The 72,089-nt window shown below is 45.9% G+C and overlaps 1 protein-coding gene across 1 annotated transcript; it reads right to left on the bottom strand.

The window, feature by feature from the left end:
- Positions 1 to 28,507: 28,507 nt before the first annotated feature.
- Positions 28,508 to 66,758, bottom strand: LOC125518797 (thylakoid membrane protein slr0575-like). The gene is made up of 8 exons (XM_048683665.1): positions 66,707 to 66,758; positions 66,530 to 66,597; positions 65,938 to 66,021; positions 57,330 to 57,413; positions 56,109 to 56,159; positions 55,330 to 55,410; positions 28,849 to 28,894; positions 28,508 to 28,779 (listed from the first exon to the last, which is right to left on the bottom strand). Exons 1-8 carry the CDS (start codon positions 66,756 to 66,758, stop codon positions 28,718 to 28,720), a joined length of 528 nt encoding a protein of 175 aa, XP_048539622.1. The 3' UTR covers positions 28,508 to 28,717.
- Positions 66,759 to 72,089: the final 5,331 nt, after the last annotated feature.

Raw genomic sequence — 72,089 nt, 5'->3', positions numbered from 1 at the left:
AGGTCCTTCTTGGCTGGGGTTGATGGGTTGGTGCGGTTCTGGCCGTTGCTTCCTCCATTGCCATTACCGTTCTTGGTGCCATTGTGATTGTGCGAGCTACCTCCTCCATGGGTATGCTGAAAATGTCCTCCCGGTCTAGGGGTAAAACGTGGCTTCTGCTGAGCTCCTGAATTGTACTTCCCTTGTCCATACTTCCTCTTGCGATTCTCAATTTGCTGTTGCTTCCTTTCAATCATAAGAGCACGATCTACCAACTCCTGGTAGTTGTTGAAGGTTGCTACCATCAACTGCATGCTCAACTCATCATTCAGTCCTTCCAGAAATTTCTCCTGCTTAGCTGCATCCGTAGCGACGTCATCTGGTGCATAACGTGCTAACTTACTAAAATCCTCCACATACTGGCCAACTGTCCGTCCTCCTTGGCACAAGTTGCGAAACTCATGCTTCTTCATGGCCATAGCTCCTACTGAAACATGGGCAGTACGAAAAGCCTGCTGAAACTGGTCCCATGTGACAGTGTCGACTGGGAAAGTGGTTGTGAAATTCTCCCACCATGATGTTGTGGGTCCTTCTAACTGATGTGCGGCAAACTTCACCTTCTCCGCATCTGTGCATCCTGCTGTGGTCAACTCCCTAGCTGTCTTGCGGAGCCAATCATCTGCTACTATCGGCTCGGTGCTACTAGAAAACATCAGCGGATTCAGCCTAAGAAAACGTGCTAAGTGGTCAACAGGTGGTGGTGGTGGTGGTGGGTTGTTGTTGTTGTTCCCTTGATTCTGATTCTGGACTAGCAACTGCATCGATGTGTTCTGCTGCTAGATCAAATGGGTGAGCTCCGGTGGAAAGGTGAATCCGGGGTCACGTCTCAGAGGCATCTGAGGGTTTTAGAAAAGATGAGATGTAAGAATAGAGGGGGTCTAAAGAGAAAACACTACCCATATGCACATGAGGCAAAAGCAAACAATTCACTTCAATCAATCAAACAAGGGCATACAATCGATCTATCTATCGCAAAAGTGCTCGGACTACTATATTTACATGGTGGACTACTACTACTGATGAGGTGGTCTACTAGAAATATTCTTCGGTTGCAGACTCCATGATATCTGCTCCAGCTTCATCAACATAGTCATCATTGCTACTATCTGGATCCGAGTCGGTGTCGTCGATGATGATGTAGTCTTCCGGGCTAATCTCCTTGGGTTCTTCGTCTTCCTCTACTGGCGTAGGGCCTCCCATAAATATTCCAATCTTCTTGATCAGGTCGTCATTCTTCTCCACCAATACTTCAATTTCTTCTTCATAATCTTCACGTGTAGCCTTGAGTTCTTCCTCCAGTTCCTTGATTCGTGTCTTAGCCTTCTTCAGATCTATCATGTCGGCGCACATTTGGTTCTCCTGTCGTCGAATGTGCTGGTTTAACTCCTGGATAAAAGCTGCGATTGATCTATCCTTCCTGGTGTTGATCATCTCCCAGTGTTCATCTCGGCGCCCACAAATCTGGTAGATAGTATCCTTGAGATCCTTGCGGTAGACTTCTCCAATGTGTCCCATGGCGATGTGAGCTGCCATGCTCTTTCCTAGACTCCAAGTTGGTGCATCAAAAGAAAACTCTATGGGCTCAGTGACTGGCATGAACGTCCTTCCTGGAACTTGAACTTGAATCATCCAGCGCTCTTCTTCAGGTAAAGTGGCGTTGTAGGTTCCGGTGAAGCTTGGTACTCCTATATTCAGGTATCTAGTGACTTCCTCGAAGTGACGTCCAAACGGTGTATCTTCATCCGGTTGCGTGAACTTATTCCTTGCATCCGCCATCCCAAAGAGTAGAAAAGATGAGAAGTCAGAAGAGAAGAGAATGGATAGTGATCTAGGTCTTTTAGCTTAGTGGTCGTGTCCTACAGTCAGCGTGTGCTCTGATACCATCTCTGTAGCGACCAGACCTCAAACAGTCTGATCTCTGTGCTCCGGTGTCATCCCTGGATCAGTAATGCTGACACCACACAGTACTTGGAGGATTTATAGCAGAGTAGCAATCACACACTTATTACATCGAGTGTCTCATAAGAGAACTTATTACAATAAATATGGCTTAAGGCCATCTAATAACGATAACAGCAGAAGGCTTGGAAGGTAAGTGAGTCCATCAACTCCAACGGCATCACTGAGTATAGAACCACGACCTAAAAACTCCTTAATCGTCGTCTGAAAAGTCTGCAACATTAACGTTGCAGCCCGAAAACAGGTCAGCACATGGAATATGCTGGCAAGGTAACACATAGAGAATAATGGACTGAAACAGCTATACTATATGCATATTTGGCTAGTGGAAAGCTCTATGGTTACATTTTTGCGTAAAGACAATTTTTCCCTACTTCAAAGGAATAAAATTTATTTAACTATCATGGTAGTTGTTAAACATTGAGAATGGTTAACATCATTCTCAATCCCAATTAAGCATCATCATTAAACATAACCCAACAAAATTAATTTAGAGTAACATGTTGAGATTCACATGATAATCCAGGTACTAGATACTCAAGATGTCCATAACCGGGGGACACGGCTAATCATGATTAGTTTATTACACTCTGCAGAGGTTTGCGCACTTTTCCCCACAAGACTCGATCGCCTTCGTTGGGTTTCTTGCACTACAGGGTGTTTGAGAAAGACGGATGACCGAGACATAGTCTTTCAGAAGCGCTAGCACCTTACGATCGGGTAGACCGTACCACCTACATCCCCTACATCTGCTAGTCTACCACTGTAAGAGTTCGCACAACTTAGTCAACTATGCTAGAGCCCATAATAGCTTGTGGCTGCACACGGAGTTTCTAGTATGAATAGTCTCATGATCCCTTTGAGCCTGGGTGGCGGTCCAAAAGAAAACAGGCAAGTCCTGGAATATCCAGGTGCCTCAATCCACCCAGATGTGTGTTTAAGTTGCCACCTTAGATAAACCATTAATTAACAAAACTCACATCTGCCATGGATATCACTCACCCAATCCACGTCTACTAGCATAGCATGGCATAATAAGCAAACGTAGAAGTAACTCCCAAAGGTTTGATAATAAATAGGTAATAGGTTCTACCTCCTCTACTTCCCATCCCACAATTTAATTAGATCCTAACCATGCAATGTGTGAGGATTGATCTAATGCAATAAAACTGGGTAGTAGAAAAGGTATGATCAAAGTGTTATTTGCCTTGCTGATGATCCGGGAAACCTAGCGATTCGAAGTAACAAGCGGCGCACTTCGGGTATTCTATCGCAGACAAACAAATAAGCATACAATAAGTACTCATCTAATGCACAGGTAAAACTCAAATAAGAGATCTAACCAGAAGGTTCAACTTAAGAACTCCGGTTGGCAAAAAGAATCAAATCGAACGAAGCAACGAAAGTCAAACGGTGAAAGAAAACAACTTCATTCTACTAATCTGGATCTAGGGCAAATTTTACAGTAGCAAAAACTGGTTTAAGTTGGTTAAACGGATAGAGGGTTTCGAGACGAAACTCTAGGCGCTTGAATCGCCTGATTCCGATAAACAAGCGAAAAGTTATACTAAAACGAAAATCAGATCAGGAATCACGATCAGAAAAATCGCGGATTTAATCCGAGAAAAAGAAAAACGATGAACGTTCGCTAGAACGAACGAACGGACGAACGCTCACTATTTAAATAAACCAGAAAAACCGATCTATTAAAAAAACCGAATCTAAAAAAACCGACGGAAAAACCGAACGGTTTTTCGAAGAAGAAAAAACGGCGCAGATTTCGAGGCGGCGGCGAACCTCGGTGAGCGTGCGGCGGCGGCGTCCGGCGGCGAGGCGGCGCGGCGGCGGGGCGGCGGTGAGGCGCGGCGCGGCGGCAGCGGTGGCGGCGGCGGCGGCGGCGGCTGGGGGCTGGGGGCGGCTCGGGCTAGGGTTAGCTCTGGCTGGGCCTCCCCCCCGGCTTAAAAAGCCTAACGGGCCGGGAGTCCTAGTCGGACACGGCCCTAGGTCGGTTCGTTTTTTTTAAATATTACGCGCAGAAGAAAAATAAAAAGAAATACTAAACTGACTCCAAAAATTCCGAAATAAATTTTCACGGGCTTCTAAAATCAAGCCGCACAAGGTGAACATTTATTTGGACCTAAATGCAATTTTGAAAAACGCACATTTTTCCTAAATTCAAATAAAACTCCGAAATAAAATCTTATTTGATTTTATTATTAAATCCTCAATATTTCTTTATTTTGGGAAAGTCATTTTATTCCCTCTCTCATATTTTTGTAATAGAAATAATTGATGATAAAATAAATAAAATCAAATGATCCTATTCTCAAAATTTGAGAAAACTGAAATATGAAAATAATGAAATCCCCAACTCTCTCCGTGGGTCATTGAGTTGCGTAGAATTTCTAGGATCAACCAAAATGCAAAATAAAATATGATATGCAATGATGATCTAATGTATAACATTCCAAATTGAAAATTTGGGATGTTACATATGAAAAACTTGAAAGTCGTCATGAAACGCTCTCAACTACTCATGAAATGCTCTCATATGATTATCTTCAAAGGAAGCAAGAGCTTGAGAACTTGAGATCGGCTCATGAAGATCTTCAAAAGGAGAACGAGTCACTCCACGCTCAACAGATCAGTTCCGCTCAGGAAGGATTTGAACCACCATGTCTAAAATGTCTTGAGCGTGATAATGCTGTCTCTGTTGCTGGATGTTCTACTGCTACTACTATTGCAATATCTTCAACTGCTAATGTGGAAACTAACCCCTCTACTGAGGATACCACTACTATTGCTGATGAGAATGCCAGGTTGAAGACATTGCTTGAAACAGGAATGCACAGAAGTCTCAAAGGGCATCTGACACTATGTGATGTCCTCAAAAAGCAGATTCTGAATCAAAACCCTACGAAAGAGGGTGTTGGGTTCGAGAGGAAAATGAATGTTGATGGTTCTTACTGGAAGCCTGAGCGGTACCCCAAAGCCACATGGGTTGCTGCAAAGGGACCTTCAGTGGATCCATCTACCTTATCTGGCTTCACTTGTGCTAACCCGATTATCATTGATGAATCCTTTGGTGCAAACTATAAACTGTTTAAGAATCAGAATGGTGAAGTGTTTGCCCGGTATATTGGTACTAACTTCAGGAATGGACCACCTTTGAAGAAGATCTGGGTGCCCAAAAGTTGTCTTGAGAATCTTTAGGTGAATGTCATCATGACACCACCTAGGAAGAAGACAAACCACAGACCAAAGGCTTCATATGGTCCAAAGGCTTCATACAGACAGAGGACTCACCAGAGTCACCCTAACACCAATGTTTTGCAGGGAAACCATACTCAGGCCTATGAATATGAGTGTGTTTCATCAAACGCCATGTTCATAGGACCAAGAACTACTCTGCTTATTGTTATGAGTATTATTCACCTCCTGCAAGGCTATTTGCTAGGGCTCCAAAGCCAAAGTTCTCAGATGTTGCACTTAGACCCCTGAGGATGTGGGTGGCTAAGAAAAATTAACTCTCTTTTGCAGGGAAAGGTCTCTAGCCTGAAATCAAAGGCGTCTGATGCTTATGCTGGGGACCTTAAACATCTTGTGGGGCGCAAGATAAAATGCCCAAATGGTCTTATTATGCATTTCATCCCAGGATTCCTTGACATACATCCTACTTATCCTAACCGTGATCTGAACTTTGACAATATGGTTGTTTGACAAATGTTTATGCCTCACACTTCCCTTGGTGAAGCCTATCCCCCAAACTGCACTATAGGGTACGATACCAAAGGCTTCTGAGTGGATTATGGACAGTGGATGCACTAACCACATGACTGGTGATCGAAGTCTTCTCATGGACTCAACCCTACGACCATCTGACAAGAGTCACATCACATTTGCTGACACTGGTAAAGTAAGGTATTGGGTCTAGGTAGAGTTGCAATCTCAAAGGATCAGCACATGGATAATGTGATGCTTGTTGAATCCCTTGGTTTCAACTTAATGTCTGTCTCAATGCTTTGTGATCTGAATATGGTTATGATATTTGGAAAGTATCGTTGCCTTGTGCTTATGGAATCTGACAAATCTCTACTCTTTGAAGGATACCAAAAAGATGATCTGTACATGATAGATTTCTCAGCAGGACCACAGTTGGCCATATGTCTGTGCTGGCTCTAGCATCGGAGGCTAGGGCATGCTGGCATGAGGAACTTGTACACTCTCGCGAAGAAGAAGCATGTCATAGGCATCGAGGGTGTCAAGTTCAAGAAGGATCATCTGGGTGGTGCCTGCGAAGCTGGAAAGATGACAAGGGCCAAGCATCCCTCGAAGACAATCATGACGACATCACGTCCCTTCGAGCTGCTTCATATGGACTTATTTGGCCCTACTCACTACTCTACTCTTACTACCACTGATTGTCTCTATGGTTTCGTCATTGTTGATGATTACTCAAGATATACCTGGGTGTATATAATTCTCTACAAGACTGAAGTGCAGGATGTCTTTAGACGATTTGCCAATCGTGCCATGACGAACTATGGCATCAAGATCAAGCACATCAGAAGTGACAATGGCACAGAGTTCAAGAACACCGGCCTCGAGACCTATCTTGATACGTTGGGAATCACTCATGAGTTCTCAGCTCCATACACACCTCAACAGAATGGCATCGTGGAGTGCAAGAACAGAACCCTCACTGAGATGGCTCAGACGATGCTTGACAAATACAAGACTCCAAGTTCTGGCCTGAAGCCATTGATACTGTATGCCACGTCATCAATCGTGTTTATCTTCACAAGCTTCTAAAGAAGACATCATATGATCTACTAACTGGTAAGAAGCCAAACGTAAGCTACTTCAGAGTATTTGGTGCTAGGTGATGGATTAAGGATCCGCATCACACTTCGAAATTTGCACCGAAAGCACATGAAGGTTTTATGCTTGGTTACGGAAAGGATTCGCACTCCTTCAGAGTCTTCGACCTCTTTCACTATAAAGTGGTTGAAACTGTGGATGTGCGGTTCGATGGAACTAATTGCTTGCAAAGAGATCACCTGCCTAATGTGCTAGATGAAGTCTCACCAAGTGAATGCATCAAGCTTGTGGGTACTAGAGAAATCATACTTCAGAGGCATAGGCTGAAGAAGAACTCATCATTTCTGCACCTAATCAACCCGAAGACACTGCTCAGCCCGAAGTCAATACTGATGATGAAGACAATGATCAGCCAGAGCAAAGTCTTCGTCCAGTACATCCTCGTGTTGCAAATGAAGTACATATTGAGAAGATAATTGATAGAATCAATGCACCTGGGCCACTCACTCGTTCAAGAGCAACACAACTAGCAAATTTTTGTGGGCACTTTGCATTTGTCTCTAAATCTGAACCCAAGAAAGTTGTTGAAGCCTTCATGGAACCTGAATGGATTCAAGCGATGCAAGAAGAGCTTCAACAGTTCGAGCTGAACAATGTGTGGGAATTGGTTAAGTGTCCTAACCCACGGAAGCATAACATCATTAGCACAAAATGGATCTATCGCAACAAACAAGATGAGCATGGTCAAGTTGTTAGAAACAAGGCTCGTCTCGTTGCTCAAGGCTACACTCAAGTAGAAGAGATTGACTTCGGTGAAACCTTTGCTCCCGTAGCTAGGCTTGAAGCCATTCGCATACTGCTAGCCTATGCCTATAATCACAACATCCTTCTGTATCAAATGCATGTGAAGAGTGCTTTTCTGAATCGCAAGATTAAAGAAGAAGTGTATGTCACACAACCACCTGGCCTTGAAGACCCAAAACGTCCTGATATGGTATACAAGCTCAACAAGGCATTGTATGGCCTCAAACAAGCCCCTCGCGCTTGGTATGACACACTCAAAGACTTCCTAAAGAGCAAAGGCTTCAAACCTGGTTCTCAAGATCCTACGCTCTTCACGAAGACATATGATGGAGAACTGTTTCTATGCCAGATCTATGTGGATGACATTATATTCGGCTGCTCTCACAAGAGATACAGTGATGAGTTTGGACACATGATGCGTGAACAATATCAGATGTCCATGATGGATGAGCTGAAATTCTTCCTAGGTCTTCAAATCCGTCAGCAGAGCAATGGCATCTTCATATCACAAGAGAAATACCTCAAAGATTGCCTGAAGAAGTTTGGAATCCAAGACTGCAAAGGATACACGGCGCCAATGCCAACCAAAAGTCATCTGGGCCCCGACGACAATGGTAAAGAGTTTGATCAAAAGGTATACCGCTCCATGATTGGTTCTTTACTCTATTTATGTGCATCTAGGCCAGATATAATGCTTAGCGTTTGCATGTGTGCCCGATTCCAAGCGGCACCAAAGGAGTCGCATCACTTAGCTGTGAAGCGAATTCTTCGATATTTGGCTTACACCCCAACTCTAGGATTATGGTATCCAAAGGGCTCAGAGTTTGATCTAGTTGGATTCTCATATGCTGACTATGCTGGTGACAAGGTTGATCGCAAGTACACATCAGGCACATGTCACTTTCTTGGACGATCTCTTGTTTGTTGGTCTTCGAAGAAGCAAAACTGTGTATCTCTCTCCACTGCTGAATCTGAATACATTACTGCTGGATCTTGCTGCGGTCAGCTTCTATGGATGAAGCAAACTCTCAACGACTATGGCATCCACCTGAAGCAAGTGCCACTTGTTGGGGAACGTAGTAATTTCAAAAAAATTCCTACGCACACGCAAGATCATGGTGATGCATAGCAACGAGAGGGGAGAGTGTTGTCTACGTACCCTCGTAGACCGAAAGCGGAAGCGTTAGCACAACGCAGTTGATGTAGTCGTACGTCTTCACGATCCGACCGATCCAAGTACCGAACGCACGGCACCTCCGAGTTCAGCACACGTTCAGCTCGATGACGTCCCGCGAACTCCAATCTAGTAGAGCTTCACGGGAGAGTTTTGTCAGCACGATGGCGTGGTGATGATGATGTTCTACCGTCGTAGGGCTTCGCCTAAGCACCGCTACAATATGATCGAGGTGGATTATGGTGGAAGGGGGCACCGCACACGGCTAAGAGATCTAGAGATCAATTGTTGTGTCTATGGGGTGCCCCCTGGCCACGTACATAAAGGAGTGGAGGAGGAGGGGGCCGGCCAAGAGGAGGAGGCGCGCCCAAGGGGGGCAATCCTACTCCAAGTAGGTTTTGCCCCCCCCCCCTTTCCTATTCCAACTAGGAGAAGGGGGAAGGAGGAGGTGGAGAGAAGGAAGGAGAAGGGGGGCCGCGCCCCCTTCCCTTTCCCAATTCGTATTGGGGCAAGGGGGGGCTGCGCGCCACCTCCTGCTACCTCTCCTCTTCCACTACTTTGGGCCCATGAGGCCCAATAACCCCCGGGGGGTTCCGGTAACCTCCGGGTACTCCGGTATATATCCGATAACCCCCGGAACCATTCCGGTGTACGAATATAGTCGTCCAATATATCAATCTTCATGTCTCGACCATTTCGAGACTCCTTGTCATGTCCGTGATCACATCCGGGACTCCGAACAACCTTCGGTACATCAAAACTCATAAACTCATAATATAACCGGCATCGAAACGTTAAGCGTGCGGACCCTACGGGTTCGAGAACTATGTAGACATGACCGAGACATGTCTCCGGTCAATAACCAATAGCGGAACCTGGATGCTCATATTGGCTCCCACATATTCTACGAAGATCTTTATCGGTCAGACCTCATAACAACATACGTTGTTCCCTTTGTCATCGGTATGTTACTTGCCCGAGATTCGATCGTCCGTATCTCAATACCTAGTTCAATCTCGTTACCGGCAAGTCTCTTTACTCGTTCCGTAATACATCATTCTGCAACTAACTCATTTAGTTGCAATGCTTGTAAGGCTTAAGTGATGTGTATTACCGAGAGGGCCCAGAGATACCTCTTCGACAATCGGAGTGACAAATCCTAATCTCGAAATACGCCAACCCAACAAGTACCTTTGGAGACACCTGTATAGCACCTTTATAATCACCCAGTTACGTTGTGACGTTTGGTAGCACACAAAGTGTTCCTCCGGTAAACGGGAGTTGCATAATCTCATAGTCATAGGAACATGTATAAGTTATGAAGAAAGCAATAGCAACAAACTAAACGATCAAGTGCTAAGCTAACGGAATGGGTCAAGTCAATCATATCATTCTCCTAATGATGTGATCCCGTTAATCAAATGACAACTCATGTCTATGGTTAGGAAACATAACCATCTTCGATCAACGAGCTAGTCAAGTAGAGGCATACTAGTGACACTCTGTTTGTCTATGTATTCACATATGTATTATGTTTCCGGTTAATACAATTCTAGCATGAATAATAAACATTTATCATGATATAAGGAAATAAATAATAACTTTATTATTGCCTATAGGGCATATTTCCTTCACCACTTTACTCCGATAATGAAAGCGCCATCAAGATTGCCAACAACCCAGTCTAGCACTCGAAGATAAAGCACATTCAGATCAGTCATCACTTTCTCAGAGATCATGTCATGAAGGAAGATATCGATATCATTCATGTCAACACTGAAGAGCAATTGGCAGATATCTTCACAAAGCCCTTGGATGAGAAAAGGTTTTGCAAGTTGCGGTGTGAGATAAATATCTTAGAACCCTCAAATGTCCTGTAATTGGACACACATCCTAACGCTTATGCATATTGATGACTTATATGTGCAACACACGAAGTAACGTATATCTTCAATCAATGAAGACATACACTCTAAGTGTGAATACATTAATGCGGAATTTGACTTCGGAGCACCACGATAATTGTGTGCCCTGTCTGGGTCTAATACTTCCTATACGGTGGGTAACGCCACCACCAAATTCTTGTTTGGTGTGTTTCAATGGCGTCCTGATTGCATAGTCTTCGCATTTGGTTTGTCTTCAACACTGATTTGGTTTCATGTTTATCTTCACAAGATTGAGTTGGTCTATATATATATATATAGGACAACACTATTCTAATCCTGGGATTAGAATAGTTATTTGGATCACAACGCCTATATAGGGCGCGCGCGAGGACCTCCCGAACTCCACAGAAAAGAAAAAAAAGAAACTAACCCAACCCCGATCCTTCCCACATCCTTCGATGTCGCCGCCACCAGCCCGCTGTGCGCCGCCGTCGCTGCCCGCCCGTCCCAGCGCCCCGTCGCCGCCGCCCACCCGCCCGTCCCTATGCGCCGCTGCCGCCGCCCGCACGCCCCGCTGCCGCCGCCCGCACGCCCCGCTGCGCCGTTGTTTCCAATCACCCCGCGCGACCGCCACCCCAATCCTTCGCCGCCGAGACCCAACCTCCTAGGGAACGGGCGCCGGCCGCCGACCGTTCCTCTAGCACCGGACCGTCCACACGTACGACTACGACCCCGCGCCATCAGCCCCCAATTGTCGCGGCACACCTGCTCCTCGACGCCGACAATCCCGGCAACATCTGCTCCGATGAGACCGGCGCACCTCCCAACACAGATTGATGGTGGACGGCGTTGGGACCTCCTTCCTCCCAACGCCTCTACCGTCGTGCAGGTATTCACCCTCCATTGCTTCTCTGAACTCTTGGTGCAGAAGGATTTGACCTTCTCTGAGCATTTGTTTCTGTGTTTGTCCTCTAAAAAAACTACACTTGAATGACACTTGTATATGTCTGATGGAGGAACTAACCAGGTGGTGCGATATAGGTTCCCAGGACATATTGAACTTCAGAGAAAATCACTTCCAGGTGGGACGGAAAGTCATGAGAAACAAATATGTCCAACCCATCAGCTGTAGATGTCTGCACTCCCTGCAAAAGTAAAGAGGCCGGATCTCCTAAATCCTCATCTGAAGCTGTGAAAAACCAATGAGAAAACATGGATTAAAATGTAGTATGTGCAATTGTGGTACCTCTAGAGTTGTCTCCAAGAAGCAGGGAAGAACACTTGTAGCGATAAGAAATGATGTCCCCAAGAAATCCAGTCCCGGGCGGCTATATATCACTCGATCATCTTGGTTAAGACAAAAAGAAACTTCACTGTTTCATGTCATAGAGCTCCTCAGAATGCAGTGAGAAATGGAGCAGCCATACGTTTCTGCAAGATGGGTGTAGCAGTGATGGTGCTGGCTTTTGGCATCAATGTTGCTTTTGTTTTTCCCAAAGCATGCTTCCTTGCTTGCACCAGTAGACAATGCCATGCTGCTGCTGATCCTCTTTGGGATATCTCTTTTCTTTTTGTTCTGTTCTTCTTTTTCATCCCTTTCTTTCTCTCTTTAGATAGCAGAATCTGCATTTTTTCTGTTTCATTTAAGCATCAGGGGCATGTGTTTAACTTTAATCGCCATGGATTATATGTACTTCAGTAAGAAAACGTGGTGTACCTCCTTTTTCTGCAGATCATTCTCAAACATAGATACTGCCTCTAGTACAGCCCTTTGTGTGAACTTCAGTGCAAATTGATACATGTTTACTGTAAGAAACCACTAGCAAATCATACATTCGTAAACCAGTTAACTGACCAGGAGAACGGATCATCGTCTTGTTGTATTTGTTTGTGGTACAGCCGTACATGTATATATGATTGTACAATCTCTCTTTGCCAGTAAAGCTACTGACAATTAGAACATATATGAAAAGAGAACAACTAAAAACAACTGAAACAAAATTACAGCCCATATGATGTCCCCCAAATTATAACCCCATGGCAATTATTTGAACAAACTATGTGCCGAAGTCCAAAGACGAGTCCAACGCCAGATATAACTGGTCACTGGAGTATGTAGGCAAAAATTATACTGTTATGTATTTCAGCATAGATGAACGCACATCCTCCATGAAAGCCACAACCTTCTCCTGAAAAGTTATACTATTAGTTCCTCTTCTTGTGTTTGTCCTCTGAAAAAGCTACATTTTGGCTGCATGAAGTCTGTGCAGCCAAAATGTATTAACCTTCTAATTGTTGCACTTGGTCTGTGCGCATTTTACTTTATCCATTTGGCTAATAACTGTTGTCCCCCTATAAGTTTGTAGTTATTGGTTATTATAACTGAATTTTTTATTTTAGTTTGCAACGTACAGCACAATAATTTTTTGCAGAGAGTTCAATTAAACAATAATTTCAGAGCAATTAGAAAGAAGGTCAAACACATTTACATTGGAAGGTCATTGTTACTATGAATGTTCATTTTGGGAAAATGACAACATATGGAAAAAATAGCTCCTATTGTTATTGCTTACTTCCATAGCAAAAGGAAATTACATTGGAAAAATTATGCATTGTCCAGAGACGACTTGGGGCGTCCACCCACACCAACATATGATCATTCATGTATACATTGTAAACAATATGAGAAGTTCAAAATATGCTACTCCCTCGTACCCATAATAATTATCGTGTGTTTTAGTTTAAATTTAAACTAAACCATGTCAATAGAATAAAATCAAGAAGTCCAAATTAAACCATGTCAATAGAATAAAATCAAGAAGTCCAAATTTAAAACATGGAGCAGTCCGGTGTTTATAAAACCTAAGGGTTTCCACATTATCAAAGAATAAAACTAAGAAGTTCAAAAAATAATGAAGCAAATATAAAATTTACAATAAATGGATTTTCTAGTTCAATTTAAAAAAAATAGAGGGAATTCACAATACATTTTTTTGTGAAGTAAAAAAAATCAAGTTTTTAAAGAACTAAAAATAGAGTAGATTGATATTTACAAACCAAGAAGTCTAATTAAAAAAATAGAGAAGTTCGATATTTATAAGAAAAACTCAGATTTTCCATGTTATTAAAGAATAAAAATGACGAAGTTCAAATTAAAAAAGAGGAGTAGTTCGATGTATATGGGAACTAAAATTATTACTTTTTCTAAGAAAAATAAAAGTATGAAGTTCAATTTACAAAAAAAATGTTTGATGCTTATTTAAAAAGATATTTCCTTTCTAAGAAATATGACTAAGAAGTTGAAATTAAAATAACATAGAAGTTCAAAGTGTATAAAAAACTTAGATTTCTTGCAAGAAGTTCACGTGCACCTTCGTGCACAGTTTAGAATTTATATTGCGAGACGTCCGACGTCTAATTACATGTTTTAAAAATGGCAAAACATGACGTCCAACCTTCAATTGCGTGTAGTCGACGCATACACAAAAATGTGATAGAAGTTCATAGTTAAAACAACGAGAAGTTCAAGTACGACAAGGAATGCATTTCAGGTGAGAATAAAAGTATAGAAAAATAAAAACTTAAAATGTTGGAAGAAGTTCAAGTGCTATGTCAAGGGAAGTTCAAAAATTCTTGCGAGAGAGGTTCACCTTGTATTTCCATGTTCAAAACCACACAATTTTTTTGTGTTTTAAAATAATTCTCTCAATCCACAAAGAAGTTCAGTTATTATTTGGGAGCAATTTGATTTTGAAAAGAAAATAAAAAATTCAAATTATAAAAATGGAAATAGTTTATGTACTACATGGTGTGTTTTTAATATGAGAAAAATGAATTAAAAGGAAAGGTTTCTCCTTGTTATTAAAGAATGGAAACAAAAAGTTCAAAAATTAAATAACAAGAAGTTCAACTTTTAATAATAGAGCGCTTCAAAATTTCGTAAAAAAGATTAAGAAATAAAACCAGGAAGTCCATATTAAAAAGATGGAGAAGTTCGATGATTATAGAAAAACTCAGATTTTCCTCGTTATTAAAGATTGGAAAAAAGAAGTTCAAAAATTAAATAACAAGAAGTTCAACTTTTAATAGTTGAGCGCTTTAAAATTTCATAAAAAAAGATTAAGAAATTCAGATTAATATTCATAAAAAACTCATATATTTTCATGTAACCGAGATAAGTTCACATTGATAACTGCCAGAAGTTCACGTACTACACTGTGTGCATTTGGTATTAAAAAGAATAAAAAAGCAAAGACTAATTTTGTTTATTGTTATAAGTTCAAGTCCTCCGTCGGAGAAAGTTAAAAAAAACTATTGTGAGAGTGGTTTATACAAAAGGAATACCATTTGTGTAACACATGACGAATGGATGAGAAAATTACAAATGAAAAATACGTCATAGAAGTTCAACGTGAAAAGAGTGGAAGTTCACCTACTACACTGAATGAATATCAGATGAAAAACTTTTAAAATCGTCGCGAGTATGAAAAAATGATCAAGACGGGAAAGTTGCGTGTTTACAACAGCTTTCCATCGGTATATCACTTGCTCAATTTAAATGAGTGGATGGAAAGTTACGAGTATTGGATGGAGAGCTGAGAGCAAAAAAATCCCGTGAAAAACAGAGTGAAGTTCAAGCACACACGCTGAGAAGTTCAAGTTCTTCATGTGGTACATATTTGAAGAATCTGTTTCGCGATAAAGGCAGAATGCATGATCCCGCCGTTTTTGAAATTACTTGAAAACGGCTAGGAATCAGAGAAAACCATCAACATGAAAAAGTTTCGCATTTTCCGTAGCTTTTCGGTGGTATATTATTTGCCCCATTCTGATAAAGTTTGTAGAAATTATGGCGAAAATACGTTTTTTGCCATTTTCGAAACTGACTTAAAACCGTAAAGAATTGGGAGAAACAATACATACCAAAAAGTTTCACATTTGTTCAAGCTTTCCAACGCCATATCATTTGCTGCATTCGAACGAACGGTTAAAAAATTAGCTTGAAAATACGAACTCAGTAGGACTTGGACCATTTTCTAAATTACTGTTAAACCATCAAAATTAGAAAAAAAACATTCAAGATGAAAAAGTAGCGCATTTTCATAAGCTTTCCAATGCCGTATCATATGCCTCCATTGGATTAGCCGTTTAGAAATGACATCGAAAAAATGAACTCAGCTGTTCGGTTTACGAAATTTTACGTTTTTTTTCAAATTACTCTTTAACCATAGGGAATTAGAGAAAACTTTCAACATGTGGAAGGAGCGGTTTTGAAGCAGCTTTCCAACGCCATATTATATGCCTCATTCCGATAAACGGTTTAGAAATGCGATCGAAAATACGATTCACGTTTTTTGTGCAAAGAAAAAACGGTTTTCAAAACTGCTCTTAAACCGCTTATATTTTGGCAAAAATTTAAGTTGGGTCATGATATTGGTGTCCATAGCTTTCCAACGGTATATCGCAAGCCCCATTTGGGCAATGTTGGCAGAAGTTCAACCTAGTTCATAGGCAAGTTCAATGTACTACTAGTGGGGCAGGTCAGGTTGTGATCAGAATATTATTCTGATCCCGTGATCAGAATAGTGTTTATGTATATATATATATAGTACTATTTCAGTTATGGTTATTAAATTTATTGAAGTTCTATAATTTGATGCAAAAAAACCACATTCATATATAGTACTATTTCAGTTATGGTTATTAAATTTATTGAAGTTCTATAATTTTATGCAAAAAAACCACATTCATATACAACGGCAGATATGGGTGATATACAACTTTTCTCCCTGCTGGAGATCCCTATTAATACTACAAGCTATTTCTTTGCACATATTTCTTTGGAACATGAGAAAACACTGAGAAAGAGTGTTGTCATGTATGAGATGGTTAGCATCTACAGTATGAAACTTTTAGGAAGAAATGTGTCATTGAAACAAACCAAGATTTGTGATTGAGGTGGCTGGCAAAAAAAAGATGTGGTGATTCCATTGTTCTGAAAATAGTGTCCTTGAAGTTGTGGTAGACTGTATGAATAGTCATTTACTCCAAAAGCTTATTCCTTCAGTGTCAGTATAAGATGATTTTCTTCCTGAAACACAAATTTCAGCACACTTCACAATGACATCTCATATGTCCTCTCAAGTTTCTCCAGCTCCACATCAACCCAGTCAACAGACTTGTCTAAATAAAAACATGGTGATATTTCATATTAAGGCTAATAAAAATAAGAAAGAAAACTCACAACAATATCAGAGTACTATTGATGAGGACATCAATACCATTGTTACACCCACAGCCCCTACTGTTACATATACTGGACCAATTACTAGAGCTCGCGCACGCCAATTAAATTACCAGGTACTTTCGTTTCTTGGTAATGATTCTAATGTTCATGAGATTATGATGCTGCCTAAATTGGATACATTTGTTTTGCTTACAAATGAAGGGCCTAAGCTTGGAGAAGGATGAACATTGGAGCAAGAACACCAATCTCAGTTTCTTGCTTGTTCTTCGTTTGCTCGCAGGAAACAGGCCCTCGTGGTCAGGTTGATCGTGCTCCGGCGTGGTCAATAACCCCTCGGAAGTTGGTTTAGCGATTGCTAAGGCGCGACGTCTCGCACGTTCGTAGTCGGATCGTCAAGGTCGACTCCCACAGAAAACGATAGCCTCCATCTCATCGAAACATCGGGACACCCTCGCCTCTATCAACTATCTGCCATTTTTTGGTAAGACGCCATATACGAATAGCTTTTGACGAGAATATCAGGAGCTCTGCCTTTGCATTATAGGTAGAAGGAGTTCAGAATGTACAACATGTGGCCACCAGAAGAGGTTGGCAGAAAAACAACACACACGTTGTAAAAATATACACACACTCTGGCTACATCTCTGTAATTATAGGAGACTCCTTCGCTGCTCGGTACAGGGTAACATCCTCATTAATTAGTGCTGAAACCCTAATCGCCGTTAATTCCTTTTGCTCAAAAACCCTCCAATTCCGCTCCTTCCACAGGTTCCAAGCGGTGTATGCCGCCCAAGTGATCCCCTCATGGACCCTACCCCGCCCTCCCGGGGTGGCGCAGAGCCTAGTCCACCAGTCTTCAATTGAGGAGGTTGCTGATGCAGCAGCGCACATTGTGCTATGTGTTCTCCAGAATTGACACCACACTTCCTTGGCGAAACAGCACTGCAGAGTTAAGTGCATAGCTGTTTCCTCTTCCTAGTCGCATAATTTGCATTTTTCATTGTGAGGCCATCCTCTGGAACGAAGCCGATCCGCGGTCCAGTTTCTGTTTTGTAAGACCAGCCATATGTAGAATTTAACCTTGCCTTCCATTCTGCACTTCCAGACCTTTTCCAACCCCAGTTGTTCAATCTAGCCACGAACTGAATTGCATAGGCAGCGGAGGCCGAGTATTTTGCATTTGCAGTTATAGACCATCCAATCTGGTCCTTTGAGTCCACCAGCATCACCGTTTGAAGCATGTTCCACAACCTGATGAATTCAGTTATCTGCGCCTCGTTGTTCATCCTCTGCGTACCATGCATCCAGCGGCCTGTTACGATCGCCTCCCTGACCGAAAGTCTCTTAAATCTGGCAAGCTTAAAAATCTCCGGCGCGACAATGCAGGGAGCTTCCCCATGAAGCCATCGATCCGTCCAGAAGATTGCTAGGCGTCCATCTCCCACTTGGATAAAAGTGCAGCTCGAGAAAAGTTGCTTGTCCACAACATCAGTTGGTGTGGTGGAACCCTTCCAAGGCCGATCAACATCATCCCATTTAAACCACTCCCAGCGCAACCGAAGCGCCCTGCTGAAACAGACGATGTTCTTCACCCCAAGGCCTCCATATTTTTTGGGGGAGCATATCTATGCCCAGTTTACCAGGCTTTTGCCACCAGCCGATGCATCCTCCGACTCCCATAGGAAATTTCTCCTGAGCTTGTCAACTCTTTTGATGAACCACTTGTCTGGTTGGAGAACCGTCAAGAAAAAGGTGGCTGTGGCCGTGACGACCGAGTTGATGTAGATCAACCTTCCCATTCTGTTCATCAGGCGCCCCTTTCGGGGAGAGTTTTCCTGCAATCTTATCAATCACCGACTGAACCTCAGCCCTCCTCGGCTTCCTGATACCCAGCGGCAAGCCCAAATACTGGCAAGGGAAAGATCCTGGCAGCCCACCAAACTGCGCTATCATGGGGGCGATATCATTGGTTGTGCACGCAATAGGGTATGCCACTGTTTTCTCCATATTTGTAGTGAGGCCCGAGGCATTACCAAACAGCAGTAATATTTGTTGAACAGCCATAAAATCCTCCATGGTTGGATTGATGAACAGAGCAGCGTCATCAGCGTAAAAGCTTGACCTGAACCGAGCAACATGAGATCTCAAAGGGGAGAGAATTCGTCTGTCTGTGGCCATAGTCAGTAGTCTTTGCAGTGGCTCCATTGCGATGATGAAGAGCAGCGGGGATAGAGGATCCCCCTGACGCAGCCCCCTTCTGTGAAGAAATGGAACTCCTGGTGATCCATTGAGCAAGACCCTTGACGAGGAGGTTGACAAAATGAGCGACACCATATCGCGCCACCGCTGCCCAAAGCTCATTGCCTCCATGACCTCGAGTAAATATCCCCACCCCACAGAATCAAAAGCTTTAGCTATATCCAACTTCAGGAACACAAGGGGGAATTTTGCAGAGTGAGCCGCCTTGATGACATTCTTGACATATAAAAGGTTGTCTTGGATAGCTCGACCTCTTATGAAAGCACTTTGATTGTTCGTGACAAGCCCATGTATTTCTAGAGCCAATCTGGAGGCCATCATCTTACTCACAAGCTTTGGAACCGAATGCATTAGGCTGATAGGTCTAAAGTCACAGGCCTGTTGAGCTCCTTCCTTCTTTGGCAGTAGAGCAATGTTAGCCGTGTTGAGCAAATGCCAGTTTTGCCCACGCAGCGAGTGTACAGAGTTTACAGCGGCCAACAGATCCTCCTTGATAATGGACCAGCATCGCTTGAAAAAAGCCCCTGTGAAACCATCTGGCCCTGGCGCCTTCTCCCCATGCACCTCAGTAACAGCCGTCTTCAACTCCTGCTCGGTGAACGGCGCGTCCAAATGCTGCAGGTCCCTTCTTGGCAAATCAAGGAAATCCCAATTCAGCTTTGTTGTGCCGGAGAAGGGGGTGCCCATGAGCCCTTGGAATCTCTCTAAGAGAATTTTAGCTTTGGCACTATGGTCTGTGACCAGCCCACTGCTCCCTAATAGCGCTGGAATGTGGTTCTTTCGCCGCCGCCCACTGGCCCTTTGGTGAAAAAACCGGGTGCTTGCATCGCCTTCTCGTATTTCCGTCAGTCTAGACTTTTGTCTCCACCGCGCTCTATCAATTGCCGCCAGGCCCAACAACCTGACCTTGAGCAGACCACGCAACCGACGCTCCTCGTCAGAAAGAACTCTTTCCTCCTGGGCCAGATCAAGCCTGAAAATGACTTCGCTTGCCACCTTGGACATGAAAACAGCCCACTTCGTACGCTGCTTGTTCCACAACCGCAGAGCCCTCGCCATTCTGGATAGCTTGTTGTGCAGCACCCTCACTGGGTCCGTTGATTTGACCTCCCTGGTCCATGCCTGGTTGACAATGTCATCGAAACCTTGAGCTTTTAGCCAATGATTCTCGAATCTGAACGCCTTGTAGTGTGAGCACTCCATCTTTCTCAGAATAATTGGGCAGTGATCAGACACATTCGTCGAAGCTGGTGATAGCTGGTACTGTGGGAATGAAGCCTCCCAATCACTGGACACAAGCATTCTATCAATTTTAGTGAGCGTGACATTTTCCCGCTCACTGGACCATGTAAAACGCCTTCCAAGGAGTGAAAGATCAATTAGCCCCATGTCCTCTATGGCAGTCCTGAAGCGACCCATCATGCGCAAATTTAAATTGTTGTTGTTCTTGTCATTAGCTCTATAAATCATGTTAAAGTCTCCAAGCATCATCCACCGTGGCAGCACAAGCTGGCTTAAACTCTTCATTTCATCAATGAACAAGATCTTCTCTGCTTCCATCTGCGGCCCGTAGACACCGGTGATCGACCAAACTTCTCCATCAGATTTGCATCTTACCGTGGCAGAGACACAGTAAACACTGACAGGCATAGGAGCAACAGTGATTTCGAAATCATCGGAACATGCGATGAGAATGCCTCCTCTGGAGCCAACCGCCGGCAGGGAAATGAAGTTGTCTCTGAATCTTGGCCCCAGGGTCTCAACTACCAGCGCATTGGTCAGATCACTGATCTTCGTCTCTTGTAAACAAACAATGTTGCATTTCAGATCAGACACAAAAGTCTGCACGGCCTTCCTTTTCGCGGGGTTGTTCAGTCCCCGCACATTCCAGCTTAGGATGGAGAAATCCATAAAACAAGACAAACCCACTCATAGCAGACCCAAGGAACTACAACCATGAACTGCTTACAGCGACAGAACACATTCCAGCAGACCCGGCCTGTCACCGTCATTGGGATCGATCGGCTTGCTAGGACCAACAGGACATTTCGAGGAACACCCCTCACGGCACATCCAGAACTAACAACCCAAAGCTGCACTAACATCGGGAAACTAAGAGAACACACCATCACCTAGCAGCTGGCCAGGGAGGCAGGTCAGACAGGGATCGGCTGCACCTGCCCCTGACCTCCACCCCCACCTTTCTTCTCCATGCTCGTCACCTCCGGCATGGATTCGATTGCTCCGATGAAGTTATCCGGCAGGGGCTTCTTGAAGATTGCTCTGTAGCGCTCCAGGGCCGTCGACGCGGCCTTGGGGGGCGGCGCATCTCCGGTGATGATGCCGGCCTTCTTCATCAGGACGAGTTGAACCTTATCCATGGTGGACCAGGTTGCCGACGGCTTGGCGGCCAGCCTGCCGCTGCTCCTCTTGGTGATTTTCTCAGTAGGCGCATCCCTTCTGCCTGGATCTGGGATTGGCGTGGGCAGCAGAGCAGCAGGGGCAGGGGAAGAGCAGGCGATGAGGAAGTGACTCAATGGATCAGCCAGATCCCCACCGCCCCCGTCCGCATCCGGTAGGGCCATTTCATTGGCATCTACAAGATCGTCTGGGCCCGGCCCACGGAGAGCTACGCCGTCCTCCAAAGCCACGGAGCCAGCGGGGCAGGGGGGAGGAGCGGGGGTAGCTGGGCTAGGCCAGGGCCTGCGGGCAACCACAAGGGGAGTGCGGCCCATATGCTCCCGCAGTCAGATCTTCACCGTCTTGACCGAGCAGACTTGAGGATTGGTCAGCGCCCGCGGATGCTCCAACGTCCAAGCCCTCTGGCTCCGGGCCCGCGAATGCACCAATGGGCGTGCATGCAGCGGAGGGGGCATGCACGTCGCCCGGAACCCCGCTGCAAGCCATCACCCCTTCCTCTCCACGCCATGCCGCTCCTGCCTCTTCCTGCTCTGCCACAGACCGCGGTGCCAAGGGGCTTTCATGAGAAAGGGCAGGCATGCCTCCTGATTGCCCATCTGCAGCTCCTTCCCCCTTCCCTTCCTGGCTTGGAGCCCTGACCGACACCGCAGCCACGCCGAGCACCAGGCTGTCGACAGAGGCGTCGCCAGAGCCCGTGAACGGGTCCGCACCCCGCTGCAGGGTAGTCCATCGGCCCAACGTCGATGAGCAGCGGCTCCGACGCCGCCGTCGACCCCTCGTGCCTCCGACCACCGACGTCTCCCCTCCCCTCACGCCTCCCACCTGCCTCACGACGATGCCCGCTTGGTCCAGCTTTGTGCATCCCGATGCTTGCCTGCCTGAAACCTTCACCGGAACCGTATGATAGCTGAACACCAAATGAAAATTCCTGGTCGACAATTTTCTATACATGAATGTGCCTTCATGTTCAACTTCAAGGTTTCAATCCATCCAATTTCGTTGCTGCAAGATACGAATTTCAGTTCCCAAACCTACAAACCAAATCCAATCATAACCAGATATTGAAAATCACATCTCATCATGAAACTGAATCTCCATGTTTCTCACGTCACTGACCCACCATTCAGGCTGGACGTGGCGAGCGGGCCTTTGGCCCGGTTTGCGGCCCGCTAAGGACCGGATTGAACGGTCCTAGCCATGTAAAATAATTAGTCGGTCCGAGCTCAAGAATCAGGCCCATCAAAGCTACGGTCCTGTCCTGTTTTTGACCGAGCAGACCGACAATCCGAGTGACGACCTGCGCGAAAGGAGTAGTGGAGGAACAGTGTAGGGAGCGCTGCACCTATCGGCCGTCGACCGTCGCCATCTTCACCTGCCCGTAGTAGACTGCCTCCTCCACGTCTGGCCGCCGTCGACCATGCCAGTTTACAACTACTGTCGAAGTTTCACAAAATACAGTTTCGTCAGATGTAGCCGTAAGCTGTTAGAATTCAGTTTCTTCAGACAATACAATTTTCTTCAGTTTCGTCAGAAAATATTGTTTTCTTGGAAGAGCTGCCATGGCAGCCGTTTCAGCACAACACGCACGATCAGCCATGATTTTCGCATCCAACACAATCAGGCAAGTATTTTTTGAAATGCAAGGAGTAGATATAAGGGCATGCACAATGGTTCTATCTTAGCAATGCCATGTAGGATAAATGATGATGTGGAGGAGAGAGAAATCATAAGAAAAGGTTTATCTTCTCTTATTTAAGAGAAAACAAAAGATGGTATCTTAGCACAATATGCTTCACCATGTTTTTAGGAATAACTAATTATTGAGAATAAAGCTAAGAGATGATTCATTGTAGACATCTTTTTTTTGTCATCTCTAGATTACATGCAAGACTTAAGATAAAACGATCTTATCAATCATTGTGCGTGCCCTAATAGTGCCCACTTCCTATAATCATGGGCCATCACCCTGGTTCAGTTTCCTTTTATTCAGTCGAGCAGGAAACCAAAAATACAAGGGAAACACGATTTGATCCGAAAATCATGGCGCCATTTGAGGAAGAACTCGACGTCAGCTCTGATCCTCTAATCACGGCAAGGCCCATAAACATAAAATTGTGGCCTCATATGCGTGCTACAGTACTTGCATGCAATAGAAAAAACTGCTAATGAACAAATATGTGCAGGTTCATGGATAACAGGTGTGCCGCCCAGCGCACACGTCCCCTACCTTGCCGTTGGTGCTCACATGTCGCCCACCTTGCCGCCGGTCATTGGCGGAGCTAGATGCAGACTACGCCTGGGGCTACACTATGTTGAATGATAAACTTCTATGATTTTCTATGCTTTGCATGAAGAAATTATAAAGGAAGTTGTTTATAGGCCTGGGGCTATAGCCCTAGCTGCCCCAGGCCTGTCTCCGCCACTGCCGCCGGTGCTGCGCAAGTCGCACATCTAGCCGCTGCACCCGTGCAAGTCGGCGCCGGTGGTTGTTGGCCGGTCACTCGGTCGAATCCAGGCTTGGCCGCCGCCGGTCCGGTCCGTGAAATCAGGACCGTCATGATGCTCAGTCCGGTTCCGTCCGGACCTTCCGTTGGCGGCCGGTCCAAACAACGGCTCGGACCGGGACCGTGTCCACCCTGGCCCATCGTATACCCCCCGAGGCGTGTCTCCGGAAGGCCTCTAAAGGCGACGTTGGACACCCCGGCGGTCTCTTCCGTGCTGAGGGGAGGCAGTGTCGCCGCCGCCACCACACATCATGGGAGAAGGAATGGGGTCGAGCTCGAACTCAAGGGAGCGTCGGGCATTGCGAGGTTGGTACGGAGGCTAGTCAGTTCTCACCGCACCAGGCTCTAACACAACAGAGTAGCACAAATGTAGCAGAATTTCGCCAACCAAAATGGAGTATCATAGGTGGAGCGGTTCTCACCGCACCGGGCTAAAAAAAGAGAAACACTAAAACCCAAGAATTTGGTAACCAAGTCAACCAAGAACAAACAAACCACCGAATGCAACACAACCATGGGTAAGCCATTGAACGCAACCCAACGACGGTCAAACCATACAAGAAGGTCAAAGTGCACTTGCCTCAAGCCATAAATACACTCATCGAAGAATTTCTCTTAGCATTGAAAGCTCTGAAACCTGAGGAAAAAACACTCTTAATAATATCTTAACAACCGAGGTCACTACAAGCTAAAGCTCTGAAACCTGAAGAAAAAAACACTCTTGATACCCAGTTTGGCTGACGAAGCACACTGCACCGAACTTGAGATGCCACGGGTTGTAGGTTTTTCTAGTTTTGATTGTTTCGGCCAGCAGCAAAACACTTGTGCCGGATCTAGATGAAGCTTAGTACTTGACATGAGTAAGGTTTCCATTCTCTTGATTGTTTCAAAGCTTGACCTAAACGTTGGCTGGACCTGATCGATTTAGCAGCAGAACAAGAATACTTGCATGAATCTCCGATCGTGGAGATAGCTTGTTTGGCACGTCCTCGATGCCATCGCCGTCATGAAGCACATGGTGTTGGCGTCGCTGGCGGCAAGGCAGGCAACTGCAAGACAAGATCATGAACGCGTGAACCTTTCTCGTGCTAACGTCCTCACCCGTCGTTACGGCAGCGGGGATCGTCGGCGAGATGCGGCGGATCCTCGTCCAGGATGCGGCGTTGCTCTCCTCTGCCCCTCTCTCTCTCTATGGATGAAGTCAATCCATCGAGTCAATTAGGATTGTGTTCAAATTTTCTTGGGATATATATGTTGTTATTAGGGAAAGGGGTATAGCGTTCTGATTTTCCCATCAGGATATACTTTGGGATATACTTGGTTAAAACCCCATCCTCCCAGAAACGGGGGACAGGAGACGTAATTGGAAGGAGCGTAATTGTTGGGATCCATTGATAATGAAGGAGCGCTACGGGCAATTTTTTGACGCAATAAACCGGGTGGATGCCAAGTTGCGTGCGGTTTTTGGAAGAAAATCTATGGGAGGGAGACAATCGATGTTTAGGCAAATCCTTCGATCGGTGTGGGAGGGAGGTAACGAACGAACGACGTACGAAGTCCTTCATTAGGAGTAGAGATTATTGGTGATGATGCAAAAGCAAGGCCTCATCTTGTTCTTCTGTATCTTAGTAGCCATACAAGTTCTTTTTTTCATTTATCAACAAACTAACCCTAATGCTGGGCACAATCATGCAAATACATAACACCCTGCTAGACTAAATAATAAATTCTTGTGACGAAAACAATAGACATAAGAATGTTGTGAAAAGAATTAATCAACTTAGATAGTATGTACCGGAAAAAGCATGGGAATATAAATATTGCTAGTCTTACAAGGATATTTACAAGAAAAAAATCCAACCTCTAACTAAGAGTACAACCGGATTATTAGAATGATGAGTTTCTTCTAGCTCATAAATGATTTACGTTTTCTGCAGTACAAATAATAGTCAGTGTGTATTGAGCGCCTGATTTGCAGGAGTAAATATATTCATGGGATGATCCTGATAAAGAGGAAGAGGAACATTGAAGCAATTAAGGAAAAAGCTAGCTCGCCATCAGGCCATTGCCCGTAACGTACATAACTGCATCATGCAGGCTAGCTCGCCATCATGTAGATCCTCGTAACTATACCAAGGAAAAGGCACATTACATATGTCAATCAAGCAGGCACGAAACTTAGCAGAAAGTTGTAAACAGGAAAGCAGTTTATAAAACATTGAGGACCTCTGTCACACCGCTCGCCGCCGTCTCCAGGAGTTGAGGCTCGGCTAGTCGTTTTGCCCGGGAGGATGGGGTCTGGCCAACTCCGTCCTTCCGAAAAGCTGCACGACCTCCAAGGACATCTTCTTGCTTCCCGTCTCTCGGTGGCTCGGTGCTGAAAAACGTTTGGTGACGGTTTTACGCTGCGATGGGTAGGGCAGAAGGCTGAGTCCGCCGTCCAATCATGAACAGGTGGAAGACGCTGGTGGGAGGCCTGGTTCGGCAGTGATCCTCAGGGCGATGACGCTCGGCGGCGGCAATCAACGTAGGTGCGCAGAGGCGATGCGGGTTTGGTGGGCCTTGGGTGTCCCGCACTGCTGGCGTAGATTCGAGGCGAGTACTCAACAACACCACGATCTTCCCTGGTCATGGTGCTCCGGCCTATTCTCCTCGAGGAGGATGGTGGCCTCCCGGCGCGGCGCGAGCATGATCGTAGCAACGGTGCAGGTAGTGTCTTGCGTACCCTAGCGCGGCGGGCACACGATCATCAGATGAATGAGATGAAATCTGGAAAGGAAGGAAGAGATATTTATGGAGAGAAAAAATCAATAGCAGAAAAGGCAGGAAATAAACCAAGATACGGAATAAAAGAATATGCCCGTGATTGATGTGAATTGATTGCGTTATACATTGCCAAAGAAGAGATCAATTATACCATATAATAATTGAATGAGTTGCCAAAGATTGATCCTGTTTTATCTAGAAAAATAAAAACTGATTAAATAGAAAATCAGGCGGGGGAGGAAATAGAGGGAGTACTACCATACCATGCACGAATTAATTGCGACTAGTTACCATACATAAATTGATTACCTGTTAAGAAAGGAATAGAAAACCAAGGATAAAACCAGCAGGAGAAAACCGGTGGGGAGAAAAGAAAATCGATTGAGGTGAAAGGGGGTCGTAGGAGAGGTTGGACGAAGGGAGGGGAACGTAAGCCTTTTAGGTAGTAGAGATTTGACAACATCCATACTTGACAACATAATCCGTACATATGAATTGCAATCTTTATATCCATACACATTGAAAACATAGGGAAAAATGTTTACAACCTATATGTCAATTCACAACATATGCATAAATATCCATTCATCACATATCTGTATATTCATACATATACAAACAATCATGTTCATCCATACGCATTGCATACACATTCCAATGTATATATATATATCCATACATATGCGTTCATCCACTAACAATCTATCCATACACATTGAAATTAAACCAACTCCAATATATCCATGCAACTTATCCATCCATGCGTCCATACACATTAAAAAAAAAAACTACTCCAACATATCCCATACAATCTATCCATTCATTCATCCACACATTATATACCTAATATCCATACTAAACAACTTTAACATGACAAACTTCCAAACAAGAGAAACTAGGGTGCACCTAGTGGTATAAAATGCATCCGAAATACAAAGATTTGATACAAAATAATTGGAGTAAAGGATGAAGAATACCTTGCTCTACGTTGGGGAGGACAAATCGACCAAAATGATGCCTAAACGAGGGAGATCGAAGGGGGGATTGCAGAGGAGAGAGTCACCTCCTCTCTGTTCGGGAGAAACAGGGGAGAGCCTGCTCGAGAGAATGGGTGGGTGGCTGGGTAGACCCCACACCACCCCGTCGACCACTTACCTCTCAGGGGCCTACTTCCAGCCTACTGCCATCGAGCCTAGCAGTAAGGTATAACAGGCTACCGCCGCAATCCCTGGCGGTGGTCGCTTATCCATGTCAACAAGCACCATGACGGCGCAGACACATTGGGCAAGTACCTACTGCCATTGACCATGGCCATAGGTAGTGTTACCCTACCGCCACAGACAACAGGGGTAGAAAAAAGGTCAAATCCAGAAGAAATGTCAGAACAGTGATTTTGGCCTCTCGGTGGCGAGCGTGGGATGTCAGAACAGGGGAGTGGGGGCCAAAGGGTTGCCAGAGGTGGAGGCTAGAGCAGGGTACATGAGTAGTTCTCCCAACTAATGTCGAATTACTGGGCTGATAAGGCTAAAATCCAAATTAAATGACTAAACGTCGACAGATTTTTCAACTTCTTCAAAAGTTCCCAAAAGAAAATATTGCAACTACTACTATGCCCAATGCTGGCCAATCAAGTCAATTTACATCTTTATTACAATAGCCTTTTTTGTATGCTTTGCATGGAACATACGATGCTAGATTTGGAACTACATACAAAGCTCAAAAGCAAAATTATATACTGAGCATATTACAATAATAACGTTATATATGCAAATTAGTGGGGAAAAGAAATAAATATCATTTTGTTGTATATTAGCAGATAATAGGATTGCAAACGCTGTCACTCTTCCTCTGTGGTCTCCGAGATAAGACGCACTTCATATAGGTCGTCACCACCTTTTCCTGGGTCATCGGAACAATGGTAAGATAGTGATTGATACAGGGTATTAGACAATAACGAGCACAACTCACCAATTTCAGCCTTAATTCCAGGACCGAAAAAGGAGGTGAATTTTGCCTGCGTAAGAAAAAAGTTTGCAAGGCTCAGTACTCATATACTCCCTCCGTTCCCAAAAGTCTTTTTAGAGATTCCAACAAGTGACTACATACGAAGCAAAATAAGTGAATCTACACTCTAGAATATGTCTACATACATCCATATGTTGTAGTCCATTTGAAATATATCTAAAAAGACTTATATTTAGGAACGGAGGGAGTATCTGCATATATACTACTACTAGTTATAAAAGCACGAGTGAATCCAAATGATATGTGCCATCCAACCACCTATGTCCACTGTATCACGTTGCTTCAATGATGTATACATCACATCATCAATATTTTGAAAACATGATAATTGCATTGATCATAATTTGAAACAAAATTAGTTGCATTAAACACAATAAATCTTGGAATTAATATTAATTGTGATCAATCTTGAAAATAATATTACTGTCAAGCTGTATGTGCATGCACGTATACACGGTTACTAATTTAATTTTGGACGCAACTACAAAACGAACCGTCAGATTTTTTACCATGGCAACAACTTAGAATGTTTTTCATGGCAATTATAGTTGTGGTGAGGATGGCATCAGTTTTTGCCATGATTTGTCATGTTTGCTAAAGGAAATTGGCATCATCTCAACAATTAGAATTGCTAAAAAATCTGATGTAAGATTTTTGTCAATTTCTTGGGTGTGTTTTTTAGAGAAAATGCACGAAAGCCCGACTTCAAATTAATGAAGCCAACAACCGGCTAGGATACAATAGTGTTGAATTACAAAGGCAAAGACTTACAAAATCTCAAAGATTACATGCATATCTCAATACTACCAGAAGCAGCAGCGAGTAGAGCACCATGGGAAACTACCATCAAGCCGCCGAAGATCTCATGCAGCCAGAACAGCAGAACCATAGTATCCAGACAACAGCAATTGCCGTGGACATGAAAAACCAGACTGCTTGAAGAACATCGACTCCGCCGGGCAACTGCCGTATCTCCCCTTCATCCAGACCGTGCCACGCACGTGGGCGCCAACCACAGGCCGGCAACCCACAAGCAAACAAGGCAAGGAACCGCTGAAAGATGCGGAAGGACAAACTCGCCACCACCAACGCCGGTAACCAGGAGAGCCGAGCACCGCCACCACCACCAATCACCACGCACGAGGATCACATCCCCCGACCACCCCTTGAACGGCGCCCCCAGGGAGGACCAAGACACCAGGACGCCTCCGCCATCCGGCCAAAGGCCAAGACTTTCGTCCCAAAGAAGGGAGGGAGGGGGGGGGGACCTGGTAGTTTGACCCACTCTCAAGAGGGAGAACGGCACCGGAGCGCTGGCGGCATCGAGGTCGACGTGAAATCGACCAAGTGTTTCCCCCATTCCAAGACTTCCACGACCCCATCCTCCGACAGCCCGATCTGACAGACCGTCACAAGGGGAAGGGGCCGGGAGGAAGAAGAAGCCACCTGCCGCTGCAACGAGACCTCGCCGCCCTCACACCGCCCAAGCGAGCGGAAGGGAAGGCCATCTCCACCCAAGGCCGTCACCCTGGCTTCCAGAGCCACTCACACTGGCGCGAGGCAGCAGATCCTTGCCGCACCGGAAGACGCGCAGTAGCCGACAGACTCCTTGGGTGGTGGCGAGGAGGGGGGAGAAAGAAGGAGAGGTGGTGGATGCTAGGGTTTGGGTCACTCCTATGTCGTCTGGGAAGGGCAACGCGTGAGCCACGACGTATTTTAGTACACCCCCTTTAGAAAAGTCGTCTGTAGATCCGCCATGGAGACTGAAGGTAGTCTTTGAAGTTCTAAAGGGTGATTTAACTTGCTGATGTTTTGCATCAAGATACTCACCTTTAATCTCCTAGATTCACGACGTGATCTCGTAAATTTCGGTGTGCTTATCCAAGCCCTGGATGCCCGTGCCGACACGTCTGGGATCTTCCCGGATGAGTGGATGCTGCAATATGACCTTGAAGACCAGCTCTCAACCATTTACACGGATGAAGAGGCCTACTGGCGACTGCGTGTTACCCAACGGTGGGTGCTTCGGGGTGATGCCAACACCGCCTATTTCCAGGCGGTGGCGAACGGCCGGCGGCGTCGAAACTCCATCCACTGCCTGTGGGATGGAGACACGCCTCTCGTTCGCCCCTCGGCCATCCGTGCCCATGTAGATGACTTCTATAAAGCCCTATTTACCCCCACCCCTCGGGGTGGGGCTAGTCTCGCCTCTGACATTTGGTCGGGTGATCAATTGGTCTCTGTTGAGACCAATGCGGCATTAGTGGCCCCCTTCGCCGAGGACGAGGTCCTCGCGGCTATTAAAGGAATGAACCCCTCCTCGGTCCCGGGACCAGATGGCCTGCCCGTAACGTTCTTCAAAACGTTCTGGCCGACCATCAAGCCGGAGGTCATGGCCCTGTTTGAGGAATTCTACTCGGGCGCCTCAACCATGGTATCGTGACCCTCATCCTCAAGGTCCCGGGCGCCTCCAACATCTGCCAATTTCGTCCAATCACAGTGATTAATGTCATATTCCGGATCCTGGCCAAAGGGTACGCCAATAGGGTGACCCTGCTCGCTGACGCGATTACCCATCCCAACCAATCCGCCTTCATACAAGGCCGATTTATTCTGGATGGGGTGCTGGTATTCCACGAAGTCCTCCACGAGGTCCGGATGAAACGCCATCGGGCGGTCTTTCTGAAGCTAGACTTCCACAAAGCGTACGACACGGTCCACTGGCCCTTCTTGCGGGAAGTGTTGCTTCGCAAAGGCTTTGACGACCGTTGGGTGACTCGCGTCATGCAGCTTGTCTCCTGTGGCCGGACCGCTGTGAACATCAACGGTGACATTGGGCCCTACTTCCCCACCCTCTGTGGGGTCCGTCAGGGTGACCCGTTCTCGCCGTTTCTGTTCAACATGGTGGTTGATGCCTGGCATCCATCCTTGATAAGGCCAAGGATGCTGGCCATATTCGCGGCATCGTCCCCCACCTAGTCGGAAGGGGAGGGGTCTCCCTCCTTCAATATGCGAATGATACCATAATAATGGTGGAGGGCTCCGTCCAAGACATTGCTAACCTGAAGTTCCTCCTCCTGTGCTTCCAACAGATGTCGGGCCTAACCATCAACTTCGATAAAAGCGAAGTGATGGTTCTCGGGTTCCCCCGGAGGAAGCACAGGCTATTGCGGACCGGCTAAATTGCCGGTTGGGTTCTTTCCCCACGACCTACCTGGGGATCCCCATTAGTGATTCGCGCCTCACTGTGGCGGATTTTCGCCTCACGGTGACCCGTATGCAACACCGCGTTGAGCCCTGGAAAGGGCGCTGGTTGTCGAAGACTGCTCGCGTGATCCTTATCAACTCTTCGCTTGCCAGCCTTCTTTGGTTCCTCATGAGCTTCTATAGCCTCCATGAGACCCTTCATCAGGAGATCGCCAAATATCAATCCAGATTCTTCTGGGCTGGGGAGGGGGATAAGCAGAAGTACCATATGGTAAGCTGGCCCCATATCTACAAACCCAAGGACCAGGGTGGTCTTGGGATCTTGTCCTCCCAACGCATGAACATTGCCCTCCTGACCTGTTGGCTCTGGCGCATTGCCAATGGCGATGGAGGTCTTTGGCTCACCATCATCCAAAACAAGTACCTTCGAGGACAGCCTCTTGCATTCTGTCAGCGCTCAGGCGGCTCCCAGTCTATGGACAGGGGTGCGTGGAAGCTTGCTATCCATGTGCCAGAGCCATGAGTTGGTTGCGAGATCTTATGGGTTTCACCTCTAGCCTACCCCAACTTGTTTGGGACTAAAGGCTTTGTTGTTGTTGTCGTCGTCCAGCTGCTACCTGTGCTTCGCATTGGCACATCCATCTCGGTTGGTACTGGGTCCTCGACCCTGTTCTGGTTTGATCGGTGGATTGGCGACACCCCCTGGCCGCCCGATTTCCGGAGCTCTTCGCCATTGTAGTTGACCCTCGTGTCTCTGTCGAGACGGCCCTTATTGACTTAGGGCGCCTCGCTTTCCGCCGCCCCTTTGGCCCACCTGAAGTTGCCGCTTGGGATGCCCTCCTTCAGGACATCGCCCTCCTCCCTATGGACGGCGCCGTCACCCCGAACGCCATCTCTTGGCGTCTGGAACTTCCGGCTGCTTCTCCACCAAATCCCTCTACGCGGCCATCGCCCCCTCGACGGCCCCCGAGCCCTTTAGTTTGATTTGGGACATCCACCTGCCCCTGAAGATCAGGATCTTCTTATGGCAATGGATCTGAGGCCGCCTCCCATCCGGCGTGGAGGTCCTTAAGCGTAATGGACCTGGGGATGGGATGTGCCCCATGTGCGGCACGGTGGAGGATGCTAACCACATCTTCTCGTGCTCCATGGCTCAGTTCCTTTGGTCCTGATTCCGCAAGACGGTTGGGGGCCAGTGGTGCAACACCAACTTCCCTGACCTGCTTGCGGAAATTCACGCCTCCCCCCTCGCTACCGCCATATTAGATGGCTTTGTGTTGGGGTCCTTGCCTGAACGCTTTGGACCGTTCGCAATAAGCTTGTCATACAGAAGGTGGCTCTTCGACGTGCTACTAACGCCATCTTTAAAATGTGTGGATACTTGCAGCTCTAGCGGCCGCTTAGCCGCCCCCAGGATCGGGACGTCATCAACAACCTCCTCGCCGACCTTCGATCGATGGCCTTCCGCTTGGCGCCTCCGCTCCCTCCGCCCCCCCCCCCAGCCCGACTAGATGCTCTGCCGCACCCCGCGTGTGCGTGCTTTTCTGTTTCTTCAGGGCTTGTTGAGCTGTGCCCTCAGCATTAACCCTTTGAGTACTTGTCTGTACTAGACCTTTGTGTGTGTGTGTGTGAACCTTGTTGGATGTTTGGCTTGGGCAGTTGCTTTATAATATAAAGCGGGGCGAAAGCCTTTTTCGGTAAATTTCGGTGTGCTTTTATTAATAGTACGAGGGCCATTACCTTGTAAGAAAAATGGACATTTACATTTATGCCCCTAATTTGCGCCCACTCAGATTTACCCCTAACCTTTTTATGTGCTCAAATTTGCCCCTAAAATGCATTTTAGGTTGCCAGAATGCCCTTCTATCTAGTCAAAGTTGTTTGATCGAAACTTTGAAAATTTAAAGCAAATCCATATGAACTCAGAAGAATGCAAATAAGATGTCAAAATGTTTATGAAAATATCACCTATACGCGCATGTCATTTATGTTCATCGCCTAGACGTGCATTTATTTGCATTCACCCTAAATAGTTTTATATAAACCCTAAAAAGCTTTAAAGAGTGCTTTTGTCATGAACGTAAATGACATGCACATATAGGTGATGTTTCTATGAACATTCTCATATCTTATTTCGCATTCATTTGAGTTCATATCAATTTGTTATGAATTTTCAAAGTTTTGGTCAAACAACTTTGACCAGATGGAATGGCATTCTCGCGACCTAAAATGCTTTTTAGGGGCAAATTTGAGCATATCAAAAAGTTAGGGGTAAATTTGAGTAGTGAGTTCGAGTTAGGGGCACAAATGTAAATGCCCCATGAAAAATACACACATCCAAATATATACGAGAGTACAATCTAAAAATGTATATTTTTCTTCGCGAATACATCAGGGACATATCATTTCATTCATAGGTAGGACAGAGCACAAAGAAGGGGATGGCAGCTCGTAGTCTTGCGCACACGGCAAGACAGAGATAAGCCAGAGCCTTGGTGGCGGGTTGCTCAGCCCGTGTACAAAGCAAAGCGACTACTCAAGCATCAATCTTAAACCGTGGGCGCCCGCTCTAGCCCAGTACGCGGCCTCGTCTTGGATGGATGCAATGAGCCGCGCGACGGAGGGGCTCTCATTGTCGAATACGCACCGGTTGCGCTGATGCCAGATGGATCAAGCGGTGAGGATTGCCAACGTGGCCAGCCCCATTCGATGGCCAGAGGGAAAAGCGGCAATGTCCGTCGCGCACCAGGGAAGGAACTCGCATAGGGCGCAGCGGTCGTTGTGCGGCAAGCAATGACGGGCCAACCTCATAAAGGTTCAGCAGCGGTCAACATCGGCAGGCCAAATGAAGAACTTGACTCAAAGAGGAGCCCAGGAACGCCAAGTCAAACACCAAAAGGGGCGGCGGTAGAGCCAGCGAAGAGAGCACGGTAGCATGACTTGGCAAAACAATAGACATCGGTGGACGACCGCCAAGAGAGGCGATCAGCGGCAGTAGAAAGGGATACGGGCCGAAGAAGCCTCCAAAGCTGCACATACTGGATCATAGCACCTGGCGTGAGCGCGCCCACGAATGTCGGCCACCCAACTGCGGCCCTGAAGCCCATCGGTCACCGAACAAGACTTGCATCGGCGCCGGGCAACAAGAGGTAGAAGAGAGGGTGCCAAATCAGAGATGGCCTTGTCATCGATCCATGGATCCGTCCAGAAATGACAAGTGTGCCTGTTGCCAACAGTCCAGTTGACGGATGCTTGGAAAACAGATGAGGTGTCCGGGTCGCTTGGTACTTGAAGATGAACCCAAGGTCTAGAAGGGTCGATCCGCTGAGGCCATAGCCAGCACACGCGCAGGGCAACGCCGGAACGTTGGAGGTCCGGGATCCCAAGGCCACCCAACTCGAGAGGGTGACAAACACGTTGTCAGTGCATGGGACCGTGGCCGTTGACGGTCTCTTTCCAACCATGCCAAAGGAACTCACGGATACTTCGGTTGATCTGCTTAAGAATTGGCGAGCAAAGAGCCAGAACCACCAAGATGTGGGTGGATATGGCACATAGCACATGACGCACCAGGGCAAGACGCTCTCCGTGGGAGAGGAGCGTGGCGTGCCGAGTTGACAACTGCTTGACGATAATGGGCTGCAGCGATGATGCAGAAGGCTTCCGGACCAAGAGGGGGGCCCTGAGGTAGGTAATGGGGAAGATGACAATTGCACATGAGAGCTCATTGCCAATGGTGAGCTGCTTGGGGTCAGCGCACTGAATAGGTGTAGCCGAGCATTTTGCAAAGTTAGTGCATAGACCAGAAGCCTCGGCGAACACGCGAAGCAGCTCGCGAATGACGTGGATCTTGCGAGGATGGGTGACAGAAGATGACGATGTCATCGGCATAAACAGATATGCTAGAGGCGGCATGGCGTGTCGTGAGATGCTGCAGCATGCCGGAGCGGTGAGCATGCATGAGAAGGGAATTTAGAGCATCGATGGCAATAGCGAAGAGCATAGGGGATAAAGGATCAACCGGCCGAAGCCCACAGGCATGGGAGATCGAAGGCCTAGGTGATCCATTGATGAGAATGCGTGTGTTGGAGGTGCAAAGGAGAATGGAGATCCAATCACGCCAATGGCTACCAAGCCAAGGTGAAGCAAGACCTCGAGGAGGAATGGCCAAGAGACCTAGTCGAAGGCGCGCGCGATGTCAAGCTTGAGAAGAACTCTGGGCACCCACAAGAAGTGGAGTTGACGGGCCGTCTGCTGGACAAGCATGAAATTATCATGGACGCAACGGCCAGCAACAATGCACTCTGGTTAGCAGACACCAGCTGGGACAGCCGCGGAGCAAGGCAAAGTGAGATCACCTTGGCGATAAGCTTAACAACCAAATAAATCAAGCTTATAGGCCGGTAGTCCGAGAGGGCGGCAGCATCCGGCTTCTTAGGAAGGAGCGTGACGAGGGCTTCGGTAAGCCGCTCTAGGCTGCGGCCATTGAGGGAGAAGAACTTGTCGAACACCTCACAAATATCAGCCTTGAACTCAGAGGTGAACCCATCGGGGCCCAGGGCCTTCCCGCGAGGCAACGCCTTCACGGCCTGCCAAATCTCCTCCTCGGTAAAGGGATGCTCGAGGTCGAATAGGTTGAAGTTGCGGTCGTCCATCTGGCCAAGATCGATGGAGAATTTCTGCTCACAAGGGGTACCGAGCGTGGAGAAATGGAGATAGGTAGCTTTGGACATGCCCGGCTTGTCCGAAACGGTACGGTCGCCTTGCTTGATGGAGAAGATGCAATTCTTCTCGAGTCTATGGGCCGCATGGATCTTAAAGAATGCACTATTGGTCTCACCCTCCTTGAGCCAGCATACATGCGGAGGAAAATTATTTTTCATCAATCTTTGTGAGTGGAGTGGCGGAGACAGACTGGGGCAGTGGTGTGAAGCAGCCCATGGACATCAGTACATCACCATGGATCCTTCATCAACATCCCAAGTGCTAACTGGACCAGTGACTAGAGTCTGTGTCCGTGCCATTGAATCAGAGGTGAATTCACTTCTTTTCGTACTTTCGGTGCATTCACATGAGACATGCCTACCACCTCAATCCAAGACCCTATGCATTCTCAAATACCAAGGATCCATCCATGAAGGAGTGATGGAAGAAAGCCAAGTCGCTGAGGAGAAGGAAGAAGAACAAGAAATGTTGCACGGCTTTAGCGGCCGGACTGTCCGGCTACCAACCGAGACTATGAAGTGCCCGGAACATCATTACCCAAAATCAAAGACGGTGAAAGAAGTCCTCTGACCGTTCGTCCGGCCATCGGTCGGATTGTGCGAGTAGCAACCCAGACTGTGTGGCCCCTGTAGGTTATTCTACTCCTGAACACTGTGCCAGCCTGGAGCCGAGCCTACATTAGTAAACGGACTATCCGGCTAGCAACCAAGACTAGTTGGCCGCCAACCCAGACTGTCCGGCCTCTACCTATGTGCAGATCTGGCCAAGAGGTCACGTATCCCCTCTCTAACCTGCCCTTTCGCCCCTTAGCTATATAAAACGTACCATGGACTCAAATTAGGGTTAGCAAATCATACCTAGACCTTGAGAAAGCTTTGCTCACTTAATCACCTCCTAGAGGATCAAGACGTCCTAAGGGAGAAGAATTCCCAATAAAATAAATAAGACTACCTCCCCTTCTAGGGTTTGGAGAAAAAAAATCTCTCAAGGCCCCATCTCTCTTGGAGTTTTAGGAAGAACTCTATCATTTTACCTTTTCTTTTGTTGATTGTGGATCTATATGTATCTCTTCTTTTGGATGCTTTGAGAGAACATGTGTGATGGAAACTTGTTGATCTAGTTTGCCCTCTTGTGTTTCTTCAGTTATTGTGATTCTTCCTTTTGCCATCTCATTATTGTGAAGATTGGGACTGATATATACTCAACTAGATGGCGAATCATTCATTGGCCCGACCTTCCACGGTACTAGCAGCAGCAACAAGAAATTTTGGTCGAGCAAAGATGCAAGAGCGTAAGATCAAAAACTTGCATCAAGTAGATTGGATCGACTCCGCGCGCAGCAACAACAAAATCCCCACGAATCAGTAACGAAGATATTTGGTGTCCCCCAACATGAGACGTTTTCTCTAGTTTTCTCTAGTTTTATTCAACTCGACTAAAACAAAATCTCCGTACTATAGCTTCCAATGGAAAGGCAAGGTATATGTGCTTCGCCTAATGATTCCCAAGCCAAGTCATCACCGACAATATTCAAGCTCTGCCTAATCGAGAGAACCTAGTGAGCGAGAGAACCACCATAAAGAAGCCAAAATGAGCGTCTCCGTGATGAGTGGCCACAAAGAAGAAACGCACAATAGCATATATTAGTGAGGAAATCTTCAGCGCGCAATTAAACTTCCCCATTTATAACAAGGAACTATATGCTTTGGTCCGTGTTTTGCAAGTTTGGCGTCATTATATATGGCCTAAAGAATTAGTTATTCATTTCCATCATGAATCACTTAAGTACGTAAAAGGTCAAGCTAAATTGACAACATGCAACATGGAGTAGATATACTGAATCTTTTCTTTATGTAATCATGTTCAAGAAGGGGAGCCTTGGCGCAGTGGTAAAGCTGCGTACTATACACCCAAAGTGGTCAGACCCTTCCCCGGACCCTGCGCAAGCGGGAGCTACATGTACCAGGCTGCCCTTTAAACCAACTCCGCCGATGTTGTCTCAACATAGCCGGTCCCAAGCCCGGGTAAAGGAGGGTTGGGATAGGCTTGGCGAATCAACGTAAAAACTCAGCCACTCTTATGGAGATGAAACCCCAAAAAAATTTGTTGGGGCGCAACCCTCTCAACGACACGCCACATCGGAATCCGGGTGTGGTGTCAAATGGGCAAGGGCCGAGCCGTCACCCTCCTAGTGGCGCGCCGTATCTTGATCCGGATACGGTGGCAAGTGAGCGAGGATTGGGTCGTCGCATCCTTAGTGGCGCGCTACATCGGCGCCCGGATGTAGTGAAAAACGAGCAAGGGTCATCGCATTTGACTCGACGAGTGTGAAGGGTAAGGAAGCTAGTCAGAGCCTAGGAGGATTTGCTTAGGTAGGTGGAACGTAGGGTCTCTGACAGGGAAGCTTCGGGAGCTAGTTGATGCAGGGGTGAGGAGAGGTGTTGATATCCTTTGCGTCTAAGAAACCAAATGGAGGGGACAGAAGGCGAAGGAGGTAGAGGATACCGGCTTCAAGCTGTGGTACACGAGGACGGCTGCAAACAGAAATGGCGTAGGCATCTTGATCAACAAGAGCCTCAAGTATGGAGTGGTAGACGTCAAGAGACGTGGGGACCGGATTATCCTAGTGAAGCTGGTAGTTGGAGACTTAGTTCTCAATGTTATCAGCGCGTATGCCCCGCAAATAGGCCACAATGAGAACACCAAGAGGGAGTTCTGGGAAGGCCTGGAAGACATGTTTAGGAGTGTATCGATTGGCGAGAAGCTCTTCATAGGAGATCTCAATGGCCACGTGGGTACATCTAACACAGGTTTTGAAGGGGTGCATGGGGGCTTTGGCTATGGCATCAGGAATCAAGAAGGAGAAGATGTCTTAAGCTTTGCTCTAGCCTACTACATGATTATAGCTAACACCCTCTTTAGAAAGAGAGAATCATATATGGTGACTTTTAGTAGTGGCCAACACTCTGGCCAGATTGATTTCATCCTCTCAAGAAGAGAAGATAGGCGTGCGTGCCTAGACTGTAAGGTGATACCTGGAGAGAGTGTTGTACCTCAGCACAAGCTGGTGGTTGCTGACTTCCGCTTTCGGATTCGTGTCCAGCGGGATAAGCATGCCAAAGTTGCTAGAACGAAGTGGTGGAAGCTCAAGGGGGAGGTAGCTCAGGCGTTCAAGGAGAGGGTCATTAAGGAGGGCCCTTGGGAGGAGGAGGGGATGCGGACAATGTGTGGATGAAGATGGTGACTTGCATTCGTAAGGTGGCCTCGAAGGAGTTTGGAGTGTCCAGGGGAAGGAGAAAGGATACCTAATGGTGGAATGATGACGTCCAGAAGACGATTAAAGAGAAGAAAGATTGTTTCAGACGCCTATACCTGGATAGGAGTGCAGACAACATAGAGAAGTACAAGATGGCGAAGAAGGCCGCAAAGCAAGCTGTCAGTGAAGCAAGGGGTCGGGTGTATGAGAACTTCTACCAACGGTTAGGCACGAAGGAAGGTGACTGGGACATCTATAAGATGGCCAAGATCCGAGAGAGGAAGACGAGGGATATTGGCCAAGTCAAATGCATCAAGGACGGAGCAGACCAACTCTTGGTGAAGGACGAGGAGATTAAGCATAGATGGCGAGAGTGCTTTGACAAGCTGTTCAATGGGGAGAATGAGAGTTCTACCATTCAACTAGATGACTCCTTTGATGAGACGAGCATGCGTTTTGTGCGGCGAATCCAAGAGTCTGAGGTCAAGGAGGCTTTAAAAAGGATGAAAGGAGGCAAGTCGATGAGCCCTGATTGTATCCCCATTGAGGTGTGGAAAAGCCTCGGGGACATAGCGATAGTATGGCTAACCAAGCATTTCAACCTCATTTTTCAGGCAAACAAGATGCCAGAAGAATGGAGACGGGGTATATTAGTATCAATCTTCAAGAACAAGGGGGATGTTCAGAGTTGTACTAATTACCGTGGAATTAAGCTGGAGCCATATGATGAAGCTACGGGAGAGGGTCATTGAGCACCGCTTAAGAAGAATGACAAGCATGACCAAAAATCAGTTTGGTTTCAGGCCTGGGAGGTCGACCATGGAAGCCATTTTCTTGGTACGACAACTTATGGAGAGATACAAGGAGCAAAAGAAGGACTTGCAAATGGTGTTCATTGGCTTGGAGAGGCCTATGATAAGATACCGCGGAATGTCATGTGGTGGGCCTTGGAAAAACACAAAGTCCCAGCAAAGTACAATACCCTCATCAAGGACATGTACGATAACGTTGTGACAAGTGTTCGAACAAGTGATGTCGACACTGATGACTTCCCGATTAAGATAGGACTGCATCAGGGGTCAGCTTTGAGCCCTTATCTTTTTGCCTTGGTGATGGATGAGGTCACAAGGGAGATACAAGGAGATATCCCATGGTGTATGCTCTTTGCAGATGATGTGGTGCTAGTTGACGATAGTCGAACAGGGGTAAACAGGAAGTTAGTTATGGAGACAAAGCTTGGAATCAAAAGGGTTTAGGCTTAGTAGAACTAAAACCGAGTACATGATGTGCGGTTTCAGTACTACTAGGTGTGAGAAGGAGGTTAGCCTTGATGGGCAAGTGGTGCCTCAGAAGGACACCTTTCAATATTTGGGGTCAATGTTGCAGGAGGATGGGGGTATTGATGAAGATGTGAACCAAAGAATCAAAGCCGGATGGATGAAGTGGCACAAACCTTCTGGCATTCTCTATGATAAGAGAGTTCCACATAAGCTAAAAGGCAAGTTCTACAGGACGGCGGTTCGACCCGCAATTTGTATGACGCGAGACTTGGCCGACTAAAAGGCGACATGTTCAACAGTTAGGTGTGGTGAAGATGTGTATGTTGAGATGGATGTGTGGCCACACGAGGAAGGATCGAGTCCGAAATGATGATATACGAGATAAGAGTTGGGGTAGCACCAATTGAAGAGAAGCTTGTCCAACATCGTCTGAGATGGTTTGGGCATATTCAGCGCAGGCCTCCAGAAACTCCAATGCATAGCAGACGGCAAAGAGAGGTCAGGGTAGACAGAAATTGACATGGGAGGAGTTCGTTAAGAGAGACCTGAAGGATTGGAGTATCACCAAAGAATTAGTTATGGACAGGGGTGCGTGGAAGCTTGCTATCCATGTGCGAGAGCCATGAGTTGGTCGCGAGATCTTATGGGTTTCGCCTCTAGCCTACCCCAACTTGTTTCAGACTAAAGGCTTTGTTGTTGTTGTTAATCATGTTCAAGAAGGGTAAAGAAATGTTGTTGCGGATGCTCTTTCTAGCAAATGCATGTTGTCCACTAAACTTTAACTCAATGTTTTTGGTTTTTTTACATATAAAAGAATTGCAAGTGCATGATGCTTTCTTTGCGACTTCCTTTGCTAATTGTCAAGATGTCACTTGTTGGGAACAATACAACATTAATGATGGCTATCTCATGCGTGCTAACGAGTTTTTTGTTCCCGAGAGTTCTTTGTGTTTTGGACACGAAAAGGCTTATGATATGCTCGCCAACAAGTTCTTTTGGCCAAGGATGTTCCGAGGCGTTGTACGCATTGTTTGCCGATGCACTACATGTGGCAAAGTTAAGTTCAAAGCTCAATCACACGGTCTCGCATCTACACGGGGGAGGTGCTCAATCGAGACACGGCTCCCTCAGTGCTCTACATCGACAATCAAGTCAGCAATCTCACCTTGCAAGAACCCAATTCTCCATGATCACAACAAGCATATAGATCTGTGCTATCACCTTGTCAGGGATTGTGTTGACAATGGTATTGTGGTCGGGGAGTTCATCCGCACAAGAAAGCAAAAGTTTGATATCCTGAGAAGAGTCACTTTGGGCATGTGTGCCTCCAAGAGCTTTGCCTCTTGATCGGCATCGTCGACTTCACTCTCTCGCGACAGGGTTGAAGGGGGAGACCGTTGCCTATCGAACTACACCGCTCAGGAAAATAAGCATGCCATGGCGGCATTTTTGGCTGTCATGGCAATCCATTTTAGCTGCCACAGCATCGCTTCTTAGGTAGCATTTCCGTTAGCGATTTCTTTGCTCGTTTGTTAGAATTTGTTATGAGTATTATTGGGAGGCCAAAGCCAGCATATATACACATACATGAGGATGCCAAAAGGCAACAATAGGAATCCTCGCAGCACATGGGAGATATACTCACCAGCCAAATCTGCACGAAAAGGAGTGGAAAACTAGGTATGAACCATACTTTTGTATGTAGATAAGACCTCACTACGAGAAGACATGGAACAGATCCAAGTGTACCGGGAAAAATCATCTATAAAGATAATATAGTAGTGATGGCCCCCTTTCGAAGTGAAGGGAGCCAGACCCCAAACATTAGAGTCAACGAGATCAAAATGGCACTCGGACACTGACTCAAGGTAGCTGAATCTGCTTACCAAGCCTACAACCCAGACAATCCAACGAAGCATTACCGTAGACAGACCCCAGAACACCACGATGAACCAAAGATGAGAGACGAGAACCACATAATGGCCAAGACAATGATGCCACTGCTAAAAGGAGCTGGTAGATGCAACAATGGGGGTTGTGAGACTGAAGGCGCTAGCAGCGGAGGGAAGACGAAGCCAGTCAAGCTCCCAGAGACCATCAGGGCATCAAGGCCAGCACCAAGTAGAGCACCCGTGCGGCAACCCTGAACAGAACACGAATCAAAGTCGAGAATGCCCTACAACTAGAGTCAACAATTTGACCCCCAGATATGAGTTGCATGGTAAGTCGAGGAACATGAGCGACAGAGGGGAGCGCCATCAGCCGTAATGATGCGGAGCATTCTACGGTCATCCCCATGGACCTACCATCGTCTCATGAAGTGCCAAGAGGACCTATGACACGAGCTAGAGCTAGAGCTCTCGAGACCGAGGTGACTTCCTTCCTAAGTGATATCACATATGATCCTCTCAAGACATGGCTACTACCTAAGGTCCGAAATGTTGTGCATGACCAGGTACCAAGAGGACCCTCCCGAAGATGCACGTGAAAGCGGACAAGTCCCCAAGTTCACGGATGAATAGAAGCAACGGAAGGAGTCAAGCACAGCTTCCAGGCCCCGGACATCCGGCCATGACCCCGGACATCCGGCCCCTGGAGCATCGTCCACAGTAGCCGCCAAGCACCTACAGGCCTCGGACATCCGGCCCGAAACCCGGAAATCCGGCACCCTCTATCCAGAGAGCGTCAAGGCCAGCCCCGACCGCCCGGACATCTGACACCTCGTGAAGCCCCGGACATCCGGCCTCCCCTGTTTGCGCACAGTGTAAGGGCCCGAGGCCCGTGTACCCCTTCGCCCACCTGGACTATATATACTCCTCCTCCCTCTTTCTAGGGTTAGCATTGTGTTAGCTCATATGTGAGATAGAGCTTCGCTCATCCATCCGGATCTACTCCATTGCGAGGGACCGACAGCTCTTCGGAGAAGATCCACTTGGATTCAAGACCCCTAACGGGAAGGCATCAAGACCTCATGGAGAAGAACCGGTTACCCTTTGTATCGTCCCTTGTTGACTTTGGATCGTGTGATCTCTATGTGTACTCGGATCTAGCATATGTGTGATCGTTCTTGTTGGTTTAAGTGATTCTCTCGTGTTTCCCCTCGTGTTCTGCGTGTTCTTCGCGGGATCCGCTCCTTTCGTGAAAGATCGGCCATCTAGGGTTCCACCCTACATCATCTTGGTATCTAGAGCCACGTTGATCACGATTTCGAAACCTCTCCGTTGTGTTTTCTAGCCTTGTTTTGTTGATTTTGTCCCTAATTCGAAAATTTCCCACAAAAATAATACCCCAAAAAATTTTGTGATTTGTTGGTGTGATGAAGTTTTGTTCGATTTGATCCGCGGATTTCATGTGTTGTTTGTAGATCTAGCTTTCCCCCATCTTTTCCCCAATTTCCATCCACAAAATCTCCCGAATTTGCCTCTTCCATGCGGAGTTCCTCGAGTTCGTCCACGGATCTAGAGCCCGGACATCCGGCCCCTGACAGCAACATCTCCATCCACCGCCCCGTTTTCCGTCCAAATTTCGCCAAATTTTATTCCAGTGCCCACATCCACTTCCGCATACCACCATCACTTCCGCATAGCACCACCATTTCCCACACTCACGACCATCACTTAACCGCTATCAACTTCGACAATTTGGTCACGTTTTGCTTTGAGAATTTGAGTTGCGGTTCCATGTCCTATTGTGTTCCAGCTATTTAGGTACGGTTCGACATCGACATCACCGCCGCTCATCTTCGCCACGGGCGCGTCATCGACAACAACCACTTCACCATTTTGACACCATACCGTCAGCAAGAATCGGTAACCTCATCTTGGTATCATGATATATTATTCTTGCCATTGCATTGCTAACCACATAGCCCATTTTGCGTATCTTACCCATCGAGATTAGCCTTTGAATATTGCCGGCAACGTCACTTGTGCACATTAGTGATCATACTTCCCATTGCATACATATCATATCATTGGTCCATATCTTGGTATCATCTTTTGTGTCACAAAGTCGTCATCTCATACACAATTGCTATCTTGGTTCGTGAAACATTGCATGAGAAAATAGCTCAAAAGAGAAAGAGCCAAACAAGCTTTTAAGCAAAAGGGAAAGATAAGCAAAGAGTTTTTAAGCAAGAACCATAGTATCATACTACATTAAGATTGTCATACTAGATCATCTTGGATCATATCATCGAAAGACCATACATAGAGCATACTTGGGATAGAAGTTGTTGCATTTTTGCTTAGTAGGTTGTGCACAAGTTTCCGTATCCGCCTATTGTGCAATCGTGCTAGCGTCTCTCTAGTGTTGTGCAACAAGAGTATTTTCGTGGATTCCACATTTTGGCTCATTCCTTGGTTGCACGACCCCATTTATCTCTTTGCGTGTGTGTTTCCGTGTATCATATTTTGCTATTGGTCTACTTGTTGCATTGCAAATTTGCGAATCTTTTCCAACATTATTGAAGCTCACTAACAATTGCATCAAATTTTGTGCCACCATCCTCACCGAGCTCCACCATAAGTTTTTACTTGTGTAGGTGTGAGAAACCAACAAGAATTGGTACCAATTGTGCTATTTCCTTGTTTCATATTGAGTGATCATTGATCCGTCTTCAACATCGGTCAAGGTACATTTGGTATAAATTCTTCTCTTTCTCCCACTCACATATTTGTTTGGAACGATGGATAGGCCAAGTACTTCTACCAACCCACTCTTCATCGAGCAAGACGACGACATGTCCTCCTACGTCACAAAGAGCCACCTCTTTGGTGCACAACGTGCTTTGCATCAAGAGCAACAAGCAATGAGTGAACGCATCGACAACCTCGCCACCGACTTGCGACTTTCCGAGCAACGTACAAGAGACTGTGACAACAAGCTCGACGACCATAAGCAAGAGAATGATGCAAGAATGGACGAGACTCGTGCTTTGTTGCTCAACCACTCTTCTTCCACTTCGTCCTCCTCAAGACGGAGCCGCTCAAGTCGACACTCCGACTACACCATCTCCGGCTCAAGTACACCGACATCGAATACTCTTCGACGTGCCACGCGCCAAAATCTTCAAGCAACCCGCAACCCTCTACACGACAACGACTCTCAAGAGCAACGACACCGTCAAAACCAAGCTACTTTTGCGCAAGCACGAGAACGGCAACGTCAACGCCAACACAAAGAGGAAGAGCGAGCGCGACTACACCAAGATGCACAAGATGCCGAGGCACAACGTCAAGAACAACAATCGCGAGAAGCTCAAGCACTTGAGGCGCAATGAGCCCTCCGAGATTCAAGTCGAGCCGTAGCCACGCGCAACCGACAAGCTCGTGAACAACAAGAAGCGCTTCGCGAAGAGGTTCAAGAGAGGATTTTTCAATCAAGAGTGCATCATCAAGTTCCTCAAGCTCCTCCACAAGCTCGACAAGCACCTCAAGTTCAACAAGAACAAGAGGACAATGAAAATCCTCCAAGCCAAGAGCAAGTTGAGGGAGACAATCCTCCTCGTCAAGGACGTCATCACCCTCGACCCCAACACAATGAAGAGCAACGTTACGGCAAGCTCAAGTTCACCATGCCAAAGTTCAACGGAAGCAATGATCCCGAAAAGTACCTTTCATGGGCATTGAAGGTTGACAAAATCTTCCACTTGCACAACTATGAGGAAGAGAAGATCGCTATGGCATCCCTTGAGTTCCAAGATTACGTCCTCATTTGGTGGGAACAAGTCATTGAGCGTCGAGAGGTAAGAGGTGAACCACCCATCACTACTTGGGCGCAAATGAAGAATGTCATGAGAGCACACTTCGTGCCAACCTACTACAACCGCGACCTCTTCAAGAAACTCCAACTCCTCAAGCAAGGAACCAAGAGCGTTGAAGAATACTACAAGGAAATGGAGATTGCAATGATACAAGCCAATGTCACGCAAGATGATGAGCAAACTATGACACGTTTCTTGAATGGACTCAATCATCCTATCAAGAAGATCGCCGACTTCCAGCCATACTCGAACCTCATCGAGCTAGTGCATCAAGCTACCAAGGCGGAACGTCAAGTGCAAGATGACTTCAAGTATGCCAAGTTCTCATCCAAGTCCTATGGCGTCTCCAACACCCAAGCGTCAACGACTCCAACACCTTCTACCTCAACCAAGCCATCTACAAGCAACGCCGCCAAGTCGAGTTACAAGAAAACTTCGACAACCTCAAGCCATCCTCCTACAACAAGCAACTTCAAGCCAAGAGCTTCATCATCATCTACCCCGACCGATGAGACCATCAAGACAAGTTCCTTCAAATGCTTCACATGCGGAGGCCGAGGCCACAAGTCCTTTGAGTGTACCAACAAGCGCACCATGATCTTCAATGACGATGGCACATACGACTCCATGAGTGAAGGAGAAATGGAAGCATTTGAGCAAGTGGCCATGCACCGGCAAGTGAACGAAGATGAAGAGGGTCAAGTCTTTTGTGACGAAGATTCAAGCCACGCTCTCGTTGTCTCGAAGGTCTTGACTCTTCAACATCAACAAGAAGAAGACCAAAGATGCCTTATCTTTCATACCAAGGCCGGCATCAACGGAAGGTCCGTCAAGGTCATCATCGATGGAGGGAGTTGTCATAACTTGGCAAGTGAAGAACTATGCTCCAAGCTCCAATTGGTCAAGATGAAGCACCCACATTCCTACAAAGTTCAATGGCTAAGCAACTCCGGCACTATCCAAGTCGAGCATAGGTGCAAGTCTCCTTCAAAATCGGAGCTTACGAAGACACTTTGGAGTGTGATGTCGTTCCAATGTCCGTTTGCTTCTTGGGCAACCATGGCAATTCGATCAAGGTGTCATCCACAACGGCCGAACGAATCACTATATCTTCAAGATGAAAGGAAAGGAGTACGTACTTCGACCTATGTCTCCAAGCCAAGTGATCGCTGGCAAGCAAGCCACCCATCGTGGAGAGAATAGTGAGAGAACGAACCACCAAAAAGAGAATGAGCGCCACAAGCCCAAAATGAGTGCCTCCACGATGAGCGACAAGAACAACTTAGTTCTATTTACCACCAAAGGTGAGATAAGAGAAGTGTGTGAGAACCCATCAAGTGTCATGCATTATGTCCTTCTGTGCAAGGACGAGGCACCAAAAGCTAACACCTCTCACAATCTACCTTTAGTGTTATCTTCTCTATTGCAGGAATTCCAAGACGTTTTCCCCGACGAGCTACCTCCGGGTCTACCTCCTCTACGAGGCATCGAGCACCGAATCGACCTCATCCCCGGAGCACCCCTTCCTAACAAGGCTCCCTACCGCGTCAACCCCGAGGAAACTAAGGAGATCCAACGGCAAGTACAACAACTCAACGACAACGGCCATGTTCGAGAAAGTTTGTGGCCTTGTGCCGTCCCGGTAATCCTTGTTCCCAAGAAAGATGGTACATATCGCATGTGTACCGATTGTCGTCCTATCAATGCTATTACCGTGCGCTATCATTACCCTATTCCACGCCTAGATGATATGCTTGATGAGCTTAGCGGAGCCACCATTTTCTATAAGATTGATCTTAAGAGTGGCTACTGTCAAATACGCATCCAAGAAGGTGATGAATGAAAAACCACATTTAAGACCAAAATTGGCTTATATGAATGGCTTGTTATGCCAATGGGTTTATCCGAAGCACCCGGTAATTTTCATGCGACTCATGCATTTTGTTTTTCGACCTTACATTGGTGTATTTGTTGTGGTCTACTTTGATGATATTCTTGTGTTTAGCAAATCTCTAAAAGACCATGTCACCCACCTTCGAATCGTGCTACAAACTCTTAGAAAAGAGCACCTTTTTGCTAATACGGACAAATGCCTTTTTGGTGTTGATAAGCTTTTTTTTGGGGTTTCGGTGTCTTTTCTAAGGGTGTTCATGTAGATGAATCTAAGATCAATGCTATTAAAACTTGGCCCCAACCAACCAACTTGCAGCAAGTGCGTAGCTTCCTTGGTTTAGCCGGTTTCTACCGTAGATTCGTTAAGGATTTTAGCACCATTGCTTCTTCTTTGCATGCTTTGAGCAAGAAAAATGCGCCTTTTGTTTGGGGACCATCCCAAGATAACACATTCAATGAGCTTAAGAATTTGCTTACTCATGCTCCCGTGCTTGCTTTACAACTTTGACAAACCCTTTGAAATTCATTGTGATGTTAGTGGTAATGGCGTAGGAGGTGTGTTAACGCAAGAGAAGCGCCCCATAGCTTACTTTAGCGAGAAACTTTCCGAAGCGCAACTCAATTACCCCATCTATGACAAAGAGCTATATGCTTTAGTGCGAGTTTTGCATGAATGGGAACATTATCCTCGCCCTCATGAATTTATCATTCGTACCGACCATGAAACACTTAAATACCTTAAGGGTCAAACTAAGTTGAACAAGCGCCATGCTAAATGGATTGAATTCACTGAGTCATTTCCTTATGTCATCAAGTACATTAAAGGTAAGGAAAATGTTGTGACGGACGCTCTTTCCCGCATATGCATGCTTGTCACCAAACTTGAACTAAATGTCATTGGCTTTGAGCACATAAAAGACTTGTATGCAAATGATCCTACTTTTGCTATTCCTTATGCCAAATGTTTGACGCATACATCTTGGAAACGCTATTACATCAAAGATGATTATCTTATGAGAGTTAACAAACTTTGCATCCTCGAGTCTTCTCTTCGTTTGCTACTTTTGCAAGAATCTCATGGCAGAGGACTAATGGGACACTTTGGACGCGAAAAAACATTTGCTACGCTCTCCAAGAATTATTTTTGGCCCAAGATGTTCCGCGACGTCAACCGCTTCACCAACCGATGCATGTCGCAAAGCTAAGTCTAAAGCTCAATCCTATGGTCTCTATATGCTTCTTCCAATTCTGTATCAACCATGGGAAGATATTAGCATGGATTTTGTGCTTGGTTTGCCTAGAACTAGAAATGAAAAGGATTTCGTATTTGTTGTTGTGGACCGATTCTCTAAGATGGCTCATTTCATTCCTTGCAACAAGATAGACGATGCTTCACATGTTGCCAATCTTTTTTGTAGGGAAATATTGCGCCTACATGGAGTACCAAAGACGATAGTCTCGGAACGCGGCGTCAAGTTCCTAAGCTACTTTTGGAAAACCTTATGCGCCAAGCTCGGAATCAAGCTACTTTTCTCCACGGCATACCATCCACAAACCGACGACCAAACGGAGGTGACCAGCCGCACACTCTCCGCTCTACTTCGCGTGTTAATCAAGAAGAACATCAAGGAGTGGGAGGAGTGTCTACCCATCGCCAAGTACGCCTACAACCGAGCAAGACATTCGACTACCGGCAAGTTCCCCTTCAAGGTCGTCTACGGTTTCAACACGTTGTCCCCATTGGACATTCTTCCCCTACCACTACAAGAGCGCACAAACATGGACGCGACTGCCCGAGTCAACTATCTCAAGAAGATGCATGAAGATACAAGGCACACCATTGAGCACCAAGTACAACGACTCACGACCAAGCTCAACCTCAACAAGCACCCCATGGTATTCAACATTGGAGATCTTGTGTGGCTACACCTTCGCAGGGACCGCTTCCCCTACGAACGCAAGTCCAAACTTCTAGCACGAGCGGATGGACCCTTCAAGGTGCTTGAACGCTACAACAACAACGCCTACAAGATCAACATTCCACGAGACAATTACTCCGTGAGCGACATCTTCCACGTCAAAGATCTCTCGCCCTACCATGGTGATGAAGATTTCGATCCGAGGTCGAATCTTCCCCAAGGAAGGGGAGATGATGCGGAGCAGCGTACGGTCATCCCCATGGACCTACCATCGTCTCACGAAGTGCCAAGAGGACCTATGACACGAGCTAGAGCTAGAGCTCTCGAGACCGAGGTGACTTCCTTCCTAAGTGATATCACATATGATCCTCTCGAGACATGGCTACTATCTAAGTCCGGAATGTTGTGCATGATCAGGTACCAAGAGGACCCTACCGAAGATGCACGTGAAAGCGGACAAGTCCCCAAGTTCACGGATGAAGAGAGCCAACGGAAGGAGTCAAGAACAGCTTCCAGGCCCCGGACATCCAGCCATGACCCCGAACATCCGGCCCCTGGAGCATCGTCCACAGCAGCCGCCAAGCAACTACAGGCCCCGGACATCCGGCCCAGCCCGAACATCCGGCCCGAAGCCCGGAAATCCGGCACCCTTTATCCAGAGAGAGTCAAGGCCAGCCCCGACCGCCCGGACATCCGGCACCTCGTGAAGCCCCGGACATCCGGCCTCCCCTGTCTGCGCACAGTGTAAGGGCCCGAGGCCCGTGTACCCCGTCGTCCACCTAGACTATATATACTCCTCCTCCCTCTTTCTAGGGTTAGCGTTGCGTTAGCTCATATGTGAGATAGAGCTTCACTCATCCATCCGGATCTACTTCATTGCGAGGGACAGACACCTCTTCGGAGAAGATCCACTTGGATTCAAGACCCCTAACAGGAAGACATCAAGACCTCCTCACGGAGAAGAACCGGTTACCCTTTGTATCGTCCCTTGTTGACTTTGGATCGTGTGATCTCTATGTGTACTCGGATCTAGCATATGTGTGATCGTTCTTGTTGGTTTGAGTGATTCTCTCATCTTTCCCCTCGTGTTCTTCGCGGGATCCGCTCCTTTCGTGAAAATCGGCCATCTAGGGTTCCACCCTACATCACGTAAGAACATGAACAGGAGACTCGACAGGTCGAACGAAGGTCAAAGTGGAAGAATCATGAGTCATATGAAAAGACGCTCCAGTATCAAGAATCCATGGGGACGTACCTGAATGGGTAGAAGGTGGTTTCTCAGTGCCAGAAGAGTCGGTCACGGAAACTACAGAACCCGTCGCTGAAGAATCCCAAGCAGCAAGCAGGCATCGCAGCTACACAATCTCACGCGCACGGCGGAAGCGATCCAGGTAGAAACGCCTGCCGACGATGAGCAACCACCACCATCCGTGAAAGTCGCGTGTAGAGTCGACCAAGAGTAGCGAGTCGGCGTAGAGCCGCATGTGGAAGCCACTGGGGGAATCGACATAGAACGGTCATAGCCGTGCGCGGAAGCCGCAAGAGGAGTCGAAGTAGAGCAGTCACCGCCGCGCGCGGAAGCAACGAGAGGAGTCGACGTAGAGCGGTAACGGCCACGCGCGGAAGCCGCGAGAGGAGTTGACGGTCATTGTCGCGCACGGAAGCCGCGAGAGGAGTCGCTGAAGAACGACCAACGCCGCAGAGAAGCGGCTAGGGAAGGCAGTGCAGCTGTCGAAGGAGTTGATGTAGAGCAGCCAACAGCATCGGTGGAAGTCGCAGAAGGTGTCGAAGTAGAGTGACAACCACCACCTCCAAGCGGACGAGCACCAAGCACCGAGGACAAGCGCATGTGAGAAACGGGATCAGTGAAGGGAACACCATAGAAAAACACCGGGCAGCGAGGGAGTGGCGTACCTGACGAAAGCATTGTACCTCTTTGTTTACACTCTTTTTTCTTCTTTTTTTAACCACCGAAAGAGACTAATACCGACAACAGAACACCCGATGAGCCTGGACGTGAGCGGTCAGGAGCATCGACAGATCAATCAAGGAAAAAAAGATCAAGAGAATTGATCAGGGACCAATCAATCGAGAAGCGGACAACTCGATCCAGTGGAGCGCTGGACAACTTGATCCAAAGGGCGGCCAAAACGGGAGCACGTGAGGCGGCGGGGCGTCCCGGCCTAGGATGCACCGAGGGCGAGGAGCAACGTGTGTGCAAAGGACCCGCGGGAGGGCACCGGCGACAGGTGGGAATCGGAGCCGGCAGCCGCACGTCGGCTCGCAGTGATGTAGGCGGCAGCGGCGAACGAACGGGAGGAGCCAGCGGCAGAGCGGCGACCAGAGAGCGACGGGTTCGGCGGCAACCTTGGAGGAAGACGTGCGGCGCGATCCAGCAGGAGAATACGAACCGTACAGACGGCGACCTTGGAAGATACGAACTGTACAGACGGCGGATGAAGGCTCGATCTGGAGCAGCAGATCAGCAAGCGTCACACGCGTACAGCAGCAGATCCAAACCGGTCGAAGACCGAAAACAGCAGTAGGGCAGCTGCAAGCGTTCAGGAGAAACGACCAAGAAATCGATGTAGAGATCGAAGGAAGACCAGGAAAAAAAACTCAATTCGAGCAGCACGAGTTGCAACGTGCAATGGAGACCCTAAAACCTGGGCTCTGTTACCATGTTATCAAAGCAACTTGTATTATTGGGATACCAAAACCAACATATGTACACATACATGAGGATGCCAAAAGGCAACAAAAGGAAGCCAAGATTAGCTCAAAAAAAAGGATGCTAAGAGACAAGAATGCAAAGGCCAAAAGACATCACTGAAAGACATCACTAATATAACTCTAACAGAATTGAGCAGAAGGACATGGTCTGTGCGGTCCTCGGCAAGATTGTAGGATGGCATGGTGCAAGCTCGGGTCATGGGATGGCATGACTGGTCGTTGGGTGAGCTACATGGCACGTTTACTGTTTCTTTCGGAATAAAAGGAGAAAGCTAGAAAAACTGCAAAGAATTACGCAGCAGAAAACTCATGTGTCTTCATCTTCCTCTCTCGCTCACTCTCATATCTCAATTCATAGGTAACATGAGCAAGGGGCGCACTAGCGGTTACACACCAGCTTCTAGCACTAGGACAACGGCTCCGACAATATGGTGGATACTGCATTGTATCTCACGCCAGCGTGGAGTGGCAGTAGCCAATTCCTTGCTGAGACATGGGCGTCCACCTGATGGTCGGTGCGGTGTGAAGACATCGCACCAATTAGCCAGCGCCTTTTGGCCTTTGCGTGGAGTACCAGTGGAGGCAACTATCGAACGATCCATCATTCAGATGCTGACAGGAGCACTGCTCCTTGTCCAGTGTGAAAACTCTTGTCCTTGCCTTTATTGGTCAGTATCAGCAGCAACAAACTTGCGTCCTTACATTGTTGAAGTCGTTGTCTACTTGTTGTTGTGCTGGTCTTCATTGGCTGGTCTCGATAACCATGACGAAAATCCTTGTCCGGGCCGTTTCTGGCCAGACCTGGCAAGACGATAGCATGAGGACGTTTATCCCTTCTTGAAGGTGTTGCTGCGGAAGAAGTCTGATCTAGTTATAGGTATTAACCTATTAATGCCATACTTGTAATGGTTCGGCCATGGTTCCCTTTGTTATATACTAGGCTTAATAATTAATAAGAATGGTTGTGTGCATCGCAATGATGCAAAGGCCGGAGATTCTAATCTCCCTTTCAGAAAAAAATCGGCCTCGTACGCATGCTGAATAATTGTTTTCATCAGTGGATCATAACATAGACTGGAAGCATTGCAAGAAATTCATCAGCTGGTCTGGAGTTTTGAAATTTGCAATAGCTTGCATGGAGATGTCATGTGTGTAGCCTTCAGAGATTTGTTCACTGTTTAGTGCAGCACTGCTTATCAGCACCAGTCCATGCTTGTACCAACGATTGAAGTTGTTCACAGTTTGTATGGGTGGTTCGCTGGAGCTAACTGTACAGGTTCCACTGACAGGGATTAGAAGTGAAGGGAATTGTGGGGGTTAGGTCACGGGGTGGAGATGACCCAACCCCTGGGTGGAATTAATCCCCTAGAGGAAGAAGGCCGTAGTGTGTAGGTACATCTACTCCCCAACCAAGTGAGTTAGGCTCACTTCTTTAACTTGTCCTTTTCACATACTGAAACTAATACTATAAGATTAGTATAAAATAGGTTTTGAGACTACTAAGGTAACCAGCTCTCTCTGCATGCATTTACTTTTGACAACATTTATTTAACTCCACAGTGGTGAGCTTTTTATATTTAGAAACCCAGAACAAATAAAGGAGGGGGTATATTTAGAAACCATGAACAAATAAAGGAGGGGGCTAACCTGCCTCTTCTCAAAATCTGATAGCTCCAACGATTTGGCTTCGAATTCCAGTACTAAACAGTATTTCCCATCATCAGTTACCTACATGGAAAATATACTATGAATCCCAGAACCGAGAATTACGCCAGTGAACTGAAATGTCCTTTTGTTAAATCATGTGATGATTTGATGGAGTAAAGAATTTTGGTGTAAATAAACCAAAGATAAAGACCAGTCAACTTTACTAAAAACATGAAAACAATCAACAAAGACAAGCCACTGAAATTTCCGTAAAGCATATGGGAAGTTGAAAGAGTGGCTAAACTTTATGCAATTTCTACATCGTGAATTTATTAACAAGCCATAACAATACTCATGAAGGCCAAATTTCTTGCTAAAATTTCTACATCATGTAATCAGTAACAACCCATAACAATACTCCGTCATGAAGGCTAATTTTTTTTCTGAGATTTGTACATCATGTATTCGGATAAAATACCACTGTTCCTGAATACATCTCACTCTGCCTTTCAAACTAGTCCTACTTAAGCTATAGCTATAGTCCTCGCATTGTCCATCTTAGTCAACACCATCTAGTATGTTGCCTAGAGATCTGTGGTAATGCTGACCAATGACAAGGCAATAAAATAGGGGGCCACTGATGAGACAAAAATAGGATCTAATGGCACTTGATGTAACTATCTAAATATAAATTGTCAAAATTAAACGTGTGCTTTGCAGTAAGTATAACCATCTGTAGAAAAGACTACTCCAAGGAACAAAGTAAATGCAAAATTTACTTCTTGAATCTTCTGTAATATAGGTGCACTACGTCTTGGAATGCCGCCACCCTGCCAGTTCGATAGAAGGAAAGAAGATAAGTAGGATAAAGTAGCAGAATCCTTCCAATGTAAAGAAAGAGATTAGCTAGAAAATATTCAGGAGCTGAGGTGAACATGAATATATAGGTATAATACGAATAAAAGGAGAGATAATGTCAGATTATGGAGTATTTAACAAAAAACTACCACATTTCATGGAACCAGTGCCTACAAACTACCACTCTACAAATTTATGCCGAAAACTACCACTTTTTGTCTAATCTTTGACTAAAAACTACCATGTCGGGAAAGTGCCCAATTCGCCTCTTCTAAACGCCTTTCTGACAGGATGGGCCCACCTGTCAGCATTAATCTTCTTCCTCCTCTCTCTGGCATTTCCTCAAACACTTCATGTGCACTCCGCCGCTCTGCCCCGCTCGTCCTCCCACACCGTCGCCCCGCAGCACCTCGTCAGCCCGCGCCGCCCCGTCCAGTTCCTCATCGGCGACCTCCCGCTCCAGATCCGCCTCCCACGCCCGCGACCAGTGCCACGCCTCCACGCCATCTTCCGCATCCCCGGCCTCCTCATCGCCGCTTCGCCCATCCCCGGCCACCGGTGCCCTCGCCGGAGCTAGCCGTCTCTGCCGCGCGCGGCCTCTCCCTCGCCCCGCCAGTGCCCCTGCTCCAGCGTCGCCGCCGGATGCCTCAAGCTCCAGATCCGGCCGACCTCGCCGCTCCCCTCGGCCTCCCGCAGCTGCCTGTTGCCGGCCATCCCCATGGTTCGAGGAGCCCGAGCCTTCATCTGCTCCTCTTGCCCTGCACCGGCCTCCACCAGCACCCATGGCCGCCGCTTGCTAGTCACCACCACAGCCGCCGCGCCCCTCCTGCTTCGACTTCATGCCCGAGCTTCGTTTTCGTCATGGACGTGGGGTAGCAGCACGGCGAAGTGTTTGACGAAATGCCAGAGAGAGAGGAAGAAGATTAATACTGACAGGTGGGCCCATCCTGTTAGAAAGGCGTTTAGAAGAGGCGAATTGGGCACTTTCCTGACATGGTAGTTTTTAGTCAAAGATTAGACAAAAAGTGGTAGTTTTCGGCACAAATTTGTAAAGTGGTAGTTTGTAGGCACGGTTCCATGAAATGTGGTAGTTTTTTGTTAAATACTCCAGATTATGGCAAAGCACCAAAACAAGGAATTACCAAACCATATTGAAAGATCCGCTTTAGTGCTTCATCGAGATGCTGCTCATCACCATATCTATAACGTGTAACATCACTCCTGACCTAGAGGTAGGAGCAAGATTAACATGTGGCATGGTAGATGTTTGCATTGACTTAAAGGAAGTATTGAAAATTAAGCAATTAATCAGTGATACTTTACAAAACAAACATTTTTCCACAAACACCAGAACTAGAACCGACGCACTTGCATTGGTTAAATGCTTGGCATGTCTAGTCTGTAGGTAGAAAAGAACTGCAGAGACTTAAAGGAAGATTAACATGTGGCATGGTAGATGTTTGCATTGACTTAAAGGAAGTATTGAAAATTAAGCAATTAATCAGTGATACTTTGCAAAACAAACATTTTTCCACAAACACCAGAACTAGAACCGACGCACTTGCATTGGTTAAATGCTTGGCATGTCTAGTCTGTAGGTAGAAAAGAACTGCAGAGATATTTGGTTTAAGAATAGTAATGCAGACGCAATTGTAATGAGGTCACACCGGCACCATAAACGGAATGGGCAAAGTTTTAAACATGTTTGGTTAGCTCACAATAATCAATTACAATGCATGGTCTCTGTCCAATTGTAGAGTCCGGCGTCATCACTGGCACATCCACCAACAGCGTCAAGGGATGGTTCCCACACCTCGTGTTCCGATTTGCTTCCGCGGTGGGTTGGACGACCCGGAGACGATGGCATGGTGGTGTACATGGCGGAGGACACACCGATCGGCCTGCCTCTGTTCGTTCTTGCTGTTGCTGGAGTTGCAGCAGCGGCTCGGGCCACCTCAATGAGAATGCGACACGGGAGTTCGTCTGCCGGTGGGTGGATGACAACCAGATCCTGTACAGCGAGCGCATGGTCACGCCCTGATGAATGGGGGCTGTGATTGAGCATGGCATTAAACCTGTTGGTGATCGGCCAGCAAGCGGAGAGCGTAAGTCGCTGCTGATGAGGACATCAATACCATTGTTAACCCACAGCCCCTACTGTTACATATACTGGACCAAATACTAGAGCTCGCGCACGCCAATTAAATTACCAGGTACTTTCGTTTCTTGATAATGATTCTAATGTTCATGAGATTATGATGCTGCCTAAATTGGATACATTTGTTTTGCTTACAAATGAAGGGCCTAGCTTGGAGAAGGATGAACATTGGAGCAAGAACACGCATGGATTTGATGGCATGCGCAAGGGGATCAAGAACGGAGTTACAAGTGATGATTTCAGGACTTTGAAGCCGCCATAAGAAGTGAATGAAGGCTTGGACGAAATATACAAGATGCCACTTTATAATATTCGTCTATAGACTATTCTAGGTGCTGCGTCACCTTATTAATGGGCCAGACCCATGTAATTTTGAAATACTTAAGTATGGGCTATTTTTAGAGTCCGTATGTGTGGGGAAACAAGAGTTAGGGTTGGTTTCGGACCCCACCCTCAAGGGCCACGAAATTCCCCCCTCTTCCTCCATATATACAGCCCTTAGGGCGTCGTTTAGACTTTGGGTTTTGTTTAGATTAAAAGTTCGCCATAGCTGCAACTTCGCGTACTTCGTTTGTGTCCAACGACCAGACCAAGACGTCACAGAACCCCACCTTGATCAATAAAGCTTTCATCTTATATTCGCAATATCCCGACTGCAATCTCAGTTTCTTGCTTGTTCTTCGTTTGCTCGCAGGACACAGACCCTCGTGGTCAGGTTGATCGTGCTCCGGCGTGGTCAATAACCCTCGGAAGTTGGTTTAGCGATTGCTAAGGCGCGACGTCTCGCACGTTCGTAGTCGGATCGTCAAGGTCGACTCCCACAGAAAATGATAGCCACCATCTCATCGAAACATCGGGACACCTTAGCCTCTATCAAGTGGTATCAAATTTCCAAATTGCTCGGTGAGATTTTACAGTTTTTCGTAGATTAGATCGAGTCTGTTCTTCATACCTACAGTCCACGAAAAAGCCAGAAAAAAAATTAGGGTTAGTTCATCATATCCGAATCAATCTGAGCCTTTGCATAATCTTTTTAGGGTTTTTGCTTTGTTGAATTTGCGGTTGCATCGTCGTGTCAAGTTGCTGGTCTTAGAGTCTAGTCTTTTAGAGTTTCGAGTTCTGGTCATAAGTTGTCAGCCGCCGCCGCACCATCATCATCGCCCATCTACCACCATTGCTTATCCGCCACCGTTCTGAATCCGTATCCATATACCACCACCAATCTATATACCACCACCATATATCCACCACCAATCCGAGTTCTTCTCATATTAGGTTTGTTCTTGAGATCAATCTCAATTCCGATTCGTGTTTCCTTGCCTGCGTAGGTCTCGGAAAAAAAAAGAGTCTGGAGACCCCCGGGCAGTTTTTAGGCCAAAATTTTCACGGGCAAAAATATTTTTTCCCTATCCTATTTTTAGGCTTTTCTGAGTCTTTTGAGCCACGTGCCATCATAGTGATTTTTTGTCGCACTTTTTCGTCGTCGCTGCCCTGATTTCCGAAAAAAAAAGTGAAAAAAAAAATTTCGTGCCCATCCTATCAGTTTGACGAGGGAAGAGTTTTGAGACACTCGCCATTATAGTAATTTTTCGCAAAAAAAAGAGCGAAAAAAAAGTTCCAGAGTGTGCTTTTCCCTTATTTACGTGCAGCGCCGTGATTTTGTTAGTGTTCTAGGCTCGCGTCTCTAGCACGGTCTAGCCTAGGACCAGCACAGTACCGTCGTTGAGCGTTTATTCAACTTTGCATCTCTGAATTGATTATTGCTGACCCTTTTTGCTACCATACTATAAGCCTTCCCAGCTCCACATACCTCTACGTCGTGCGTTTGACTCTCCCTGGCAATCGCTCTATCCAAGCTTTTGAGAGTTTTGACTACAACGGTTGCCGATCACCGCCTGCTGCTGGGTAAGAACTGGTAAGAATTTGAGATTTGCTTGACGGATTTGTGACACCCGCCACCACCACCTCTTGTTAGTATTCTGTAGGATCATATTCTTGTGTGTTTTCTATTGTTGCTAACCATGGCAGGATCACAAGCCGACGAGACTGACTGGGAGAACATGACGAATCAGGAGTTGCATGATAAATTTCAGCAAATGATGAATGGACAGGTGCAGGATGTGCTAAACAGATTTGAAGAGGCCATGGAGAAGATAGATGACATGGAGAAGACGTTCGAAACAAAGCTCGATAACAGGTTTAATGAATTGCTCGCGCGTCTTCCACCACCACCACCGGCTGCACCTAACGCACCTCTACAACAACAACAACGACGACTACCTACACATCGTGAAACAGCCCTCCGCCGAGCGAGCCGTCTCCCTCTTGCACCTGGCCAAACTGTTGGTGCTGCTGTTGCTACTTCTGTGGCTCCTGCTGCTGATGCGGAGGAGGAGATGATTTTGCTGGCGATTACGAGGATGAGGTTGATCAAAATCAGAACTACGTGCCACCACCAGCACAGCAACCATCAAGTCGTCCACATGCAAATAATGGCAATGGTAGGGCTCACCCTCAGGTACGAGATCATGACCATCTCCCTAAACTAAAATTGAATATTCCACCATTTGAGGGTAGATATGTTCCTGATATATATCTTACTTGGGAGTTAGAAACTGAACAACGATTTACATGTTTACAATATCCCGAGGAGAGACGTGTTCCTGCTGCTGTTTGTGCATTCACTAGTTTTGCATGTGTTTGGTGGTCTGAGCATTGTAGATTATATCCCATTCCTGCTACTTGGGCTGCTTTGAAAACTGCTATGCGTACTCGTTGGGTTCCACCATATTATCAACGTGAATTACTTCAAAAATTGCAGCATTTAAGACAAGGAAAAAATTATGTAGAAGAATATTATCAGGAATTACAAACTGGCATGATTAGATGTGGTATTGCTGAGGAGAATGAAGCTATGCTTGCACGTTTTATGGGTGGATTAAATAGAGAGATTCAGACCATTCTAGAGTATAAGGAGTATACTAATATCACTCGTTTATTCCATCTTGCTTGTAAAGCTGAACGTGAAGTGCAGGATCGACAGGCATTGGCGCGGACTAACTTTTCTGCAGGTCGACCTTCTTCATGGACACCACGTGCATCATCTACTTCCACACGTTCTGCTTCACCGGCGCCTCCATCGGCTGCCACCACCAACCGTGATACAATAAAGCAGGCACAATCACCACTATCTGCCAAGAGCACACCTTCTGGGCCTGCAAAGAGCTCTTCTTCATCCATGGCATCAACAGGGCAAACACATGATATTATTTGTCGACGTTGCAAGGGTGGAGGTCATTATGCGAGAGAATGCCCATCTAAGCGTGTGATGATTGTTACTGAGGATGGTGGGTATGAGTCCGCTAGTGACTATGATGAGGAGACTTTGGCTCTTATTACACGTGACGAACACGGTGGAGACGATTCTGATCATGAGACGCAATACATGGCTCCTGAAGATGCTGACAGGTATGAATGTTTAGTTGCTCAACGTGTTTTGAGTGTGCAGGTTACACAAGCTGAGCAAAATCAGAGGCATAATTTGTTCCATACAAAGGGAGTTGTGAAGGAACGTTCTGTTCGCGTGATCATAGATGGAGGGAGTTGCAACAACTTGGCTAGCATCGAGATGGTGGAGAAGCTATCTCTCACCACAAGACCACATCCACATCCTTACTACATCCAATGGTTCAACAACAGCGGCAAGGTTAAGGTAACACGTACTGTTCGTGTGCATTTTAGTATCTCTACATATGCTGATTATGTTGATTGTGATGTGGTACCGATGCAAGCATGTTCCTTATTACTTGGTAGACCATGGCAATTTGATAAAAATTCTATTCACCATGGTAGAAACAATCAGTATACTCTTGTTCATAAGGATAAAAATATTACTTTGCTTCCTATGACTCCTGATTCCATTTTGAAAGATGATATTAATAGAGCTAATAAAGCAAAACAGGAGAAAACTAAGAGTGAAAATCAGATTGTGGCAAAAGAATTTGAGCAACAAATGCAGCCTAATAATAATAAACAATCTAGTGTTGCTTCTGAAATTAAATTGAAAAGTGCATGTTTACTTGCCACCAAATCTGATATTGATGATCTAGATTTTAGCAAATCTGTTTGCTATGCTTTTGTGTGCAAAGAGGCATTATTTTCATTCGAGGACGTGCCTTCCTCTTTGCCTCCTGCTGTCACTAACATTTTGCAGGAGTTCGCCGACGTCTTTCCACAAGACGTGCCACCGGGATTACCACCTATTCGCGGGATTGAGCATCAAATTGACTTAATTCCCGGTGCATCATTACCCAACCGTGCACCATACCGTACCAATCCAGAGGAGACGAAGGAGATTATGCGTCAAGTACAAGAACTGCTCGACAAAGGTTATATACGCGAATCCCTTAGTCCTTGTGCTGTTCCTATCATTTTAGTGCCGAAAAAGGATGGTACGTCGCGTATGTGCGTTGATTGTAGAGGCATTAATAATATTACTATTCGTTATCGTCATCCTATTCCTAGGCTAGATGATATGCTTGATGAATTGAGTGGCTCTACAATATTCTCCAAAGTTGATTTGCGTAGTGGTTACCATCAAATTCGTATGAAATTGGGAGATGAATGGAAAACAGCATTTAAAACTAAGTTTGGATTATATGAGTGGTTAGTCATGCCTTTTGGGTTAACTAATGCACCTAGTACTTTCATGAGGTTAATGAACGAAGTTTTACGTGCTTTCATTGGACGATTTGTGGTAGTTTACTTTGATGACATATTGATTTATAGCAAATCTTTGGAGGAACATTTGGAACATTTACGTGCTGTTTTTATTGCTCTACGTGATGCACGTTTGTTTGGTAACCTTGGAAAGTGCACCTTTTGCACCGACCGAGTATCTTTTCTTGGCTATGTTGTTACTCCACAGGGAATTGAAGTTGATAAAGCCAAGATTGAAGCTATTGAGAGTTGGCCGCAGCCCAAAACGGTCACACAAGTGAGGAGTTTCCTTGGCCTCGCTGGTTTCTATAGGCGTTTTGTGAGAGATTTCAGCACCATTGCTGCACCTCTCAACGAGCTTACAAAGAAGGATGTACCTTTTGTTTGGGGTACCGCACAGGAAGAAGCCTTCACGGTATTGAAAGATAAGTTGACACATGCTCCTTTACTCCAACTTCCTAATTTCAATAAGACTTTTGAGCTTGAATGTGATGCTAGTGGAATTGGATTAGGAAGGTGTGTTATTACAAGATGGAAAACCTGTTGCATACTTTTCTGAAAAATTGAGTGGGCCTAGTCTGAACTATTCTACTTATGATAAAGAATTATATGCTCTTGTTCGGACCTTAGAAACATGGCAACATTATTTATGGCCCAAGGAATTTGTTATACATTCTGATCATGAATCTTTGAAACATATTAAAAGTCAAGCAAAACTGAACCGTCGACATGCTAAATGGGTTGAATTCATTGAGACTTTCCCTTATGTGATTAAACACAAGAAGGGTAAAGAAAATGTTATTGCTGATGCCTTGTCTCGTCGTTATACTATGCTTTCACAACTTGACTTTAAAATATTTGGTTTGGAGACCATCAAAGATCAATGTGTTAATGATGCTGAATTTAAAGATGTATTGCAGAATTGTAAGGAAGGGAGAACTTGGAACAAGTTCGTTCTTAACGATGGATTTGTGTTTCGTGCTAACAAGCTATGCATTCCAGCTAGCTCCGTTCGTCTTTTGTTGTTGCAGGAGGCGCATGGAGGAGGATTAATGGGACACTTTGGCGTCAAGAAGACGGAGGATATACTTGCTACACATTTATTTTGGCCAAAGATGAGACGGGATGTTGAGCGTTTTGTTGCTCGCTGCACTACATGTCAAAGAGCTAAGTCACGACTCAATCCTCATGGTTTATATATGCCTTTGCCTGTACCTAGTGTTCCTTGGGAGGATATATCTATGGACTTTGTTTTAGGTTTACCTAGAACAAAGAAGGTGAGGGATAGCATATTTGTTGTCGTGGATAGGTTCTCGAAAATGGCACACTTTATACCATGTCATAAAAGCGATGATGCTGTTAATGTTGCTGATTTGTTCTTTCGTGAAATTATTCGCTTACATGGTGTGCCAAATACTATTGTTTCAGATCGTGATACTAAATTTCTTAGCCACTTTTGGAGATGTTTATGGGCTAAGTTGGGGACTAAGCTGCTTTTTAGTACTACTTGTCACCCCCAAACTGATGGACAAACTGAAGTAGTCAATAGAACATTGTCTACTATGCTTAGGGCTGTTTTGAAGAATAACAAGAAAATGTGGGAAGAATGCTTGCCTCATATTGAATTTGCTTATAATCGTTCATTGCATTCTACTACTAAGATGTGCCCTTTTGAAATTGTGTATGGTTTCCTACCTCGTGCACCTATTGATTTGCTGCCTCTTCCATCTTCGGAGAAGGTTAATTTTGATGCTAAAGAACGTTCTGAATTGATTTTAAAAATGCATGAGTTAACTAAGGAAAACATTGAGCGTATGAATGCTAAATATAAACTTGCTGGAGATAAGGGTAGAAAACATGTTGTGTTTGCACCTAAAGATCTTGTTTGGTTACATTTGCGTAAAGATAGATTTCCTAATCTGCGCAAATCAAAGCTAATGCCACGTGCTGATGGTCCTTTTAAGGTTTTAGAGAAAATAAATGATAATGCATATAAACTTGAGCTACCTGCAGATTTTGGGGTTAGTCCCACTTTTAACATTGCAGATTTAAAGCCTTATTTGGGTGAGGAAGATGAGCTTTCGTCGAGGACGACTTCAATTCAAGAAGGGGAGGATGATGAGGACATCAATACCATTGTTACACCCACAGCCCCTACTGTTACATATACTGGACCAATTACTAGAGCTCGCGCACGCCAATTAAATTACCAGGTACTTTCGTTTCTTGGTAATGATTCTAATGTTCATGAGATTATGATGCTGCCTAAATTGGATACATTTGTTTTGCTTTCAAATGAAGGGCCTAGCTTGGAGAAGGATGAACATTGGAGCAAGAACACGCATGGAGTTGATGGCATGCGCAAGGGGATCAAGAACGGAGTTACAAGTGATGATTTCAGGACTTTGAAGCCGCCATAAGGAGTGCATGAAGCCATGGACGAAATATACAAGATGCCACTTCATAATATTCGTCCATAGGCTATTCTAGGTGCTGCGTCACCTTATTAATGGGCCAGGCCCATGTAATTTCGAAATACTTAAGTGTAGGCTATTTTTAGAGTCCGTATGTGTGGGGAAACAAGAGTTAGGGTTGGTTTCGAACCCCACCCTCAAGGGCCACGAAATTCCCCTCTCTTCCTCCATATATACAGCCCTTAGGGCGTCGTTTAGAATTTGGGTTTAGAAAGGCGTTTAGAAGAGGCGAATTGGGCACTTTCCTGACATGGTAGTTTTTAGTCAAAGATTAGACAAAAAGTGGTAGTTTTCGGCACAAATTTGTAAAGTGGTAGTTTGTAGGCACGGTTCCATGAAATGTGGTAGTTTTTTGTTAAATACTCCAGATTATGGCAAAGCACCAAAACAAGGAATTACCAAACCATATTGAAAGATCCGCTTTAGTGCTTCATCGAGATGCTGCTCATCACCATATCTATAACGTGTAACATCACTCCTGACCTAGAGGTAGGAGCAAGATTAACATGTGGCATGGTAGATGTTTGCATTGACTTAAAGGAAGTATTGAAAATTAAGCAATTAATCAGTGATACTTTACAAAACAAACATTTTTCCACAAACACCAGAACTAGAACCGACGCACTTGCATTGGTTAAATGCTTGGCATGTCTAGTCTGTAGGTAGAAAAGAACTGCAGAGACTTAAAGGAAGATTAACATGTGGCATGGTAGATGTTTGCATTGACTTAAAGGAAGTATTGAAAATTAAGCAATTAATCAGTGATACTTTGCAAAACAAACATTTTTCCACAAACACCAGAACTAGAACCGACGCACTTGCATTGGTTAAATGCTTGGCATGTCTAGTCTGTAGGTAGAAAAGAACTGCAGAGACTTAAAGGAAGATTAACATGTGGCATGGTAGATGTTTGCATTGACTTAAAGGAAGTATTGAAAATTAAGCAATTAATCAGTGATACTTTGCAAAACAAACATTTTTCCACAAACACCAGAACTAGAACCGACGCACTTGCATTGGTTAAATGCTTGGCATGTCTAGTCTGTAGGTAGAAAAGAACTGCAGAGATATTTGGTTTAAGAATAGTAATGCAGACGCAATTGTAATGAGGTCACACCGGCACCATAAACGGAATGGGCAAAGTTTTAAACATGTTTGGTTAGCTCACAATAATCAATTACAATGCATGGTCTCTGTCCAATTGTAGAGTCCGGCGTCATCACTGGCACATCCACCAACAGCGTCAAGGGATGGTTCCCACACCTCGTGTTCCGATTTGCTTCCGCGGTGGGTTGGACGACCCGGAGACGATGGCATGGTGGTGTACATGGCGGAGGACACACCGATCGGCCTGCCTCTGTTCGTTCTTGCTGTTGCTGGAGTTGCAGCAGCGGCTCGGGCCACCTCAATGAGAATGCGACACGGGAGTTCGTCTGCCGGTGGGTGGATGACAACCAGATCCTGTACAGCGAGCGCATGGTCGACGCCCTGATGAATGGGGGCTGTGATTGAGCATGGCATTAAACCTGTTGGTGATCGGCCAGCAAGCGGAGAGCGTAAGTCGCTGCTGATGAGGACATCAATACCATTGTTACACCCACAGCCCCTACTGTTACATATACTGGACCAATTACTAGAGCTCGCGCACGCCAATTAAATTACCAGGTACTTTCGTTTCTTGGTAATGATTCTAATGTTCATGAGATTATGATGCTGCCTAAATTGGATACATTTGTTTTGCTTTCAAATGAAAGGCCTAGCTTGGAGAAGGATGAACATTGGAGCAAGAACACGCATGGAGTTGATGGCATGCGCAAGGGGATCAAGAACGGAGTTACAAGTGATGATTTCAGGACTTTGAAGCCGCCATAAGGAGTGCATGAAGCCATGGACGAAATATACAAGATGCCACTTCATAATATTCGTCCATAGGCTATTCTAGGTGCTGCGTCACCTTATTAATGGGCCAGGCCCATGTAATTTCGAAATACTTAAGTGTAGGCTATTTTTAGAGTCCGTATGTGTGGGGAAACAAGAGTTAGGGTTGGTTTCGAACCCCACCCTCAAGGGCCACGAAATTCCCCTCTCTTCCTCCATATATACAGCCCTTAGGGCGTCGTTTAGACTTTGGGTTTTGTTTAGATTAAAAGTTCGCCATAGCTGCAACTTCGCGTACTTCGTTTGTGTCCAACGACCAGACCAAGACGTCACAGAACCCCACCTTGATCAATAAAGCTTTCATCTTATATTCGCAATATCCAGATTGCAATCTCAGTTTCTTGCTTGTTCTTCGTTTGCTCGCAGGAAACAGGCCCTCGTGGTCAGGCTGATCGTGCTCCGGCGTGGTCAATAACCCCTTGGAAGTTGGTTTAGCGATTGCTAAGGCGTGACGTCTCGCACGTTCGTAGTCGGATCGTCAAGGTCGACTCCCACAGAAAACGATAGCCACCATCTCATCGAAACATCGGGACACCTTTGCCTCTATCAAGTGGTATCAGATTTCCAGGTTGCTCGGTGAGATTTTTACAGTTTTTCGTAGATTAGATCGAGTCTGTTCTTCATACCTACAATCCACGAAAAAGCCACAAAAAAATTAGGGTTAGTTCATCATATCCGAACCAATCTGAGCCTTTGCATAATCTTTTTAGGGTTTTTGCTTTGTTGAATTTGCGGTTGCATCGTCGTGTCAAGTTGCTGGTCTTAGAGTCTAGTCTTTTAGAGTTTCGAGTTCTGGTCATAAGTTGTCACGCCGCCGCCGCACCATCATCATCGCCCATCTACCACCATTGCTTATCCGTCACCGTTCTGAATCCGTATCCATATACCACCACCAATCTGTATCCATATACCACCACCAATCTGTAACCATATATCCACCACCAATCCGAGTTCTTCTCATATTAGGTTTGTTCTTGAGATCAATCTCAATTCCGATTCGTGTTTCCTTGCCTGCGTAGGTCTCGAAAAAAAAAAAGAGTCTGGAGACCCCCGGGCAGTTTTTAGGCCAAAATTTTCACGGGCAAAAATATTTTTTTCCCTATCCTATTTTTAGGCTTTTCTGAGTCTTTTGAGCCACGTGCCATCATAGTGATTTTTTGTCGCACTTTTTCGTCGTCGCTGCCCTGATTTCCGAAAAAAAAAGTGAAAAAAAAAATTTTCGTGCCCATCCTATCAGTTTGACGAGGAAACAGTTTTGAGACACTCGCCATTATAGTAATTTTTCGCAAAAAAAAAGCGAAAAAAAAGTTCCAGAGTGTGCTTTTCCCTTATTTACGTGCAGCGCCGTGATTTTGTTAGTGTTCTAGGCTCGCGTCTCTAGCACGGTCTAGCCTAGGACCAGCACAGTACCGTCGTTGAGCGTTTATTCAACTTTGCATCTCTGAATTGATTATTGCTGACCCTTTTTGCTACCATACTATAAGCCTTCCCAGCTCCACATACCTCTACGTCGTGCGTTTGATTCTCCCTGGCAATCGCTCTATCCAAGCTTTTGAGAGTTTTGACTACAACGGTTGCCGATCACCGCCTGCTGCTGGGTAAGAACTGGTAAGAATTTGAGATTTGCTTGACGGATTTGTGACACCCGCCACCACCACCTCTTGTTAGTATTCTGTAGGATCATATTCTTGTGTGTTTTCTATTGTTGCTAACCATGGCAGGATCACAAGCCGACGAGACTGACTGGGAGAACATGACGAATCAGGAGTTGCATGATAAATTTCAGCAAATGATGAATGGACAGGTGCAGGATGTGCTAAACAGATTTGAAGAGGCCATGGAGAAGATAGATGACATGGAGAAGACGTTCGAAACAAAGCTCGATGACAGGTTTAATGAATTGCTCGCGCGTCTTCCACCACCACCACCGGCTGCACCTAACGCACCTCTACAACAACAACAACGACGACTACCTACACATCGTGAAACAGCCCTCCGCCGAGCGAGCCGTCTCCCTCTTGCACCTGGCCAAACTGTTGGTGCTGCTGTTGCTACTTCTGTGGCTCCTGCTGCTGATGCGGAGGAGGATGATTTTGCGCGATACGAGGATGAGGTTGATCAAAATCAGAACTACGTGCCACCAGCACACCAGCACCACAGCCGTCCACATGCAATATAATGCAATGGTAGGGCTCACCCCATGGTACGAGATCATGACCATCTCCTAAACTGAAATTGAATATTCCACCATTTGAGGGTAGATATGTTCCTATATATATCTTACTTGGGAGTTAGAAACTGAACATCGATTTACATGTTTACAATATCCCGAGGAGAGACGTGTTCCTGCTGCTGTTTGTGCTTTCACTAGTTTTGCATGTGTTTGGTGGTCTGAACATTGTAGATTATATCCCATTCCTGCTACTTGGGCTGCTTTGAAAACTGCTATGCGTACTCGTTGGGTTCCACCATATTATCAACGTAATTACTTCAAAAATTGCAGCGCTTAAGACAAGGAAAAAATTCTGTAGAAGAATATTATCAGGAATTACAAACTGGCATGATTAGATGTGGTATTGTTGAGGAGAATGAAGCTATGCTTGCACGTTTTATGGGTGGTTTAAATAGAGAGATTCAGACGATTCTAGAGTATAAGGAGTATACTAATATCACTCGTTTATTCCATCTTGCTAAAGCTGAACGTGAAGTGCACATCGACAGGCAGTGGCGCGACTAACTTTTTCTGCAGGTCGACCTTCTTCATGGACACCACGTGCATCATCTTACTTCCACACGTTCTCTATCACCGGCGCCTCCGTCGGCGCCACCTCCACCGTGATACAATAAAGCAGGCACCAACACCACATCTGCCAAGAGCACACCTTCTGTGCTGCAAAGAGCTCTTCTTCATCCATGGCATCAACAGGGCAAACACATGAATTATTTGTCACGTTGCAAGGGTGGAGGTCATTATGCGAGAGAATGCCCATCTAAGCGTGTGATGATTGTTACTGAGGATGGTGGGTATGAGTCCGCTAGTGACTATGATGAGGAGACTTTGGCTCTTATTACACGTGACGAACACGGTGGAGACGATTCTGATCATGAGACGCAATACATGGCTCCTGAAGATGCTGACAGGTATGAATGTTTAGTTGCTCAACGTGTTTTGAGTGTGCAGGTTACACAAGCTGAGCAAAATCAGAGGCATAATTTGTTCCATACAAAGGGAGTTGTGAAGGAACGTTCTGTTCGCGTGATCATAGATGGAGGGAGTTGCAACAACTTGGCTAGCATCGAGATGGTGGAGAAGCTATCTCTCACCACAAGACCACATCCACATCCTTACTACATCCAATGGTTCAACAACAGCGGCAAGGTTAAGGTAACACGTACTGTTCGTGTGCATTTTAGTATCTCTACATATGCTGATTATGTTGATTGTGATGTGGTACCTATGCAAGCATGTTCCTTATTACTTGGTAGACCATGGCAATTTGATAAAAATTCTATTCACCATGGTAGAAACAATCAGTATACTCTTGTTCATAAGGATAAAAATATTACTTTGCTTCCTATGACTCCTGATTCCATTTTGAAAGATGATATTAATAGAGCTAATAAAGCAAAAACAGGAGAAAACTAAGAGTGAAAATCAGATTGTGGCAAAAGAATTTGAGCAACAAATGCAGCCTAATAATAATAAACAATCTAGTGTTGCTTCTGAAATTAAATTGAAAAGTGCATGTTTACTTGCCACCAAATCTGATATTGATGATCTAGATTTTAGCAAATCTGTTTGCTATGATTTTGTGTGCAAAGAGGCATTATTTTCATTCGAGGACGTGCCTTCCTCTTTGCCTCCTGTCACTAACATTTTGCAGGAGTTCGCACGATCTTTCCACAAGACGTGCCACCGGGATTACCACCTATTCGAGGGATTGAGCATCAAATTGACTTAATTCCCGGTGCATCATTACCCAACCGTGCACCATACCGTACCAATCCAGAGGAGACGAAGGAGATTATGCGTCAAGTACAAGAACTGCTCGACAAAGGTTATATACGCGAATCCCTTAGTCCTTGTGTTGTTCCTATTATTTTAGTGCCGAAAAAGGATGGTACATCGCGTATGTGCGTTGATTGTAGAGGCATTAATAATATTACTATTCGTTATCGTCATCCTATTCCTAGGCTAGATGATATGCTTGATGAATTGAGTGGCTCTACAATATTCTCCAAAGTTGATTTGCGTAGTGGTTACCATCAAATTCGTATGAAATTGGGAGATGAATGGAAAACAGCATTTAAAACTAAGTTTGGATTATATGAGTGGTTAGTCATGCCTTTTGGGTTAACTAATGCACCTAGTACTTTCATGAGGTTAATGAACGAAGTTTTACGTGCTTTCATTGGACGATTTGTGGTAGTTTACTTTGATGACATATTGATTTATAGCAAATCTTTGGAGGAACATTTGGAACATTTACGTGCTGTTTTTATTGCTCTACGTGATGCACGTTTGTTTGGTAACCTTGGAAAGTGCACCTTTTGCACCGACCGAGTATCTTTTCTTGGCTATGTTGTTACTCCACAGGGAATTGAAGTTGATA

This window comes from Triticum urartu, chromosome 7 (genome assembly GCF_003073215.2).
Source record: "Triticum urartu cultivar G1812 chromosome 7, Tu2.1, whole genome shotgun sequence".
Lineage (NCBI taxonomy): Eukaryota > Viridiplantae > Streptophyta > Magnoliopsida > Poales > Poaceae > Triticum > Triticum urartu.
Note: the sequence above shows the minus strand (reverse complement) of the source record. Positions and strands in the feature narration are given on the sequence as shown.

Excerpts from the sequence above, each read along its gene's own strand:
- LOC125518797 (XM_048683665.1), bottom strand. The coding sequence starts at position 66,758 with ATGACGCCGGACTCTACAATTGGACAGAGACCATGCATTGTAATTGAT. Across the intron at positions 56,160-57,329 it reads GGATCTTTCAATATGGTTTG|GGTGGCGGCATTCCAAGACG; the intron begins GTAATTCCTTGT and ends TCGAACTGGCAG. Across the intron at positions 55,411-56,108 it reads TATTACAGAAGATTCAAGAA|GTAACTGATGATGGGAAATA; the intron begins GTAAATTTTGCA and ends TTTTCCATGTAG.